This window comes from Coloeus monedula (assembly GCF_965178545.1).
Source record: "Coloeus monedula genome assembly, chromosome: W".
NCBI lineage: Eukaryota > Metazoa > Chordata > Aves > Passeriformes > Corvidae > Coloeus > Coloeus monedula.
Genome location: NC_138821.1, coordinates 15,076,141 through 15,148,229, shown reverse-complemented (window position 1 = coordinate 15,148,229; position 72,089 = coordinate 15,076,141). Strand labels below are relative to the sequence as shown.

At 47.0% G+C, this 72,089-nt stretch overlaps 1 long non-coding RNA gene across 1 annotated transcript; it reads right to left on the bottom strand.

Moving 5' to 3' along the window:
- Positions 1-18,650: 18,650 nt before the first annotated feature.
- LOC309584661 lies at positions 18,651-60,700 on the bottom strand. Its single transcript, XR_014227261.1, has 3 exons — positions 60,426-60,700; positions 21,009-21,171; positions 18,651-19,590 (listed from the first exon to the last, which is right to left on the bottom strand). It is a non-coding gene; the product is annotated as an uncharacterized lncRNA (long non-coding RNA).
- Positions 60,701-72,089: the final 11,389 nt, after the last annotated feature.

Sequence of the window (72,089 nt, the reverse complement as noted above, 5' to 3'; positions counted from 1 at the left end):
CCGCCCATTCCCTTCCCACTCCTCTGAGACGCAGCTCTGGAATGGGGTTCTGAAAAGCAGCAAATGCGGCTCTGGGACATAACTCTGAAAAGCGGCAACAGCCACACGGAATGGAGCCTAGCAGAGCGGTCCAAAGCAGTAGTGAAACAGTGGAGCCAAGCCCAGTGCAGCAGTCTGAAGCGGCAGCATGTTGCAGCACGGATGATCTAGCTTTTAGGGGTTTTTCCCATCATTGTTATCCATTCTCTCAAGCTCAGGGACGGGGAGAGCCAGGTGCAGGGAGCGCCTGCCATCTTGTCTTTGTCCCAGGGGGCCACATGAACATGACTGATACCTGCGACTTACGGGGAGCATCCGCCTTCTTGTCTTTGTCCTGGCGGCCACATGGAATTAAGTCGGGGTGATGAATACCTTTTGTGTGTGAAGCACCTTTAGGAACCCAGAGTGCCGAGAATATTTCTCTGCCTGTTTTGAAGGGTTCTTACTCCCCTGAACAACACTGTTTTCAACCTTGGAAAAAATTACCAACGATCAGACAGGAACTAGAAAATACAGTGGTGTGAATTAGGTGATAGACTACTATGTAAGATCTCACAGGGTGAAAAATTTAGAGGTTTTGGGCTTCTCTTTGTAGTAAATAGATAAGAGTAAAAAATATCAAAATGGAGGATTGTTGTTGTTCTCTAAACCTTCTTCTCCTTCTTCTACTACTCCATGTTCTGCAGTAAAAGTAGTTTGGAATGATTGGATAGAGAATTCCGCAGTTCCTGCCTGTGTTACTGAATAATTGGTAGGAAAGTGAAAATAATATATGTTTTTAGTAACTAATGGTTAAAATATCTTTAAAAGGCTGTGTAAATCTTGATAGAGAGGCTCCACTCCTGCTTTTCTGTGCTCTATGTTATGCCTGGGTCAAGCTAGTGGCTCTGTTCCTCTGATAAGACTTAATAAACAACTATCCGGCAGCATTGAAACTCCAGGAAAAGTCTCAGTTTATCTTTGAAACTCCTTGCAAGAACTTTTAGAAAATTCTCTCCCATCAGGAGGGATTTGATTTATGGCACGGTTCAGTGTCATTTGGTGCCCCGTGTTCGGCCTCATCGGAACGAAGCAAGCCAGAACGTTTTGGACAGCAGCACGCGACTAGAAACAGAAAGAAAAGAAACCCCGGGGTTGGCCTTGAAACTCCAGGATCTCCTAACCTCGGTGCACAGGGGGGAGGATGGAACTCAGACTGGGATTTCACGAGCCGATAACATCTACCAAGAACACAGTAAGCTGTCCATAACTAGACCAAGAAACAAATTATGGGTGCAGTTCCATCCCAAGCGGAGGCAAATATAATACATAGTTTTGAAAACCTAGTTCGTAACCATCCCTTACCAGCATCTAAAAAAGAAATACGTTGTTTGCTGTCCTGGGTGAAAAGAGAGTTTCCTGATGCAGTAATTGGAGATTTGTATTTACCATTTTTTTGGGAGAATATTAATTCTATATCATTACGCGAGTCTCTAAGAGATGAAACGGCTCAGAAATTAATATGTCCAGCTAGAGTAATTTATGAAACGCTTCTAGAGCTGGCACCTCCTGCTTCTGACGGAGATGTTTAAAACTCCTGCAGAGAGTTCGCTGACACCCGTAAAAGCAGCGGGAGATTTTAAAACCCCGCTCAAACCCTTCCCACCCTCAGAGACGGGCAGAAAACGCGATGTTCGTGCGAAAGTCCCCGAGATTCCTAGCAAAAGTGATTATCCCTTCCTGCACGCACTACAGGCGGCGGGGGGGGGGGGGGGGGGGGGAAGTGTGGCCATTCCAGAGGCGGAACGGGAATTTTTGCCGGACCCAAAATGAAACCTTTTGATCGGTCCGACGGAGGAGCATGATACGGCAATTTTAGAGCTCCCTTCATGCGCGCATGCCCGGGGGGGGGGGGGGGGGGGGTCCCTAACCATCTCCCTGAGGACGGAGTCTGCCTCGGAGGGCGTGGTTTCTATCTCACCTGAACCACCCGTTACAGCGCAAGTCAGGGGCAGATCTGTACCTCCCGAACCTGGGGTCCTCCCATCAGATGAACCATGTGCGTGGCCAGGGGCGGTCCCGGAGCTTCCATCTAGCCCTCCCACTACCCCCACGCGGCACGGATTCGCGGCCGCTCCCGCGTTTGAACTGCCCGCCACGGCGGCGGCGACGGCGGCGCCTGCTTCTGATGTCATCACTCCCGCCGCTGCCGACCCAGCTTTATTTCCGCGTTTGCGAAACCTCGCTTCCACGCCTGCGCGGTGCGGCATAGCACCCCCCATCCGCAGATACCGCGGTTACCCTCGCAACGCCGCTTGCGACTCGAGCCCCTCCTAGCCCTGCCCCCAGCCCTAGCCAGGGCGTCAGCCACGCCCCTAGCTCCAGCCATGCCGTGCCCCTGGTCCCCTGCCCCAGCGTTTCTACTACCAGGCCGGCTCCACCCCCGATCCCAGCTGCTAGCCCCGCACGTCTGCCAGACACGGACGCCTCAGCTGCTACGCCAGCACCGCCGGTAGGCACAGCACCTCCAGCCAGCACTGCAATTCCATCGGCTACTGCAGCTCCATCGTACATGCCTTCAGCAGCTACAGCTCCCACCAGCTCTGTGTTAACACAGCCCATGTCTGCACCGCAGCCACGGCCAAGGGCATACAGCCGAGGCATTTCAGCAACTACAGTGTCACCATCGCATGTACCCCCGTCATTCCTCTGACAACACCACTCAGAGAATTATCACGACAATCACATGATGTTAAACCACATCTCTCACACGGTTTCAGTGAGTGTTATAAACATATATTATAATATTGGCTTCTCGCAAAGTATTAAGGTAGATATTATATAATGTTAGAAATGCTTTTTGCTGTGTGGATGTAGTTTTCTCTCGTTTTAGCAAAAATGTTAGAAAGTGTGAACAAGTAAGATAACCTCCAAGCGAACAGAGGATGAGGCCCGAGAAGCTGCTACTCAACACTTTGTCCAGAGAACAAAAGGGCCTAAAGGCTACTCCGCCCGGAGAACAGGAGGCCAGGAGAGTCCGAGAGCCCTTATCACCGCTCTGCCCGGGGGGCAAAGAGGCCCAAAGCTGCAATCAGCCCTGACTGTCTGGAGAATTAAGAGATCCACCCTACCATCAACTCTTACCTAGCGGGTCCAACCCCAAGAATCAAAAGAAATAAAACCGCAAGGCAGAAGAATACGCATGCTCTAAAAAGGCGGAACCAAGGAGTGGCCATGCAGGACAGCTCCAGGAAAAGTTTTAATATGAATAGAGAACAGACAGTAAAAATAGTATAAAAAGGACTCACCTCGGGCATCAAGTGTGCTCTTGGCAGAGCGCCAAGGCACCCAGCCGTTATCCCTTTGCTTTATTTTATGTATCTCTTATTGTCTTTATATTAAACTCTTTAAATTCTCACAGGAGAGTGAACCTCGTTTTTCATAGTGAGACAAAATCGATTTTATCTCCAGAAGAGAAAGAGGACTTTTTCAAATATATACTGACACCCCTTCCATCACAACAGGACAAACCACGTATTATTCCTATTAAAGGTGAAGTCTTGGAGCGAAACTTTCCACTTCATGCACATTCTTCTCGAACTTCTCAGGGACGCTCAGCTGATTTTATGGGACTTTTTCATCCTCAAGTGCCTGTTCAGGACTGTTCCGGTTTGGCCAAATTTAGAAATATATCCTCTGAGAGAAGGCACAACCACCCCTTCCCCCCCCCCCCCAGGTTCGGGAAAAAATAAATTATCCTCGAAGGAAAGTGAAGGAGATAAAACTATTTATTTACCAAACACACGGGAAAGGAAAATAAGGCTAAATAATAAAATGTTTCGCTGTGGAGGAAAAACCTGGGAAAGTGTTAGAGTCCTCCCTTTGGTCTCCTCGGAGTTGGGGCTTGGGCCAGGGCCAGGCCCTCTGTGCCCGATGGAAAGTCCTCCCGATGTGCTCTGAGGTTGAAAGCAGTCCAGTAGAAAAGGGAGAAAATCCGGAATTCCAGAGAAGGAAAAGCAAAATCCAACTCTCAGTCTGTCTCCGGAGAACAAGAATCTGAACAACTGGCCAAAAGCTGACTGGAAAGCAGCAAGCCGGGTGCTTCCTTGCTCCCCTGCCACAGCTGGTGGGGGGGGGGGGGAAACCTGCTATCTCTGTGTGACCTTGAACAAGCTGCAAACTGCTTTGAAAAAGGTTTGCTCAGTTTTTTTCCTTCCCCCTCTCAGGCTCAGTTTGGAGGCATAGAAAGACACAGAAATTAATTTCTGGGCATAGGCAGCGATATGGGATACACATCATAAGGTCACCCCAAGACAAGGACCTCAGTGGGGAGGATATGGTGACCATCACAGCTTCAGAAGGCATTCCTATATCTTCTCAATCTTCATCTTATTTTCTTACAACAAGCAGTACAACTCCAACTTCTCGTATACCTCCTTCAAGGCTTCGAATTCCACAACAACAGGCATCTGATCCCTCATTTTTCCATTGTTGCTTTCAGCTTTTGGATGACTTTGTTCATCATCTTTATTTCTGACTCAGAGAATGTGCAAGAGATTATCTACCTCAAGAGGTTGGTGCACTGGGTCCCCAGCCCTCACCCCTCCTGCATGGTGGCAGTACCCTGTCCAGATCCACTGTACCCTCTCCTCCCATGTCCAGATCAAAGCCACCTGCGATGGCAGGTTCAGCCACTCCTCGTTTATTACCTTACAGTGCTCAACCGCGAATATCGTCCCCTATTCCTCATCCAGGAGGGGGAGAAGAAGATGGAATGCGTGGATTCTTCAGTGAAGTAGAACCTGCATCACTGCAGTCCAATCAAGCTGCAAGTTCACGAAATGCTGGTATGGACATGGTTTCACCTGACAAATATGTTTCAAGAGATACGTCTGCTACAACAGACTGGTCAAGTATTAGGAAAAAAGGACTCAAAGACAGAGATTTTACTATGGCTGAAACAGATAGTATTGTAATGCCGGTTACGTATTCCAGACAAAATCAAAATCCTCCTGTATGGCAACCTATGGATCATCAAGTTATCAAAGATTTAATGGATGCAGTAAAGAATTATGGACTTGGAAGTCCATAGTTCAAACAACTTTTGAGAGGCACATTTAACAATTATGATTTGGTACCTTTTGACTGTAGAAGTATTGCCTTGACAATTTTTACAGATGCACAACTCCCGCTATGGGATGCAAGATGGAGAAGAGCACTTTGTGAGCTGAGAGAAAAATATGCAGGAGGACCACATGCAGCTCTCACATTAGAGCAATTGGCTGGTGATGAACCTCATGCTAGACCAGAAGATCAGGCAGTGGTTTTGCCTCGAAATGTGCTTATAGATATCAAAGAAGCAGCGCAAAAAGCAATCTTACAAATTCCACCAACTGGAACCCCAGAAGGCATCTACACAGAAATAAAGCAGGGTCTTGCTGAAACTTTTACCTCATTCGTCAATCGTCTAACGCAAACCTTGGATAGACAAGTTAGTGATGAAGCGGCAAAACCATATCTGCTACGAGGTCTTGCTTTTGCAAACGCTAATGCAGAGTGCAAACGTATAATCAGTGCTATACCTGGTCAAGCAACCATAGCTGAAATGATAGAAGCATGCAGTAAGGTGGGCACACCTCAGCATGTTGCAGCAGTCCAAGCAAATGCTTTTGGACAAGAACTTGGAAAACTTCTTAAAGAGCAAGTAGCAGCCCTTTGTTCAGATCTGCAACAAAGTAACTCCACAGAAGTGATGGCTGCAGAATTCACTGGGAGACTATGGTTTAAATGCAGAAAATATGGACACCTAAAAATGTATTGTCCAGGACCTGAAAAAAATGTGAAAACGTCAGGCCTCTGTCCAAGATGTAGAAGAGGAAAGCATCATGCCAATCAATGTTGCGCCAGAACAGATGTGGATGGGAATCTTTTACCTCTTCCGGGAATATGAAAAGGAGCGCGGGACGCCAACGCGCTACAACACAAGTTATGGCAACGGCTCAATCCGTGATCCCACAGGGAACACAATTATCAGAGAAGGTCACTCAAACTCCATTAGCCAGACCATCTGTAGATTCCCCAGCGACCCAGAGTTGCTACCACCAGGGGCGCAATGCGAATTGGCAACTTCCAAATTAGTATGTTTTATGAATGAAAATCATGGAATGATACCAACAGGGGTCACTGGAAACTCTTGGAAGAGACAAGACTTTTTAATAGTAGGCAAGAAAAGATGTAGCATCCTAGGGCTCATTGTTTTTCCATCAATTGTTTCAGCAGATCAAAATGAAGAGCTAACAGTTGTTGCTGCCTGTTCTGAGCTTCCCCTCCCCCTCCCAAAGACACTTGCTCCTGCCACGTGCTCTGAGCTCCTTTGTTCTAAGCGCTGGCAAAAACCAAATGTAACTCAAACTCTTTAGCAGTTTGATTGGCCGGTCACCCCGGGTCCGCCCCCAGTCCTCCCCTTTCCCCTTCTCCTAATAAAAGAGATGGTCGAGGGAGGCCCCGCTCTCTCTTGGCTCAGCTATCTTCCTGTGAACATCTCTGGTTGTCTGTCTCATTTGAAAGCTTCTAACTGCAGGAAATTGAGCGAGCAGGGAGCTATATTTCTCCCTCTTTGCTTCTGCTGATGGTATTTGCTTTGCAGCTGATACAGGTACCGATTTTAGAGATACTAAAGTGCTAGATCGCCCGTGCTACCTCTCAAGGCTGCTCGAGGCTTTCTAAGGCATTAAAGTACTAGCCTAGCCAGTATAAAGCTGAAAAGATACCTTCCACATTTTGGCGCCTAACGTGTTATCTCTGAACTCCGGTTCTGAGAGACTTTCAGGGTGTCCCGGCAGCTGTGTGTCTGCTGGAGTTAGCTCTGCACGTCCTGCTGTGCCAGCTCTGTGTAGCGAGCTGTTACTTTTTGTGTAACATCAAGCCCAGAGCCTCAGCCTGTACCCTCCCCCACACCACGTCGCGAGGGAACGGCTGGTAAGCAGAAGACCCTTCTCGCATGTTTTTTTTCTCCGGACCCCCTTTCCTGTGGTAAATCCAGAATTCTGGTGAGTATTTCCCTGCTGGTTTAGGGGCTCCTGTCTTAAGCTGGTGCCGGTGCAAACTTTCTCTTTTTTTTCCTCCTTTTTGGCGAGTTGGGGTTGAGGTTTGAGGTGGTGGTGCATTCATAATGGGATCTGAGGTTTCTGCACACCATAGAGAAATATACCACCAAGTTCAAAGCTACGTTTCTTTAACTGGGGATAAATACCCTAAAAATCTAGTTCAATCTTTTGTACAATGGCTTTTTCAGTACTTTCCTAATCTGACCTCCGAAGACAAAAGATCTGCTGAATTTTGGGATAAGGTGGGGAGAAAACTCTCCTCTCTTAGGCGTGCAGGAGACGAAAAAGTTTCAAAATTCTTTCCTCTCCTGTTACTAAGTTATACTTTGCCGGAGAAAAAGGCAGTACATGAAAAGCCACTGCAAAACCCCCCTGTTAATTCCCTTATACCCTCTTCCAACCCCTGTGTCCCAGACCCCTCTTCCCCTACGCTGGAAAACACAGCTAGATCAGACTGCTTTTTAGCACAGGAGAGCTATCGACCTCCTGGCTCACCCGTGTTTCCTCAGCACCCTGCCTTGGATGGGAATCCGGAGCCCGTCCCAGCACCTTTCCAACCCCTTTTCTCCACTCCCTTTTCCCCAGTTTCTAGCCCTCATGTTTCAAGCGCGCGTAAAAACCCCTTCTCCCCTGATCTCTTTGTTCCCAGGGACAGCCATTGCCATGTGCACGCAGCCCGGGAAAAAACCCCTCTCCCCAACCCCTTTTCTCCAAGTTTCCTTGTTTCCAATAATGGCGGACGCAATGTTTCTTCATCCCCAAACTACACCTCCCACAATCCCTTTCTCCCCCACCCCACAAATCCCTTCTTGTCCCCATCCCCTCCCACTCCTGCGTCAGAACCTGACCCCGCCCCTAACCCCGCCCCCACAGCGTCGTGTTTCACCCCTCCCTCTGTTCCCGCCCATGAATCAAGTACTGCCCCTGCCTCCCACAACCCCGCCCCCAACCCCTCCCCTCCTCCAGCTGTGTCCCCGCCTCCTGTTACAGCGGGGATTACTGTAACACGCATATCTCAAACCAGGAGTCCCGTGGAAAAGAAATATATATGGACAGACAGATTCTTGATAGATGTTTCAGAGAGATGTTTATTTCTCCAGCCGCATGGCCGGGGCTCTGCCGAGGAACTGTTACAGTCATGGGACCCGAGGGTCCTTTGCCTGTGCAGGGAAACACAAAACAACCAATGGGGAATGAGGCTGACCGGGGCAGGGAAACCCCGTGCCTTCCCCCCCAGGGGTCCTCTCCCAGGGCTCCATGGCAGGGGGAGGAGACCCCAACATCTCACCCGTTTTATTTTAATAAAATGAAAACAACTGGATAAACATAGCAAGAACAGTTTCAAAACAAAACAAGCCACCCTCCTGAGTCTTTAAATGTCCAAACAGATTCTGTGGAACATCTTAGGGCTGACAGAAGGGAGACAGGACTCTCTGAGCATGCTTTGTGAGGAAACTGAGGCAGGAGAGGGTTTAATTTCTTCCCTCCCTCTTTTCATCCCCCACTCGGCATTGGAAAGGGATTTTTGGGGAAACAATTGGCAAAAGCATGGTTTTGTGAGGGAAACCATGGATGAAAAATGGATTGGGAATACACTGGGGATAATAGGTCATAGGGTAAAAGGGAAAGGTGGGATTAGGAAAGGGAGACTGTAGGGGGGGCTTACAATGGAGATATTGTCTAACATGACTACGATTTTTTGCATATATACTGCCTTTTACAGGAACACCATCAGGCCCAGTGACCTGCGATGCTTGTAACCCTTTTCTACCTAGTACAATTTTGAACTCTACTACTACTCCATCTCCCAAGCTTGGGATGCATTTTTCAGGGTTATTCTTTTTAATAGCAGTTCTATGCACGAATATGTCTTGCTGGTTGTCACACCTTGTTATAACACCATAATTTTGCTTAACATTATACCATTTTACTATCCCTAAGATCTTAGCTAGTATGATCTTTTTCTGAGTGGCTGCTGTTTTCTGTCTCGCTGCGTCTTTGCTCTCTCTTTCAGTCGCTCCCGTGTTGGAATTGTCAGGGCTGCTTGTGCCTGCGCGCTCTTCCCGGGGTCGCGTTCGGGGCTGCGTGGGCCGGGCCAGGCCGCGCCGCTCTGTTCTCCGTGCGTTGCCTCCTCTGGTCGCAGCTTCGCTGCCTCTGCCAGGCGCTGAATCTCGGCCGGGCCCGCGTGTGGCGGCCCCCCCGCGCCCTGCTCCAGCGAGCGTCTTGGCTGGGCGCGGCTCCGCTCCACCGCCGCCAGCTGCTGCCCGCCCGCCGCCCCTCTCAGTCGGGCGTTCATGGGGCTCGCTCCACCACACGCTGCATGGGGCCAGGCGGGCACCGCCGGGTCCTGCTGCTCCCACCGTGCCTCGCTCCGCCGCCAACACTGCGGCTTGTGTGGCTCCGCCCGTGCCCGGGAACTGCCTTGCTGCTGCTCGCAGAGCGCTTGGTGCACGTGGCCTGGGCCGCACGGTCCCTGAGGCATGCTTCCCTTCACCAGGACACAGCTGACATTGCTCAACAGTCTCGGTAATTAAATAATATTCACGAAAATATTCTTCCATCGGCATGTATTTTGACTCAAAAATTAACTGTGTTCAAACGGTTTTCCAAAACTCCTTGGTAAGAATTAAATCCCAAGAAACATAGAAAAAGTTCTTAAACAACCATGCCAGGAAGTGTTTCAGTTCTTTTTGAGCTTGAATCAAGCTAAAATTTACAAATCGTTGTTCAAGAATCATTTTAAGTTTAAGATAAATGTCCATATGCAGCTCTGAGAGCCAAGAGTCTTCCCACAGTTCTTCCATAATTTAGATATGGAATAGCAAAACAAAAACAAGAAGAGGAATCCAAAGTTTCTAGGGTTTACTCACACATATCAGTCGCTTAGGGATCAGGGATTGTTCTGCCCACATTACCCACCATTGTTACAGCGGGGATTACTGTAACATGCATATATCAAACCAGGAGTCCCGTGGAAAAGAAATATATATGGACAGACAGATTCTTGATAGATGTTTCAGAGAGATGTTTATTTCTCCAGCCGCATGGCCGGGGCTCTGCCGAGGAACTGTTACAGTCATGGGACCCGAGGGTCCTTTGCCCGTGCAGGGAAACACAAAACAACCAATGGGGAATGAGGCTGACAAGGGGCAGGGAAACCCCGTGCCTTCCCCCTCAGGGCTCCTCTCCCAGGGCTCCATGGCAGGGGGAGGAGACCCCAACAGCCTCCACTCCCCGCCCCTGCTTCCCACAATCCTGTGACTACCTCTCTAAATCCTGGAACCCATGGCTACCAGTAAGTAACTCCAAGTGCTTCTACTACACTCTCTCGTACTAGCAATGGAGCAAACCCTGACTGGAAACCCTTTCCTTAGTCTAATATTAAGGATTTGTGCAAGGCAATTAAGGAGTTCGGAATGCAGAGTAATTATTTTAAGAGCCTTTTAAGTGCTACTTTTCCAACTCACTTAGTTGTACCTCATGATTTAATTACAATTATGCAAACTCTTCTCACACCTGGTGATTTTATGATGTGGAAAAAGCAATGGAAAATAATTTCATCTGATTTATTGAAAATTTTGAGGCAAACTCCAGACAATTACCTGGACTTTGACAACAATTATATCACATTAGACCTTTTATCTGGTGACAATAATATGGCAAATCCTCAAAAACAAGCAATGCTTATCCCTCATCCAGTTCTTACTGAAATCACACGTGCTGCTGAAAAGGCCTTAACATTACTACCATCTCAAACTCCTAATTCTCATTATACCACCATCAAGCAATTGCCAAATGAAAATATTATTCACTTTTATAACTGTTTGTGCGAAGCTGTCTCTTCCCAGGTCCCTAATCCTGACCTCCAACAAGCGGTCCTACTCGAACTTCTCCAAGTTAATACAAATGATGCTTGCAAACGAGTCATCCTCACTCTCCCTCTGCATCCTCCCCTTACTGTTGAATCCATCCTCAAAGTCTGTACAAAGAAGGTGCAGCTGAACACAGCTGCTCCCTGTTTGAAAAAAGTGGGGATGGTTGGGGTAGTTGTGGAGAATGCTACGGGTACAGGGGAAACTCAATCGCGTGGTAACATATGCTATCGTTGTCAGAAAAAGGGACATGTAGCTCGCAATTGCAGAGCGATTATAACTGCTGATAAAAACTCTCCAAAGACTGTTTCCCCAGGTCAACAGCAGGGAAACTAGCGACTCAACGCATCCTAACAGCTCCGCGTTCAGACATAAATAGGGCTGCAGACAAACCAACTTGGACTTCTGGACTCAGGTTTAAGTTAAACTGTGATAAAGCACACCATTTCAACAACAACAAACAGACGTTAATACCCATCTCATTCCAGAATGTGGACCACATGCAAGACTTTACATACCTTTTTGTTATTGGGGACACTCAGGAAACACCTGCTGGGATAGAGGTTACCCCCACACTCATGAAAATGGATCAGAACGAGTGTTCTAACCTAATTGTACAATGTATATATCCACCGTACTTTATGCCAAAGGGTCAAGTCATTGCACAGGCCATTCCACTGCCCAAATACCTGCCCACAGATGATCATATCCCAGCCATCTGTTGGACTGAGGTTTTGGGAAACGACAAACCTGTAATAGAATGTAAGCTCCGTCACAAATCACATAAAGTCAGTATAATGGGAATGATAGACACAGGTTCTGGTGTGTCTGTCATTCCATTTGATAAGTGGCCTGCGCAATGGGAATTGCAGTCTCAGGGCATCATACAAGGGATTGGAGGTACCCAAATTGCAAAGCAATCCAAATACACCACAAATTGAAGGTCCTGAAGGACAAATAGCGACACATGGTCCATATGTCCTAGACACCAAATTCACCCTGTGGGGAAGGGATGCCATGTCTCAGTGGGGAACAAAAATTGATATCACCCCTAGACATCAAAATTTTCCCTTGCAGGCCACTGGAGCAGAGTGCCATCCACATAAATTAACTTGGAAAAGAGATGAACCCGTGTGGGTTAACCAGTGGTCGCTAAAAAAAGAAAACTTAGAAGCACTCAAAACATTAGTAGCTGAACAATTGCCTAAAGGAAATATAGCTCCAACTAACAGCCCATGGAACACACCCGTGTTTGCAATACAAAAACCAGGAAAGAACAAATATAGGCTACTCAAAGATCTTAGAGAAATTAATAAGGTTACTGAAGACATGGGACCCCTTCAACCAGGTATGCCATCACCTTCAATGCTCCCACAACATTGGCATTTAGCTGTTCTTGACATTAAAGACTGCTTCTTTCATATTCCACTCCACCCTGCAGATGCCCCCTGATTTGCATTTTCTGTACCGTCTCTTAATTGTGAAACTCCCATGGAACGTTATCATTGGCTTGTGCTTCCCCAAGGTATGAAAAATTCCCCAACTCTCTGCCAAGAGTATATTGCTAAAATTCTATCTCCCATCCGTGCCAAGACAGAGAAAGCCATCATCCTACATTACATGGATGATGTGCTGGTGTGTGCTCCCAATAATCAGTATCTTGAGCAGACACTTAACATGGTGATTGAGGCCCTAGAGGCCAAGGGCTTTGAATTACAACCTGAAAAAATGCAGAGAACAAGCCCTTGGAAATACCTCGGACTCAAAATCACAGAAACCTCTATCACCCCAACACCTGTCACCATTAATAATAACCCAAAAACATTAAAGGAAGTGCAACAGATCTGTGGGACACTGAAGTATTTAAGGTCCTGGTTAGGACTCACCACAGAGGATGTAGCTCCTATTGCAGACCTGGGAAAAGGGGAAGGCGGTCCGGCATCCCCTAGATCCCTGACAGAAGAGGCAAGGCAGTCTCTCAAAAAGATACAAGAGCTCATTTCCACCAGACAAGCACACAGGTATCAGCCCTCCCTACCCTTTAAGCTTGTCATTCTAGGGAAGGTACCACGCTTTCACGGCCTCATATTTCAGTGGGACAAAGAGCAGAAGGAACCCCTCATCATAATTGAATGGGTATTCCTTGCACTCCAACCTCCCAAAACCATCACACAGCCACAAGAACTGATGGCAAAAATTATCATGAAGGGTAGAGCAAGGCTCCGCACCCTGGCAGGATGTGATTTTGCATGCATCTACTTACCTGTAACAACTGACGCATTAGATCACCTACTCCAAAATAATATAAATTTACAGTTTGCATTAGATAGTTACTGAGGTCAAATCTCCAATCATTACCCAAAACATAACATGTTTAATCTGCCATTCTCTTTCATCCCTCGAAAGATGCAAAGTAGAAAACCCCTCGATGCGATTACCGTTTTTACCGATGCTTCAGGAAAAAGTAAAAGGTCCGTGGTCACATGGAAAAATCCAAAGATGCAAAAGTGGGAATCTGACATCAAGGTAATCCAAGGATCACCACAAGTAGCTGAATTAGCACCTGTCGTTAGAGCATTTGAGAGGTTCAAAGAACCCTTTAATTTGGTCACAGACTCAGCATATGTAGCTGGAGTAACTGTTAGAGCTGAGCATGCTCTCCTAAAAGAAATCTCAAACAAAAAAATTTATGATTTGCTCTCAAAATTAATTTATCTGGTTTCCCACAGAGAGCATCCCTATTTTGTCATGCATGTGAGGTCACATACAAACCTGCCAGGATTTATTGCGGAAGGTAATTGTAGAGCTGATGCTCTGGCTATGCCAGCAGACATAGTTCTATCAGCTGACTTGCCAAAGCTCCCCCAAGTTTTTGAACAAGCAAAATTGAGCCATGCCACGTACCATCAAAATATTCCTGCTCTTATCCGCATGTTCCATCTGTTGCGGACACAGGCAAAAGCAATAGTGGCAACATGTCCCAACTGCCAGAAGCTACAGCTTCCATCACTGGGCATGGGGGTCAATCCCAGAGGCATTATGTCATAGGTTAGCAAGCATAGTCCCGGAAGGGACGTCCTTGCTAAGGGGTGCTTACAGTTTCCTCTGGGAACTGATAGAACCTATCAGCTGGCCAGTTTGAATATGGACAATTCTCTAAGCCACTTAAAGTTGTGAACACCTCTGTGATCCACATTTAAGAAGAGGCAAACTCCCCCTCCAAGCTCTCTCTCGTTTCCGGCGCTGGGACAGGTGGCTGCGGGCCCCGTGTGGGGGCCAGCGGGCCTGGCCAGGCTCTGCTTGGGCCAGGCCGGGCCGGGCCACGGCCATCCTGAAGCCATGGACCTGTTCCAGCCATGGAACCCCCCCCCCACTGCCTTGCCGTGGGCAGCCGGAGCGGCTCGGCTCACCCCCCTCTCCACTGCGATAAGAAAAATTCAACATTCCAGCTGCAAAGCTGCAAGGCCGAGGTGAGATTAACCCTTTTACTGCTGTGAAGAGCTGAAAACCTGAGGGAAGAGAGAGAGGAGATGCTTAAAGCTGAAATTCTGTTGTGAAGCTATGATATATCAGAGTATCCTGTTGTAATTTCATGAAGATCTGGGGGGTGGAGTGTTCAACTCGTAAGCAAAAGCACCTGCACTGAGATAGGCAGATGCTGACGCAGCTGTAATTTCATGAGAAGTTTGGACAGGGAGAGATGAACCAGATGAGGACTTTTGCTCCAAATGGGAAAGGAGAAAACCTCAGTCCCTAGAGATGTTCCCAGAGATAGTCTAAAGATGAAGATGATGAAGACCCTGTGCTCCCAGGGAAGGAGAAGGGCCTCTGTTTTTGTTTCTGAACGGCTCAACCTTAAAATTGTACCCCAAAAAACTTCAAGAGTGGACCCTCGAAAGCAGTTGCGGGAAAAGCTGCAAGTCGGGGGGAAAGGACTCACACGCAGGCAGAGAGACTCCTCTTCCTAAATGGACTGAACAATATTTGGAAGTGGGCAGCTGTCTCGTTGTGATAATGTTTTCATAGCATGAGCAAGAAGAGACTTCTCTTTCTAAATGGACTAAACAAGGTTATTATGGAAGTGGTAAACAGACTGAACATCTCAAGGGTTGTCTTTTTACATTGTCAGTGGGAGAAGGGAGGAAGGTGGGGGGAGGAGGAGAGTTCTGAAGGTGGTATAATTTTTTTCCTTCCCTCTTTTAGAGTTGTTAATAAACTTCTTTATATTCTTTCAAGTTTGGTGCCTGCTTTGCATTTCTCCTAATTCTTATCTCACAGCAGATAAACAGTAATGAGTATTTTGGACCAAACCACTACACTAAATTGGTGTTTCTGCCCGGTTGCAAACCGAACCCGCGACACATTAATAGCGGTGAAGTGTGGCAGATGGACGTCACACATTTCCCTGAATTTGGGAGATTAAAATACGTTCATGTTTCTATTGATACCTTCTCTGGTGCTATGTATGCCTCTGCACATGCAGGTGAAAAGGCTAAGGACATTGAAAAACATCTTGTCCAAGCTTTTGCTGTGATCGGTATACCTGAGGAGATAAAAACTGACAATGGACCTGCCTACACCTCTCAGGAGTTTAAAAACTTTCATCAGCAGTGGGGATTTCGACATGTTACAGGTATTCCTCACTCCCCAGCTGGACAAGGCATTGTTGAACGTGCCCAGCAAACCTTCAAGCAAATGCTGCTACAACAATCAGGGACCACTAAACTCAACTCACCTGTCCTCAGACTCAGCAAAGCATTGTTTACCATAAACTTCCTGAATGGTACCTTTGAGGATCCAAACCCTCCCATCTATCGTCATTTCCAGAACACCGGGAGACAGAAACTGAAGGAAAATCCAGAAGTCCTGATCCGCGACCCAGAGACTCAAAAAATCCAAGGACCATACAAACTTGTAACTTGGGGACGTGGGTATGCCAGTGTATCTACCCCTCAAGGACTGAGATGGATCCCAGGGAAATGGGTAAAACCTTATGTCACTTCCTCAAAAGTTAAGGAGGTTAAAACTGTTTCCTGGAAGAGACGCCGTAAAAAGGATCCTGATTTTGCACCCTCATGTAAACGCCCAACTGCAGATTTTGATGTTAATCCCTTAAATTAAGTTGCACTGTTTTGCACTCACGTTTTGCACTGTATGTTGTAAATCTTCGTCCTAATACTCCATACCATAGATGTCCGGACTAAACCCCTGAGTTTTGACTGGGGAACTAGTTTAAAGGCATCCTAGGTACTGTCGAGTTGTAGGGACGATAGATTCCAATTATATTTTGCACTGTTGTTTTGTTACTGTTCTATGCACTTTTAAGTTACTAAGAGTTACAACCCAGCTTTAAAGAAAAAAAATAGGGAATTGTTGCTGCCTGTTCTGAGCTTCCCCTCCCCCTCCCAAAGACACTTGCTCCTGCCACGTGCTCTGAGCTCCTTTGTTCTAAGCGCGGGCAAAACCAAATGTAACTCAAACTCTTTAGCAGTGTCTGATTGGCCGGTCACCCCAGGTCTGCCCCCAGTCCTCCCCTTTCCCCTTCTCCTAATAAAAGAGATGGCCGAGGGAGGCCCTGCTCTCTCTTGGCTCAGCTATCTTCCTGTGAACATCTCTGGTTGTCTGTCTCATTTGAAAGCTTCTAACTGCAGGAAATTGAGCGAGCAGGGAGCTATATTTCTCCCTCTTTGCTTCTGCTGATGGTATTTGCTTTGCAGCTGATACAGTTACCGATTTTAGAGATATTAAAGTGCTAGATCGCCCATGCTACCTCTCTAGGCTGCTCGAGGCTTTCTAAGGCATTAAAGTACTAGCCTAGCCGGTATAAAGCTGAAAAGATACCTTCCGCAAACAGTTTTGGCTTAGCCTTTACATCCTCCACTGGTTATTCCAGAAAATACTCCAATAGCCAAAGCTATTGCCTTACCATCTCATACAATAGAACAGATCATGCCAGCGACCGATCAACAAGCTTCACTTGGCATTGAAGATGTGGACATTCATGCCAGTTGGATGAAGCAGATAGGCCGTGATCGGCCTGTGCTCGTTTGCAGCTTAACATGTGGAGATAAGACAATCTCAGTCAAGGGAATGTTGGACACTGGTGCAGATGTTACAGTCATCTCTTATCTCTTTTGGGCCAAAGAATGGCGCTTGAGGGCACCTCTGAACTCGCTTTCAGGTACTGGAGGAAATACCCTATGCCTGCTGAGTGATCATGCAATCGTTTCAGGACCCGGAGGAAAAACAGCAATCATTCTCCCTTTCATTGTGCACAAGCCCATCACAGTATGGGGAAGAGACATCTTATCACAATGGGGAACAAAGATAGAAGTGGATTTTTAATAGGGGTCGCTGCAGCACTCACCACCTTGAAATTAACCTGGAAAACAGATGAACCTTTATGGGTGGACTAGTGGCCCCTGGAAGAGAAGAAACTGAGTGCTCTTTAGAGTCTTGTTAAAGAACAGTTGCAAAAAGGCCACATAAAACCAACCAATAGTCCCTGGAATTCTCCAGTATTCGTGATTCACAAGAAAACCTCCAGTTCATGGAGATTGCTCCATGACCTCAGGAAAATTAATGAGGTCGTTGAAGAAATAGGACCACTTCAACTTGGACTTCCATCTCTCTCGATGATTCCGAGAGATTGGCCACTTGTGATCACTGATCTTAAAGATTGTTTCTTCAACATCCCACTTCATCCAGAGGATGCTCCTTGATTTGCATTTTCTGTTCCAAGTATCAACAGACAAGAACCTTTGCAAAGATATCACTGGGTTGTTTTTCCACAAGGTCTCAAAAATTCTCCAACCATTTTTCAATGGTTTATGGCGTGAGCCTTATCACCAGCGTGAAAGAAACATCCACAAGCAATAAGACCACAGAAGATACAAGTCAAAACTCAAGTTAAAAATCTACAACAGCTTTTGGGAGAAATCAACTGGATCAGACCAATCTTGGGAATCACAAATTATGAACTTGCACCACTTTTTAATCTCTTGAGGGGAGACTGTAATATCAATTCACCTAGAACCTTCTCACCTGAAGCTCAAGAAGCTCTTGAAAAGATTGCTGAAGCTCTTCAACAGAGACAAGCACATCGCTTTATACTGAGCCAACCGTTTTTCCTTGCAGTGTTAGGAGAAAATATGCAACTGTATGGTCTCATATTTCAATGGGACTCGTCACAGCGAAATTCTTTATTAATATTAGAGTGGATTTTTCTGCCCTACAGATCCCCAAAAACAATATTCACAACTTTGGAAATGGCAGCTCAAATTATAATCAGAGCTAGAGCAAGGTTACTAACAATGGCAGGCAAGGATTTCATGACAATCCATCTGACTTTGAAAAAGAAATATTTTGATTGGACAATGCAAAAATCAGATGATTTGCAGGTTGTCGGGGTCTCCTCCCCCTGCCATGTAGCCCTGGGAGAGGGGCCTGAGGGGACAGAGACGGGGTTCCCGAGCCCCTGGTCAGCCTCGTTCGCCATTGGTTGTTTTGTGTTTCCCTGCGCGGGCAAGGACCCTTGGTCCCGGGATTGTGAGAGTTCCTCAGCAGAGCCCGGCCATGCGGCTGGAGAAATAAATATCTCTGAAACATCTATAAAGAATCTGTCCATATATATTTCTTTTCCACGGGACTCCTTGTTTGGTACATTGTGTTGCAGTATCCCCACTGCAACATAATGGTAGAGAATTGCTGGCAAGACACCGATCCCTAAGGACAGAAAATTCATGAGTAAAAAACACTCTAGATCTCTCTCTTCTCACCTTAGTTTGGATATTCTCTCTGGACTATGGAAGAATCATGGGAAATGTGGCTCTCTGAGACACAGAATAAAATGTATCTAGTATTACCGCAGGCCTGGGCCCTAGGGTATATCACCGTGTCCCGCAGCCATAGGGAGGAGGAGGAGGAGAAGATCCAGCAGGCAGGAATTGTGCAGCAAGATTGATTTATTTAATCATTTTGCAAACTCTTTTATAGACTTTTTTCTTCATAGTCCAATTGGACAAAGGACCAGCCACCCCTTGGGGTGATTGGCTAAAATCCTAAAACATCCATTGTCAAAATATTTTTCTACTCTACCATAAACAAGACTTTTCAAGGTTGCAGGTGGCTTGGGTGTTTACATAACTCTGCTACCTCTTCTGTGAGAGAGAAAAGTCTCTCACGGACTTAGAAAATAGCAAGAAAATCCTTGCTAGCAGCATTTTTGTATCTACAATTCCCCCTTTTTGTTTTATAAGATAACAACTCTACTATCAATCCTAAATAGAAATCTAAATCAGTTATTAATTTTAAATATATCCTTAAGGCTTTAACTATCTGACTCCATAACAAGAATTTTAAAGTTCCATCTCTGCTTGTAGAAGGACCATCCCAGTCTCTGCTTGTAGAAGGACCATCTGCCTGATGGTTGACATCCTGGTCATCATCCGAAGTGTCATTAGGCTGATGATCTACATTCTGGTCACCATTTGGATGGTTGGCGTTCTGGTCATCATTTGGAGGTTGCCTGTTCTGCCTCTGGTGCCGTAGGTCAAGGTGAACGCATTTTGAAGGTAGCCACCGTACCCCAGTATCTGTGGAAACACAAGCATACCCACGACCCCAAACGATAAGCTCATGAGGGCCTTCCCACTGGTTAGTGAGTAAATTCCGTACCCAGACTTTTGCCCAGGGCAGTTGAGTCTCACCTGCAGACTGCAATGAGAGAAAATTATTCAGAATAACAGGATTATTTAACTTTTGTGGTACTGTAAGGTGATTAATTGTATACAAAGCTTTTGCTAGTCGGCTCTGTGGGGTTTCTCCACGCATTCCCCTTTTCTGTTTGTCCAAAACACGCTTCAAGGTACCATGAGTGCATTCGACAATGGCTTGGCCAGTAGGAGAATGTGGGATACCAAAGGTATGGTCTACACCCCATAGGTGTAAAAACTGCCGCGTCTTCTCCAAGGCGTAGGCAGGACCATTATCGGTTTTCACAGAAGCTGGCATGCCCAGGACTGAGAAAGCCAATTTCCAATGGGCAATGACATCACGGCCCTTCTCTCCAGTGTGAGCAGAAGCCCACATAGCTGAGGAGAAAGTGTCGATAGACACGTGCACACATATTTCAGCCAACCAAATTCTGGGATGTGTGTTACATCCGTTTGCCAAATCTGCAAGGCTTTTAGCCCCCTGGGGTTTACCCCCACTGACAAAGGCGCAGCGAGTCCATGACAGTCAGCACAAGTGCTGACAGTGTCGCGTGCTTCAGTTGGCGTTAAACGAAACTGCTTCTGCAGGGTATGTGCACTTTGATGGAAGAAACCATGCGATGCCTTAGCTTGTGCAATTTTGTCAGGCTGAGGCCCTACCCACGCAGGGTTGGCCAGCATGTCAGCCCTGGCATTGCCTTCTGTTAGAAAATCTGGTAAATTGGTGTGGCTTTGAATGTGCAGAATGTAATATGGATGGAATCGAGCCTGAATTGCAGACCACAAGGTTTGCAACAGTGAAAACAGAGCCGCATTGTTCACCTCCTTCAGAAGTGAACAATCTAAGCGTTGGGTTATATCCGCTAAATAAGCAGAGTCAGTAACCAAATTCAAAGGTTCCTGTGAGAATCGCTGAAAAGCCATGGTAACAGCCCTTAATTCAATTAACTGAGCAGAGCCTGACTCGGATTGGTAGGTTAATCAACCACCTCAAGGGCAGTGTAGGATACTGTGCGCCCTTACGCACAGTGACCCCTGCTAAAAATTTGTCCCAATCCGTATGCCCCAAGCTGCCAACACATCCCGTCCCCAAAGGTTAAGGGAAGTGGTAGTAACATAAGGACTAATCATAGCTGGGTGCCCCTCTGAGTCCTTCACCACCACAGGCCGTTCGCTTAAATAGCTCTGTGTGGTTCCTCCTACTCCTGCGATGGCCGATCCCACCGGGGCTAAAGGCCATGAGGGAGGCCACGCAGAGAAGGAGATGATAGTTACATCAGCACCCGTATCAATCAAACCTCAAAGCCGAGTCCGGGGTGGACGGGCGTTCGGCAGGATCAGGGTACATGTCATCTGTGGCCTTTGGTCAGAGATGTCTGCAGTCCAGAAGGCCTGCGGAAGTCCCGGAGATCCACTGCCGTTATCTTCATGAGTTTGTTGTTCTATCCTGGGGACACAAGACTTAAAAGGCATTAATTTAGCAAGGCAGGTCTTTTCAGGAATAGTTACAGGGGGGTTTTGCGTGGAGACCATAGCGTGAATCTGACCTTTAAAGTCAGCATCAATAACTCCTGAGTGCACTAAGATTCCTCGATGGGCAACATCAGGTTTTCCCACCAGCATTGCACTGGATCCCTGGGCTAAGGGTCCATATGCATCCAAGGGAACCTTATAAATACGGCTAGAGTCTAAGACGACTGCGGCTGAGGTGTGGACGTGAAAACCGTCTGATCCGTGGGTGCTGTCTGATCCCTGGGTGCTGTCTCTAGGGTGGCTGGGTAGGCCTGTGCCTGTACCTGTGCCACTCTCTGGGGGAGCGACTGCATCGGAGAGCAATTCCCCCTCCTTGTACCCCGGTGAAAGTTTCCCGACAACGGCCGACCATCAGCATGAGTCAGGGATCTACAATAGTCCAAGCAATGCCCTGGCCTGCCACACCTCTTGCACTGGGGGATCGGTGTGTTCTCTTTTTGGTTTGGCTTAGGCCTCTTCCGTTTTTTCACCTGTTTTGGTTGCTTTGGTTCATGACCAGAAGATGTGTGAACAGGCTGCAGGAATGCAGCCAAAGCAGACCTTCTCTGGTTCCCAGATCCCACCTTAGTGCAGGCTTCGACCATGTCTATTACCTCAGGGTCCCCTGGCAAGGCATCTATGATTTTTCTGCACTCTTCATTTGCATTATCTCTCACTAACTGCCTTAACAACAACTGTCTTAACCCGTTATCCTCAACCTGCTTCTCGAGAGAAGCAGGGACTTTCTCTACAAAGGAGAGGAATGACTCTGATTTCCCTTGACCTATTTCAGTATATCGCTTTCTAGGCGCAGACAACTCTATGGTTTTCAACAGGGCAGCCATGCCGACCTGTTGAGCTTGCTGCAGGACGCTAGAGGACAAGGTACCCTGTAGACTGGGATCAGAGAAGGGACCAGTCCCCATCAAAGCATCCATTCCTGCTGTCCGCCTAGGATCGGCAGCAGGGTGCTGCATATTCCCTAATACAGCCTTGTCAGCCAGCTTTCTCCAGGTTTTCTCCAAAACTGTAAATTGTACAGGTTGAAATAGAACTTGACCTAAGTGTCTGATATCAAATGGAGAAAGCAAATCTGTATTTATCACCCTTATCATCTGCATAACCTCAGCAGAACCTAGCCCATATTGTGCCACCTTGGATTGCAGGTCCTGGGCAACTTTCCAAGCAATTTCCTCATGCTTATCACACTCACCAGAATTTGGGAGAGCCTTATACACTGGGAAAGCTTGGATCTCCCCTTTTGGGGAATCACTACCATCCTGAACTTCTGGCACAGCCTGTGGATGGAGGTTAACTGCTCCCCGGTTACGCCCAGTATCCTCAAAGCTATTTGGTATTCCAAGTGTTTCCAATAAATTCCAGTCACCCTCCTCCAATGCTCGCATCTTAACTGACTCTAAGAAGTGACTGTAGTGGGTCAGACGCACTGTTACCATGCAGTCTTGAAAGGTCCAGGGGCGAGACCCGCGCAGCCTTTTTCTTCGCCGCACGGCTTCAGCCGCCTGGCGACCTGGGGCCAGAACGTCATCTGCCTCACTGCCTGATGATGAGTCATCAGGAAAAGGCAACTCAGAGATGCTGGGAGCGAACAAAGGTGGACGGAGAGGGGCACTTTGGCTTAGTTTGCTAGAGCCAGAACAGACAGTACAGACTGCAGTTGGCTGCGCTGCAGTTTGAACAGCAGCTTCTTTACGGGATGCCATCTCAGCCGGTTCCGACCGAACTGGTACTGGAGCTGCTACTGCCGTCTCTGGGGCTACAGCCGCGCCCGGCGCCGCGTTTGGCCCATGCTCCGCGGCCGCACTCACTGCTCCTGTTTCACACTCCCTGGCCGCGTTTGGCGCCACGCTCCCTGGCCACCGCTCCGCGGCCGCCGCCGCTTCTGGGTTTTCCCGCAGCAGTGCTACTTCTGGGTTTGCCACCGGCCGCACCGCTTCTTGGTTTGGAGCCATGGCTCCCGCGGGCGGCACGGGTGGTGCTGGTGGAGCAGGCCCGGCCCACCCTGCGTGGCAGGGTGCCTCGGGCATCCGCTGCAGTAGCAAGCTGAACAGGTCCTCCACCCTTCGGGATATGTTCAGTAACTCTGTCAGCAAAGGCAGATGCTGTATTAAAAGGTCGATGGCTCAGTTCCGTAGCAGTGCAGAATAGTCCAGCGCCAAGGAGGGCAGCGGACCACACCCAGGCAGTCTCGGTGCAGTCTCGCCCGGCGCTATGCCGGCTAAAAAGTTAGATCCAGGTGCATGCACAACCGGGCTAGGAGCCGCTCTGGGGGTCCAATTCGCTAAGCCGCTAATTTGCGGCCCTGGATAAGCGGTGGCCGCCGCCGAGCTGAGCGGTAAGGCAGGCTGTGTGCCCTCCCGCTGCCCCGACCCCCCCGCCTCTGCCAGCGCAGGGTCCCTGGGGGCCGCAGAGTCTTGCGATTGTGCAGGGTGAGCCAGTGCAGGCTCTGCCTGTGGAGCCAGGGGGGTTTTTCCGAATCCACCATCATTTGCCCCTGGAGCGCGGTCAGCGGGGTCCCCCTCGGACATTCCTCCGTCACTTATCACCGAAATAGGCGAGCCAGCTCTGCTGCTACAGTCAAGGTCTGTCAGCAGAATAAATAACGAACGCCAGGTCTGGTATAATTCTAACGCTGCTGACTCCCCAGACGGGAGCTCGTGTCGGACAGCACAGCCAAGTTCCTGCCATAAGGCAAAGTCCAGGGCAGTATCTCTGTACATGGAAATCCCTTTTAAGGTAGCCCAATCTAATAATTCCCGAACTGAGTTTTCAGAAATGGAGGTTTGCATTATACTAAACACACCTTTCCAGACCATTACCACAGCGTCGGTTTGTGAGCCGCTGTTCGCCATTTTTCAGTCCCGTTGGACCTCCCGGTCCCAGGGGGGGAAGGGGAACAGCGTACCTCTAGAGGAATTCGGCTTGATTCGCAGCAGCAGGACATGCCATAGAGTGCAGGTCACGTCGGGCAGCACCAAATATTACCGCAGGCCTGGGCCCTAGGGTATATCACTGTGTACCGCAGCCATAGGGAGGAGGAGGAGGAGAGAAGATCCAGCAGGCAGGAATTGTGCAGCAAGATTGATTTATTTAATTATTTTACAAACTCTTTTATAGACTTTTTTCTTCATAGTCTAATTGGACAAAGGACCAGCCACCCCTTGGGGTGATTGGCTAAAATCCTAAAACATCCATTGCCAAAATATTTTTCTACTCTACCATAAACAAGACTTTTCAAGGTTGCTGGTGGCTTGGGTGTTTACATAACTTTGCTACCTCTTCTGTGAGAGAGAAAAGTCTCTCACAGACTAAGAAAATAGCAAGAAAATACTTGCTAGCAGCATTTTTGTATCTACGATCTAGAAGTTAAAGGAATCCTTGAACAACAAAACAAGAAAGTATTTGTTCCGGGAGATCTAGAACATTTTTTTAACTGGCTTTTCAAAAATTTCTTCTATGTTTCTCGAGACTTACTTTTTGATATTAATCCTGAAATTCCTGGAGCTTATCACGAGTGTTTTTGGCACGGGATCTTGTTGGAGATGAAGGATCAAACAGAACATGCATTAGTGATTGAACCCCTCCGTGGATCCATGGTGGTCAGTGAAGCTACTCAGGAGCATTTATATGGTCCCATTACCCCTAAAGCAAAGGATGGTCATAATCCCGTGGCCAAGACCGCGCAGCCGCCATCCCAGGAGCGTGTGACTGCAGCCGTGCCAGCGGAGGTGCCTGTGCTGGATGCATCTGGCCCCCTCGGGAGCGCGCGCCTTATCGCGGACCCCATCCCTGTCTCGGGGTCCCCTGCCACGCGACCGCGAGTGAGGGAGCGATGCCGCAGGCGCCACAGGCGCCATGGGCCAGGAGCAGCCAGGAACCGGGGGTCGCCGTGGAAGCCCGCTCTGAGCACACGGCTCGGAGAGCTCTGTGGAGGGAGAAGCGGCGGTTTCCATGGCAACACGAGAAGCCGCACAGCCCCGAGCCAAAACGAGGCCACTCTCAAAGCAGCGTGGAGTTGGCGGAGTGGAAGCGCTCGGAGGGCGCAGGGCCGGCAGCGATGGCAACGTGGGGCCGCGCAGAGCCCAGACGCGCACTGGACCAGCGCCGCTCGGAGGGTGCGGAGCAGCTGCAACGCGGGAGCCCGGCCAAGATGTCGGAGTCAGCAAGGTGGCAGCCACACGGGACCAGCAGCCACGACAAACACGCAAGCACGTGATAGGAGAAGTTGTAGCCATGAAAGTCACAGGAACTGTGAAATGGTACAATGTAAAATACAACTATGGATTTATAACACGAGATGATACAGAGGAAGATTTATTCATTCATAGAACTGCCATTAAAAGGAATAACCCTAAAAATTACCTGCAAAGTGTAGGAGATGGGGAAGTTGTACAATTTGATATACTACAAGGAAAGTAGGGTTTACAAGCAGCGAATGTTACTGGGCCTGGAGGTATTCCAGTCAAAGGCAGCCGTTATGCACAAAATTATAAACAATATCCATCCCAGTAATTTCCCTACCCACAGCCTACTTTCCCCTTCTACCCTATACCCAATATGAACCCTTTCCTAAGTTTACCCCATCCCCAGTTTATTCCTAACCCGTTTTTCACCCCATGGCTTCCCTATATAATTCCCTTTCCCTACAACTCCTCTCCGATGCCGAGGGGGGGATGAAAAGGGGGAGGGAAGAAATCAAACCCTCTCCTGCCTCAGTTTCCCCACAAAGCATCCCCAGAGAGTCTTGTTTCCCTTCTGTCAGCCTTAAGATGTTCTAGAGAATCTGTTTGGACATTTAAAGACTCAGGAGGGTGGCTTGTACTGTTTTGAAACTGCCCTTGTTGTTTTCAATGTTAAGTTCTAAATCTCCTTTTGTTAAAAATAAACGGGTGAAATGTCGGGGTCTCCTCCCCCTGCCATGTAGCCCTGGGAGAGGGGCCCTGAGGGGACAGAGATGGGGTTTCCCGAGCCCCTGGTCAGCCTCATTCGCCATTGGTTGTTTTGTTTTTCCCTGCGCGGGCAAGGACCCTCGGTCCCGGGATTGTGAGAATTCCTCGGCAGAGCCCAGCCATGTGGCTGGAGAAATAAATATCTCTGAAACATCTATCAAGAATCTGTCCATATATATTTCTTTTCCACGGGACTCCTTGTTTGGTACATCGTGTTGCAGTATTTCCACTGCAACAGCAGGTTGCATTGTTAGATTATTCAGGCGTTTGCTCAATTCATTTTCCAAGCCACAAACTGCTACAAGCAAAAATAAGTTTTAGAGAAAAACCCATGATAAGTGAAGTGCCATTAGACGCAATAACATTATTTACTGATGGTTCAGGGAAAACACCGAGGTCTGTAATAACATGGCAGAATGCAACTACAAAAGAATGGGAATCAGATATTCAGACAGTACAAGGCTCACCCCAGATTGTGGAATTAGCAGCAGTCGTTTGAGCATTTCATTTGTTTCAAGAACCATTCAATCTGATTACAGATTCAGCTTACGTAGCAAATATAATTAAAAGAATAGAAGGATCATTTCTGAAAGAAGTTGATAATGAGAATCTGTATTCTTATCTTTTGTGTATGAAGAAATTATTAGATCAGAGAGAACACAAATATTTTATTTCCCACATCAAAGCACACTCTTCTCTTCCGGGATTTTTGGCAGAAGGAAATGCACAAGCAGACAAATTGACCATGGTCATTTCAAACACTTTGCCAAACATTTTTGAACAAGCAAAACTGAGTCATGCATTTTTTCATCAGAACGCACAAGCACTGATACGGACATTTCGCGTTTCTAAAGATCAAGCGAAGGCCATCGTAAGTGCTTGTCCGAACTGTCAGCTTGTGCAACCCCCTGTATCCACAGGAGCAATCAATCCGAGAGGATTGCAGAGCCTGCAATCATAGCAGACAGATGTTACAAAATACCCATCTTTTGGGAGATTTAAAAATATTCATGTATCTGTGGACACCTTCTCAGGTGCAGTCTTTGCTTCCCTACATGTAGGCGAAACAGTGAAACATGCATGTCGACATTTTTTGCAAGCATTTGCATCATTAGGCATTCCTCAGGAAATTAAAACAGACAATGGCCCAGCTTACAGAGGACGAACCCTTGCCACGTTTTTGAAAAATTGGGGTGATCGTCACATATTTGGCATTCCTAATTCTTCTACAGGCCAAGCCATCATTGAAAGAACACACCACACCTTAAAATCCCTTTTGGATAAACAGAAAAGGGGGGAAGCAGAGGCTGCGCCTCAGATGCAGTTGAACAAAGCTTTGTATGTTTTAAACTTCTTGAATAGCTCCTTTTCAGAACCTACTCCACCAATTATCAGGCATTTTTCAAATAGTACTCAGGCAAAATTGAGAGAAAATCCTTTAGTGTTGATCAAAGATTTAGAGACCGGAAAGATCGAGGGTTCATTTCAACTAATAACTTGGGGCAAAGGGTATGCTTGTGTCTCAACAGGTGCAGGACCGAAGTGGATTCCAGCAAAAAACGTGAAACCTTATCAAGTCCAGAAACAAGAAGGAATCGACTCCGGGAACAAGGAGGCGAGCACACAGACGTGAATCAGTGTCAACACTACTGTCGATGCCACAGACATCAGTTGTCTTTCTGTTCAAGAACTGTGGACTGAGTCTTATGCAAAAAGTGGGAAAGTTAATGGTGTAAATTTTGTATGTAAGAGTGTGTTAGAAGTTCTGTTACAGATCAGAGATTCCTATGTGGGATAAAGCTGTTGAACATGAAGCTCAATCAGGCATTATACTTGTGCCTTATCATCTCACTGATTACCTTAAGCAATGCAGCTTTCCCAGTAAAACAACCAAAAGAAAATGTCTGGGAGACTTTGGCCAATGCATCAGGCTTAGATACCATCTGTCTAACTCATACAAGGCCAAAGAAACCATTTTCAGCGTGTTTTGTTGGTCTACCAGCAGACAAATGGCCACCTTCCAAACATGCTAATCTAAAACTTTCACGATTCGGTTCAAATCCAGTGGAAAGTTGGGATGTTTGGACCAAATCCCTTCCAGAGGCTCCTTACGAACCTCAGGAACTGGAAATTCTTGGTTCAATAAAAATGGAGTTTTGTGTAGTATTCAGTTCTCCAGGGTTGAAACAAAATAAAGACGATAACAGATGTCACTCCAAATTACGAAATATATAGAAATGCAACATCTTGGTGCAATTCAACAGAAAAGATGAACACACCGTTCAACCAGGATCCATTACAATTGCCACAAGGGATGTTTCTCATTTGTGGGGACAGAATTTGGCCTGCAATTCCCTCAGATGTCAAAGGCGGTCCATGCAGCTTTGGAAAGCTTTCTTTGCTAATGCCTAACGCAAAAATTATAAAAGAACATAAGAGTAGGGAGAAAAGATTTGTTGAGCAATATAAATCTGATTGTAATGACAAATTTGTAGCTTGGAATTTTGGACAAAGATTTTCTGCAGCTCTCTTTTTACCTGGTGCTGCTGCAGGAGCAGCCTTAAGACGGATCAGTTAGGCTGTTGGCTAAGTAAGAACTCTCATGCTGTCTCTCTCGCACTGAGCAATATGTTAACTGATGTTCAGAGTGTGAGACAAGCGACTCTGCAAAGCAGAGCAGCAATTGATTATCTTCTATTAGTGCATGGACATGGATGTGAAGAATTTGAAGGTATGTGTTGTATGAATTTGTCGGATCATTTGAAATCCATCCATGAAAGTATACGGCAATTAGAGGATGGAATAGCTAGAGAAGAAAGCGGATCATTGTTGAACGATGTGTTCAATTGGTTTGACCTTACACCTGTATGGAGAAAAATTTTGAAGATAGGTTTGTATGTTTTAACTGTTGTTTTAATTCTTTTAGTATTTGTACCTTGAATACTTCACTGTGCTAGACGAGTCACAGACAAAGCTGTCAAGGAAGTGTTTTTGTTTCAAACAGGAGGGGGAGATGTAGGACCCCAGAGTGCCGAGAATATTTCTCTGCCTGTTTTGAAGGGTTCTTACCCCCCTGAACAACACTGTTTTAACCTCCAACCTTGGAAAAAATTACCAACAATCAGACAGGAACTAGAAAATACAGTGGTGTAACTTAGGTGATAGACTACTATGTAAGATCTCACAGGGTGAAAAATTTAGAGGTTTTGGGCTTCTCTTTGTAGTAAATAGATAAGAGTAAAAAATATCAAAATGGAGGATTGTTGTTGTTCTCTAAACCTTCTTCTCCTTCTTCTACTACTCCATGTTCTGCAGTAAAAGTAGTTTGGAATGATTGGATGAGGAATTCTGCAGTTCCTGCCCGTGTTACTGAATAATTGGTAGGAAAGTGAAAATAATATACGTTTTTAGTAACTAATGGTTAAAATATCTTTAAAATGCCGTGTAAATCTTGATAGAGAGGCTCCACTCCTGCTTTTCTGTGCTCTATGTTATGCCTGGGTCACGCTAGTGGCTCTGTTCCTCTGATAAGACTTAATAAACAACTATCTTTGAAACTCCTTGCAAGGACTTTTAGAAAATTCTCTCCCACCAGGAGGGATTTGATTTATGGCACGGTTCAGTGTTGAGCACCTTTTTTTTTGCATGCTTTTGTTATTAGTATTGCTGCTGTCACTGTGGATTTCTTATTCCATTGCTGTTTGCTTTCAGTAAGTTATCTCAACCCATAGTCTCTGCCTGGAGGGCTTAGCAGCCACTGGGAGCTGGCAGAAGGTGGTTTTACCCCTCACGTGCCGACACAAAGAAGCCCGGAGGTCAACTCTGAAACCCCTCTGGAAGGCGGCACTCAGTGCCCATCACACAATGAAAAAGGGGTAGAGCTCCTCACCCAAAAGGGGCTGTATCTTCCTGTCGCTGTTAAGCAGGCATGCAGGCGAAGGCAAAGAAGTAAAGAGAGGGGACTCTCTGTTTCTGTTCCACACAGGTTTATTCCGGTGAAATGACAGGGATGAAGAGACAAATTGATGGGAGGGTCCAGGGATCTTCTACTGGGTACAAGATAGGTGGGGAAAGGGATCTCAGCCAATGGGATAGAGACAAGCAGGCAGGGTTGACAGCAAGGGAACCAATGGGAACAACACATAGGAGGGACTTAGGGAAGGATCCAATGGGGCCTTGAGGAACAAAGAACTTTCTAGAACTGATACATATTAAAAGAGGGAAATGAATATACATAACTTCATACATAAAACAGGGAGGGGAAAACATTAACCAATTGGGAGAAAACATGCAAAAGATAGAACAAGGGAATCATGGGTTCTTACCATGACTGTAAAGTTACATGCTAAACTTGTGTTGCTGACCACCACAGCTGGTTGTCTGAGTTCTCCTCAGGAGACAGAGTGGCTGGAGCCACTTGCACTGCCATATCTGCCTTTGTCCCTCTATTATCAAAGGCGGTGGGGGAAAGGGGAGTGCCTTATTTGGAGTATAGTTTCAAGCTGGTTTTAAACCACCATGTTTAATTAGTGCCCAACATGAGGCATGAGAGGGTTGAGATAACATCTTCCATCTATACATTTGTATATTAGCTACGAAACTCCCTGGTTACAAGGCTGCTCGGTCTGTCCACATGGTTGTAGTACCTAACCCTGTATATACTCCCATATATGCACTATGTGTCCACGGCAGTGCTCTTTTTCAGAGCAGGGAAAGAGATCAGGATTGTTTTGTTGTTGTACTGTGCAACATCAGTTTATGGCGTGATAACATCGAGGATAATGGGGGTCATTTGGGATGTGTATTCAGTGTTACTCTCCTGTCCTGGCTTTGGCAACTACCTCCAAGAATTCATTAATAATTGTACCCAGCCTGTGGTGGGAACAGGAGAGGATGATTTTTCCCAGCCTTTCACCCCCTTCTCTTCCTTCAGGCCTGTTACAACAGCTTTTGAGGATTTTGAATTCCCTTTGGATGTTAAGGAAAGCATGTACTTGTTGCTAAGTCTGCCAGGTCTCCTCAGTGTGGTCCACACCACATTTAGAGTCAGGACAAAGATTTCTAGGGAAGTTGCCCTGAGACCTGCCCTGGGGATGGATAGTCATGAGTGGCATGGAATGTGGGAGAAAATGGGCCAGCTTTTGAAGGAGTATTCTGCTCCAGTGGTTTGGAAGTTCACCCCTGTGTTGGTTTAACACAGCCTGGTTTTTTTTGGTGGGGGGGGGAGCCACAGAGGTGGCTTTCTGAGAGAAGCTGCTCGAAGCTTCTACTATGTCTGGCAGAGCCAAGCCCTGAAGGCTCTGACGATAGACATGTTGCTGGCTCAATTAGAGAAGTTAGTAACGCCTCTGTGATGACATATTTAAGAAGAAAAAAACTGCGTGCAGCTCTTCCTAGGGGTGGCGAGGCAGTCACTGGAAGCCATCGCGGCACGGGCGTGGCCATGCACTGCCATGGCCACTGGGGACCATCTTGCCATGGATGTGGCCATGCTCGGCTGCAGCCATGCTGGGTGTGACCGTGGCGATGAGGCACCGCAGCTGCCACCATGCCTGGCGCAGCCCACAGCAAATTGTGCCTGCCTAGCTGCTCCTAGCCAGCCGCGCTGCAGGCAGAAAGACAGGAGTGGTGGCAGGGCCGTATGGCTGTGGCAGCCGGCACTGCCCATGCGGTGCTGGCGGGGCCACGTGGCCAGGGGTGGAAACATGGCAAGCGACTCCTCGGCACGGAGCCCAGACAAGATCAACCTTTCAGCACTGTGAAACCCTATAAGAACTTTTCAATTGATAGAACTTGAAAACAATAGTACCTATGGACAACAATTTTCTTCCAAGTCAGAGAAAAGGAAAAGGTGAGGACACATGAGGAGAACCAACATGGCAGTATTGAGGTCAGTAAAGAAAAAGGGAGAAGTGCTCCAAGCGCTGGAGCCAAAATTTTCTTCTGCAAACTGTGGTAAAAGGCTATAGTTAAGTAAGCTGTCCCTCCGCAGCTCATTGGGTTCACAAGAGATGCAGAGGTCCACTCGCATGACAGAGAGAGTGGATGCCAAAAGGAGCTATAAAAACCTGCACTCATGTGGACAAGTGACTCACTTTCAGGAAGCCTGTTTTGCCAGTGAGAAGGACTCACGTTTGCAACAGATTGGGTGGGGCTGCTGCTCGTGAGAAGAGAACCAAGTTGGAGAAGTTCACAGAGAACTGTCTCCCGTGGAGGGGAGACCCCACAGTACAATAGAAGAAAGATCCTTCTTTCCCTGAATGAACAGAAGAAAATTAGAAGTGACAAACTGACTAAAAACCACGTTTTGTCTCCCTGCACTGTCAGTGGGAAAGAGGGAGGGGCTGAGAAAAAAAAAGTGTTCTAAAGGTTTATTTTAGTTCTCATTGCCCTCTTTTAATTCTGTTAATAATAAATTTTTCTTTATACCTTTTGAGCCTGTTCTGCCCTTAGTGTTTTCTCCTAATCCTTAACTCATGAGCCCTTTGGTTTTTTTCCCCTCCTCTGCTCAGCTATAGCAGAAGAAAATGAGTAAATGGTTTTCGTGGGTGCCTGGCTTTTGGCAAGCGTCAAACCATGACAACCCCTGAACAAATACAGGACCCTGTTAAAGTGGCAGAATATTTGATAGAAAAATGCTGTGGCAGTTCCAGAGACATGCAAAGTTATGCAACATGCTGGGCCCTGGCTAGTATTTATCAGACACTGCTCAATACTAGACAGCACCCTCAGGGGGAGGAGAAGGAAAACAGAACAACAGGCACTCAAACTCTGCAGCTGAACCAGAGAAACAACCCGTGCCGGTAGCAGTGACCCCTATACAGAAGAAAAAATCCAAGACCAAATCAGTTAGCTTAGTGCAGGATGAAGAGGAAGCAGGGCCCTCACAACTAGTGGAGGAGACAGAGCCAGAGATAATCACCTGATCCCTATTCACGGGTAAGCTGCGAGATATGTGAAAAGATTTCAGCCACCAGTCAGGTGAGGCCCTGGTGACCTGACTGCTCCAATGCTGGGATATCACGGCCCACACTATGAAACTGGATGGTAGTGAAGCCAAGCAACTTGGGTACCTGCCCTGGGATGTGGGCATTGACAAGGGGATTGGGAAAAGGACAGAAACACTCAGTCTCTGGAGGTGACTCCTATCAAGCGTGAGAGAAAGGTATCTTTGCAAGGATAATCTATCAGTGTGATGCCCAAAACTGGGCAAGAAAATAAAACTCTATAGTCAGATGGCTACAGAACAGGTATTTGTTTATTCAGTGCTGGGACTGAGGGGGATTTCTCTGCCAAAAACTCACTCAATCTTCTTTAGCCTTGTTCTGGTTTGGCCAAATTTAGAAATATATCCTCTGAGAGAAGGCACAACCACCCCTTCCCCCCCCCCAGGTTCGGGAAAAAATAAATTTTCCTCGAAGGAAAGTTAAAGAGATAAAACTATTTAACAAACACATGGGAAAGGAAAATAATGCTAAATAATAAAATCTTTCGCTGTGGAGGAAAAACCTGGGAAAGTGTTAGAGTCCTCCCTTTGGTCTCCTCGAAACTGGGGCTTGGCCCAGGGCCAGGCCCTCTGTGCCCGGTGGAAAGTCCTCCTGATGTGCTCTGACGTTAAAGCAATCAAGCAGTCCAGTAGGAAAGGGAGAAAATCTGAAATTCCAGAGAAGGAAAAATTCAACTCTCAGTCTCTCTCCAGAGAAAAAGAAGCTGAACCACTGGCCAAAAAACTGTCCTGGGAGCAGCAAGCCGGGTGCTTCCTCCCTCCCCTGCCACAGCTGGGAAACGAATTGCTATCTGTGTGTGACCTTGAACAAGCTGCAAACTGCTTTGAGAAAGTTTTGCTCAGTTTTTCCCTTCCCCCTCTCAGGCTCAGTTTAGAGGCATAGAAAGGCACAAAAATTAATTTCTGGGCATAGGCAGTGATATGGGATACACATCATAAGGTCACCCCAAGACATTCCACCCCTTATCCCATATTGTTGGCTCAATGCCCAAACTATGATATTCTAATTCTACACACACATCAATATGTGTATATATATATATACACAGCTATATACTAACAGTGACAGTGACAATCACCAAGCAGTGGTATACAAGCATTTCACACTACAGGTGGTTCTCATACAACAATCAGATCTCCCTGCGGTACACAACGTGTTGTTCCATCTTTCTGCATTACCCACCATGTGCAACCAGGTCCCTGAGCAAAGACAACCCCACAGATGGGTTTGTCTGTACTCGAGACAGAATTTATCCACACAGTCTTTCCTAACAGACCTCTGACATGCACTACTGGGACCTTATCTCCATCTGCTGAATGCAGGGGTTCAGATTGGGCTGGACCAGCTCTATTGGTGGAACCTAGGGTGTTAACTAACCAGGTGGCCTTTGGTAGATGCTGTTCCCAATTTTTGAAAGTTCCCCCACCCAGTGCCTTCAAAGTGGTTTTCAACAATCCATTGCACCTTTCCACTTTGCCTGCAGCTGGTGCATAGTAAGGGATATGGTACACCCACTCTAGGCCATGTTCTCTAGCCCAGGTGTTAATAAGGCTATTCTTAAAATGAGTCCCATTGTCAGATTCAATTCTCTCAGGGGTGCCATGCCTCCAAAGGACTTGCTTTTCAAGGCCCAGGATGGTATTACGGGCAGTAGCATGAGGCACAAGGGTAGGTCTCCAGCCATCCAGTGGTGGCTTCTACCATTGTGAGCACATAGCGCTTGCCTTGGCGGGTTTGAGGCAGTGTGATGTAATCAATCTGCCAGGCCTCCCCATACTTGTATTTGGACCACCGCCCACTGTTGAGAGTCTTTCTGAAGAATGGCTAAAAAGCAAAGGTCATGATAACACAGGAGGCTTAGTAAAGATGCAGACACTGAGTCCTTGAGCAAGAAGTTGCATAGATAACAGAATGTGCATTCAGATAAGTAAGAAGACAGAAACCATATGGAAGAGGAAGATAAGACCACCGTGTTTGCAGATCCCACGGAATAGCTCCCACCAATGAGGAGCTCAACTTTTGCAATATGTATGAGCTAATTAGTAGTACTATAAGTATGTGTAGTTTATGATAATAAACGAGACTTGCTGAACATCATGCCTTGAGTGCTTGTCTCCCGCGACTCCACCCGACATCTGGCACCCGAACAGGAGAAGTTGCCCTTGCCTTATGCGATGGGGGAGTTGCGTTGGGGTCGGGTCCCGCAGCTAGACGGACAGCGAAAGAGGTCTCGTATACTGCAACGATTTCCTCCGCGCCCGAGTGACCGCACAGGCGGGCTCGCCGATACGTGCTGCCGAAGCCTGGAGGGGCTAGCAACGGTACCGTCGTAAGTATGGAAAGGCAAGCAGCACAGGAACTTTTTAAGGCTTTTTTGCTTAAGCGTAATTTTAAAGGGATTGATCTTGATAAAGACCTCCCCGCTCTTTTAACGCATGCGCGCTCTTACGGTTTTTTCGCTGACCCCCACTCCATTCATGAATTAAGTCAGTGGCGCGCGTATAGTGACAAACTCTGGGATCTTGTCTTAGATGACGATAAGCCAGCTAAAAAGATAGCTAAACTATGGAGAGTTGTTTATAATTAACTTTTAATGGTACAGGCAGAAAAGAAAGCCGCAGAAAAGATTAAAGTTGCACAGGACCGTAATCGTCTTTACGGGTAACATGGTCCCTCTCCCTTCTCTGGTCCGCCTAATCCCCCCACCTTTGCTACGGTTCACGTACCCCCTGAGGCTCTTGCCTCTGAGTTGCCTTCCGCGCCTTCCCCCCCCCCCCCCCACCTCCTGCTCCTCCCACGCCTTCCTTGCCGCAGCCTGCTCCTCCGCCCTTGGCTCACCCGTCTCCGCCGGACTGTTCTCGCTCGCGAAACCCCTTTGTTAGCCCTGAGCCTGTCCCTGGGGCAGAGTCTGACCTCGCGGAGGCCATGGCTAGGGGCCATCGAGAACTTTGGGCTGCGGTTGCTCGTGAGGGCTTACAAAAGGGTGATTCTGACATGCTAGCGGCTGCTCAGGACAGCATAGCGTTCCCTGTTTTATTTGTCCCTAATCCGCAAGGGGGCGGCAATATCGCGCAGGTGACTAATCTGGATTGGAAGCTGTTAGCTCAGCTACGAGCAACGGTGGGGAATTACGGTGTCACCAGTGAACCAGTTAAACAGATGCTTGATTATATTTTTAACGCTTTTACCCTTCTTCCTGCTGACATTAAAGGCATTACTAAGCTCATGTATACCCCGCATCAGCGACTGCTTTTTGAGGCTCGCTGGAGGGAGGAGGCAGCTGTTAGTGCAGATCTCGCTAGACCCCAGGGAGATCCGTTAGCAGATATCACTGTAGATGAACTTCTAGGACAGGGTCAACATATGAGGGTTGAGGCTCAGGCTGCACTAGGCCCTGCTAAATTGCGGGAAGCTATGGCAGTTGCTAAGAAAGCTATGGATAAAGTCCGAGCCCCGGGTGGGATCCCTATGTATATGAACATTAAGCAAGGCAGAGAGGAATCTTTAGGCTCTTTTGTTGACAAAGTTATGGAAGCCATCTCAAAAGCTGGGGTTCAAGAGCATATGCATGACCCGTTACTTAAGCAATGCCTTTTACAAAATGGCAATCAAGCCACCCGTGCCCTTATCACCTCCACCCCAGGGGATTGGACTGTCCAGCAACTTTTAGAGAAAGCTGCGACCATGCCCACTGGCTCGCAACTATTCTTAGCACAAGCCTTAGCAAAATTAGGTGAAGGGCTTAAAGAACAGGCTATTAGCTCTCAAAATCAGGTTATGGCAGCCCTTGCTCCTCTCCAAGCGGCAGCAGCACGTCCCCACCCAGCTCCAGGTGGCCGCATGAAGTGTTATCGCTGTGGGACACCCAGTCATATTCGTCGGGAATGTACAGCTGCAAGAATTTAGTGACCCAGCGCGAACAGCGGCCGCGCGACGACACAAGTAACCGCTCCAGCACCTCTACCTGTCCCCGCCCAGCGACAAGCGGAAGTCTCGGCCTGGACCTGGCAGCCTCAGTAGATACCGAGTTGCTAACATCAGAAATCCATCGCATTCCCACTGGTGTCATCGGACCTGTGTACATTAATGGCCAAGCTATGGGAGGACTTATTGTAAGTCATTCATCTGCAATTACAATGGGACTCCTAGTAGAGACTGGTCTTGTTGATGCTGACTCCGCTAGAGAAATTTTTATTTTAGCACATACCGATTATCCTCCCGTTAAGATCCCGGCAGGACAAAAGTTAGCACAACTAGTACCATTACCACATCTGGCTTTAAGCATTCCGCCTGTTTGTGATGCACCTAGGTGTCAGCCAAGTCCTGGCTCTACTGGATCTCTGACCTTACTCACTATTGATCTCACCTCCCGCCCACGGAAGCGTTGTCTCCTGCTGCATCAGGCAGAGTCCATCACCTTGGAACCTATCCTCAACCCCCGACGCCCATGCCTTGGGTGCGCTACAAAGACCCCAAGACGGGACTTTGGCAGGATCCTGTAAAAACCTTGTACTGGGGAAGAGGTTACTTATGTGTGTCCACTCCGACAGGTCCCCTATGGGTTCCGGCCAAATGGACTAAGCCTGTTGTCACTGATGAGCAACCCACAACAGAAGAAGAAAAGAAGGGTACAGAGGAAGATCTCACAAATCCTGCAGGAAGTTGAGCAGTGGTTTTGCATTACCTTCCTTGTGGACTCTGAACAGGAGATAGAGGGTTATCTCCTCCCACATTTGCAGAGACACTTTTTGCGTTTTTGCCAATCTGCTTGCTTTGCATGTAATTGTAATAATCATAAGGCGTGGGTAAGATTGCTTTGAGGAGGCTGTAATTTACAGTGGTGGGTCCACCAGCAACATCTATCAGAAGGGTTTTGGTGTCAGTCTTGCAGTTTTCACTGGCACCGTGAGACGGCTCAAGGAGCATTAGTACAACTCACAGGCAAAAATATCATTGACAGTTTGCAATTAGTTGAAAATCTTGAAGATCTGCGGCTAAGAGAATTAGCGTGGTCAGTACAGCATTTAGCAAAAAAGATCTTAGCCGATAGCTACTCTGTAGTTTTGCAATCCTCATGCCAACCAAATATCGGGGTCCCCATTCAGTGGCAAGTTGACCCAAGAAAGTGGGATCATGTTTGCCGGCGGTTTAAGCATCGTGCTGCTAATCACAGGCTCAGTAATGGGTCACCCCCTTTCCTACCCTCCTAAGGTGTTTGACCCTAGAGATAATATCTGGGTCTCCTTGGCACGTGAATTGAACACCACAACATTCTGTGCCTCCCTAGCCACACCCAGTACCCCATTTTTGACATGCTTAGTTGGAGTACCACTAACAGATAATACATGGCGTAACTTCGTAATCGAGACCCAGAACCAGTTCAAAATTATTAGACCATTAAAATCCACAATGAATATTACCGCTGGCCTACTGAAGTATGATAGCTGGGATGATAAACTCCCGGTGGGCCCTGAGCCACAAGAGATAGAACTAGTTGATTCTCTTAACGCTACAGTCTGTATTTATATTAATAGTTCACGTAATTTATGCCAAGAGGGCAGCCTTAATGGCTGTCGACTGAATGAATCCAACCCCACCTTGATTTATCCTATTGGCAATGCTTCACAGTGGGATTTAGAATGGTGCAACGTTACCGTGAGAAATCGATCTCTTGCAGCCCCTGGAATGTTTTTCCCTCGAAAGTTACCCAGAGGGTTTTTCCTAATTTGTGGGAATCGTGCCTGGTCAGGTATTCCATCCAGGCCTGTAGGTGGGCCCTGTACCTTTGGCCAACTGAGTCTTGCACTTCCACAGCACCATCCTAATGCTACACACCGAACACGATGGCAGAGGTCTTTAACAGAAACTATAACACCTGAATGTCAGGATGACCTCACGCTATGGAGCAAATCAGAAATGCTTTTTACCTCCCTTTTTGTTCCTGGTGCAGCTGCGGCACGAGCCCATCGTCACTTAGAAAAACTGGCATGTTGGGTAGTTAAACAGGCAAATGGTACCAGCCGAGTGTTGTCTGAACTTGCAGAAGATCTGAGTTCAGTCCAACATGCCCTGCTTCAGAATAGAGCAGCTATAGATTTTCTACTCTTAGCCCACGGCCATGGCTGTGAAGACTTTGAAGGAATGTGCTGTATGGATCTTGAGGATCATTCTAAGTCCATCCACGCCGAAATTAAGAATTTGATTGAACACTCCCAAAAAATAAAAAAAGACTCCGGATTTTTCGGATTAGAAGGACTTACAGAGTGGATGGGCTTAGAAGGATAGATGAAAAGTGTGATTAAATCCTTAATGCTGTTGCTAATAATTGTTTTGCTTGGTTTACTTATGCTTAGCTGTATAATGTCATGTGTAAAAAATTTAATTTTGAAGTCAGTCAATATGACTATGATCATGCAAAAAGAAAACAGGGGAAGTGTTGAGAGTCTCTGAAGAATGGCTAAAAAGCAAAGGTCATGATAACACAGGAGGCTTAGTAAAGATGCAGACACTGAGTCCTTGAGCAAGAAGTTGCATAGATAACAGAATGTGCATTCAGATAAGTAAGAAGACAGAAACCATATGGAAGAGGAAGATAAGACCACCGTGTTTGCAGATCCCACGGAATAGCTCCCACCAATGAGGAGCTCGACTTTTGCAATATGTATGAGCTAATTAGTAGTACTATAAGTATGTGTAGTTTATGATAATAAACGAGACTTGCTGAACATCATGCCTTGAGTGCTTGTCTCCCGCGACTCCACCCAACAGCCCACCACACCACAGGGGCTTCACCCGCTCGGCCTGCTTGATTGCAGCACATGTCTCACAGTCATGGATAACCTGGGAGATACTGTCCATGGTTAGATCCACCCCTCGATCTCGTGCCCACCTATAGGTGGCATCTCTGCCTTGATGACCTGAGGCATCATGGGCCCATCGAGCTAGAAACAACTCTCCCTTGTGTTTCCAGTCCAAGTCTACCTGTGACACTTCTATCTTTGCAGCCTGATCTACCTGCTTGTTGTTTTGGTGTTCTTCGTTAGCCCTACTCTTGGGGAAATGGGCATCTACATGGCAGACTTTCACAACCAGCTTTCTTACTCGGGCAGCGATGTTTTTCCACTCTTCAGCAGCCCAGATTGGTTTTCCCCTACGCTGCCAATTAGCTTTTTCCCACTTTTCCAGCTATCCCTACAAAGCATTGGCTACCATCCATGAATCAGTGTAGAGGCAGAGCTTTGGCCACTTCTCTCTTTCAGCAATGTCCAGGGCTAGTTGAATAGCTTTGAGTTCAGCGAGTTGGCTTGATCCACCTTCTCCTTCAGTAGCTTCTGCAACCCGTCGTGTGGGACTCCATACAGCTGCTTTCCACTTTCGTTTCATCCCTACGATGTGACAAGAACCGTTGGTGAAAAGAGCGTAGTGTGTGTCTTCTGATGGCAGTTGGTTGTACTGTGGAACTTCTTCAGCACGTGTCACTTGTTCTTCTTCATCAGCGAGACCAAAGTTTTCACCTTCAGGACAGTTTGTGATTATTTCCAAAATCCCAGGGCGATTCAGTTTTCCAATACAGGCGCGCTGTGTGATGAGAGCAATCCATTTGCTCCATGTGGCATTGGTGGCGTGGTGGGTAGAGGGAACCTTTGCTTTGAACATCCACCCCAGCACCGGTAGTCGGGGTGCCAGGAGGAGTTGTGCTTCAGTGCCGATTACCTCTGAGGTGGCTTGGATTCCTTCATAGGCTGCCAAGATTTCCTTCTCTGTTGGGGTGTAGTTGGCTTCAGACCCTCTGTAGCTTCCGCTCCAAAATCCCAGTGGTTGACCTCAAGTCTCACCAGACACCTTCTGCCAAAGGCTCCAGGACAGACCATGGCTCCCGGCTGCAGAGTAGAGCATGTTCTTCACTTCGGGTCCTGTCCTGACTGGGCCAAGGGCTACAGCATGAGTGATTTCCTGCTTGATTTGGGCAAAAGCTTGTTGCTGCTCATGATGCCATGAAGATTTTTGCCTTTTCTTTTATACCCCTGTTATACCTTTTTACAGCTTCTGTATTTCTAGTGCTTTTTGCCTACATTCTTGGACTTGTTTGTTAAACTAAGAGACTAAACATTTTAGAAGCTTCGTAGCTAGGGATCAGTGTGCCCTAGACCCCAAGGTCCTCTCCAGAACATATTCTGTAAACCAAGATAGAACCATCCAGGGGAAGGTTCCTTGGGGAGGGGGGGCTCACTTGAACTTCTCATTGGGGAATCTTTGATAGCTATGCTAATTAGTAAAGCCTATAATGTTATACCCAATGTTGGGGGGGACACACGAGAAGAGAGACACAGAGACACAGGGAAAGACTCGGTGGGGTACATCTCGATGCATATGACCTGGACGTGTACACCTAAGGATCCTTAAGAATAAATACCAAGGTAAAATCCCTTTTCCCCTTCTAACCGTGTATGCCTCTTGATTTTAAGACCAGAAAAAGGCATCAGTTGCTGGCAACCACGAAGGGACCCTAAAGACCTTGAAACTCGCAGTCTTGGGTTGGAACACATCTTGCTTTGCCCCTCTCTTTGCCGGCAAATTACAGAGGGGCCGGAGCAACAATCTAAGACTGTGACCAGGACTTTAGGACCCAGCACGGAAAGGCAGAAGCACGCAAAGAGGTGAGTGAAAAGGGGATCAGTACCACTGAGACTGTGCTAGCACTAGGGAAGGAGATCTCCGAGGGGGTTGGAAAGGTTGGGGGCATAGAAGCCCACAAAAGGGGAAAGCTTAAACTTTTCCCCTGCAAACTGTAGAAAGGAGGGGACGCCCTCCAGGAGCCCAGAGGCTGCACCCTACGCAGCCGCAAGAGAGGCTCAGAGGTTGGTTGGTTGGTTGGTTCAGACGTCAGGAGTTGTGGGTTTGAATCCTGTTAAGATCAGATTTTCGCGCGCGGGCATTTACTGCTTGCTGAAACTAGTTGCTTTTTAGTGTTTTAAAGTGCTGTTTTGAAGTGTTAGTGTAGTAACCTAGATAAACTGCCTGGGAAATAAGAATTCCGAGGCCAGATTGCAGGCTGAATTCCAGAGTTAAGAGCTTTCCTCTGGCACAGTTTTCCTGTCTGTGAGAAAATATGGGTGGTGTGAATGAAAAAATTCCTCCTAACAGCCCGTTGGAGCTGATAATAAAACACTGGAAATGGCTGACAGGGCGAAAAACTACTTTAGACACCCGAGAATTGATCAGGCTGTCTACACGGGTTTGGCTGACTTTAAAATTAAGTCAAGGAAATTGGCCTCGCTATGGGAGTTTGGAAAATAACATCATTAATGACCTGATGGTAGAACTGAGATCATTACGTAGGTTTGATGAACTAAGATATGCAGAACTTTTTACTATGTATTTGAATAGGGAAGAAGCATATGTGGTAAACAAAAGTAATATGGAAATGACTTTGAGGAAGAGAAAGGGAAAGAAAAAGCTGCAGCAAGCTGACTTGTATACTAATACGGACAGAGAAATTGATATGACAGATACAGATATGGTAGCACCAGCTTTGCGCAATGGGAGAGGGTCTCCCCACCCTGTTCAACCGCCAGGGCAGCCCGCACGGCGGGGGGGTGGGGGAGCGGTGGCTCCGCCGGCGGGGCAGCCTGCACAGGTGGGGGCGGGGGATGGGGGAGCAGTGGCTCCGCCGCCGCCGCCACCGCCGCCGCTAACCCCGCCGCTGTCCGAGCGGGGGCAGGGGAGGGAGCAAGCAGCCAGCTCCAAGCCGGAGGAGCGGCGCGGGGCCCTCCCACCCCCAGCCTCGTCAGGGGCGGAGGGCGGGCGCGGAGGCAGAGAAGGGGTGGATTGGCCGCTGCCCCCTAACCGATCCAGGGGCAGAGAAGGTGCAGATTGGCTGGTGCCCCCTGACTTTTCCAGAGGCAGAGACGGGGAAGGGGGAGGGGAAGGGGAAGGCTGGCCGCCTTTCCCCGAGTACCCTGAACACAGAAGTGAAGGCAGAAATGGACACGGGCAATTGCAGCGGCATTCCCCAATACAGAGAACCGCAAGTTTCCGAGCCAGAGACAGGAGGAGCCGCTCGCTCTCCCCACCCCGCGGCACAGGCAGTGTTAAAGCTGAGGGCACATGGGATGGCCCCACCCAGGCGGCTCTTACAGAGCCAGGGACGGGAGAACCTGCTTGCAGCCCCTGCCTCCCTACCCCTCCACTGCCGCAAAGAGCGAGACAGTTCCTGATCAATATTCGCCCGGAACAAGTTTTAAAACCAATGAACCAATTTCAATTAAAAGCGAATGGGATGATTTTGAAACAGATGGTTCTCACGGGGAGGGAGGTAGAAGAAGGGGCAGGATAGCCCGAGAAGCTATGAGAGCAGTCAGTCCCGTCGCTAAACACACAAGGTCCAAAGCAGGAAAAGGGAGGGAGGAAGAACTTGCATTAGAAGCACCTCTGAGACAGGCTGTGGGAAATCAAGGAGCCATTCATATAAAAGTACCATTTTCTCTCGGAGAATTACAGCAGTGGAAAAACTCAATTGGGAAGTACAGGGACAACCCAGAGAGAGTAGCTATGCGTGTGGAAATGGCCATAAAATCCCAAAACCCAGACTGGGGTGATCTAAATGTTATGCTAGATGAATTATTGGATAAAACAGAGAGAGAAATGGTCAACAAAGCTGCTATATCTGCTATAGAAACTCAAATTGCAACTGGGAGTCTTCAAGGGTCAGTTAATGATATCTATCCCCTAGCGAACCCTAACTGGGATCCTAAGGTCCCAGAACAGATGGAAAAGCTGAAGCGATACCAGAAATGGGTGGTTGTTGAGTTAACAATGTATTCTGTGTTAAATACTTTAAAAGGTAAACTGAGTCAAGACACTGTAGATGTGATTGGAGCTACAGGGGTAAATGAAACAAGGCCTTTTTTCCAACCTTTAAAATTTAAATTGGGAAAACACTGGGTCACTCACCAGTTCCTGTATATGCCAAATTCCCCAATGCCATTATTGGGCAGAGATTTATTGGAAAATTTGGAAGCAGAAATTAAGTTTTCAAAGGAAGGGGGAGTGAAAGTTATAATCCCAGAATCTAAAATTATCAAAGCAGCTGCTATACTTGTACAGGAATGCCATGGAAAAATTCCCAAAGAAGTTGAAGAGGCTGTCATTCAAATAGTGTGGGCCAATGATTCTCCTGGGAGATCCAAAAAAGCTGAACCTGTGAGTATTACACTCAAAGCAGGGGCTACACCAGTAAGACAAAGACAATATCCTCTGAAATTAGAAGCTCGCAAGGGATTAGTACCTGTGATTGAAAAGTTTCTCAAATTTGGGTTGTTAGTAGAATGTGAATCCAGGTACAACACACCAATCTTGCCAGTAAAGAAAGCTGATGGTAAAAGCTACAGGTTGGTACAGGATTTGAGGGAAATCAACAAGATAACAGAGGACATACACCCAGTGGTAGCAAATCCTTACACACTTTTGACAACACTAACAAATGAATTAGGGTGGTTCACTGTTTTAGATCTCAAGGATGCCTTTTTCTGCATTCCTGTGCATAAGAATAGCCAAGAACTCTTTGCTTTTGAGTGGGAGAATCCAGAAACAGGGAGGAAGACCCAGCTCACCTGGACAGTTTTACCACAAGGATTCAAAAACAGCCCGACCATATTCGGAAACCAGCTGGCAAAGGAGCTTGAGGACTGGAGGAAACAAGAACCAGGAGGAGCGGTTCTCCAGTATGTTGATGACATCTTGATAGCGGCCAAGACACGAGATGACTGCATAAAGCTCACTGTAAGTCTGTTGAACTTTTTGGGCCAAAGTGGGTATCGGGTCTCAAAAGAGAAGGCACAGGTTGCCAGGGAAACAGTAGTATACCTGGGCCTGGAAATTTTCCGTGGACATCGCCAACTCAGCAGAGAACGGAAGGAAGCCATCTGTCGACTTCCAGAGCCCCATACCGTAAGGGAGTTGCAGGCCTTCCTGGGAATGGTAGGTTGGTGTCGCCTGTGGATATCAAACTACGGTATACTGGTGAGACCTTTATATGAGGTCCTTAAAGCAGCTGAAAAGGGGACAATCATGTGGACAGAGAATGCCAGGGCTGCATTTAAACAGCTGAAACATTCCTTGATGTCAGCCCCAGCTCTGGGGCTGCTGGACTTGACTAAACCTTTTGAACTCTTTACACATGAGCGACTGAATGGTGCTCTGGGGGTACTGGCACAGCACCTTGGAGGCCAGTGAAGAGCTGTGGCCTATTTCTCAAAACAACTAGACAATATAGCCCAGGTTTGGCCAGGATGCTTGAAAGCTGTGGCAGCAACAGTCCTTCTGATACAGGAGGCCCGTAAATTCACCCTTGGGCAGCACATTGTCGTGTATGTACCCCATGCAGTGATAAATGTGCTGGAGCAAAAGGGGAAACACTGGCTCTCCCCTAGCAGGATGCTCAAATACCAATCTGTGTTGTTGGAACAGGACGATGTTACTCTAAAGACAACTTCTGTGGTAAACCCTGCGATGTTTTTATCATCCACATTACTTGACAGTGTGCCTGAGCATGATTGTTTGCAGACAATAGAGGAAACTTATTCCAGCAGACCAGACCTGAAAGATGTTCCTTTGAAAGATCCAGCCTGGGAACTGTACACTGATGGGAGCAGCTTCATGAGAAACGGTAGGAGGATGACCAGTTACGCTGTAACCACCTCAGATAAAATCATTGAGGCAAAAGCCTTGCCTCCAGATGTATCATCACAGAAGGCTGAACTCGTTGAACTAACGAGAGCTCTAGAACTGAGTGAGGAGAAGAAGGTGAACATATGGACTGATTCCAAATATGCCTTCAGTGTTGTTCATGCCCACGGAGCTATTTGGAAGGAACGTGGCCTGCTGACTGCTCAAGGTAATGAGGTTAAGCATGCTAAACAAATTCTTGCACTTTTACAGAGCATTTGGAAGCCTACGGAAGTGGCTATCATGCATTGCAAGGGTCATCAAAAAGGGAAAACAGCCCCCGAACTGGGAAATCGTTTTGCTGACAAAACAGCCAGGGGGATTGCAGAAAAAGGCATTTTTGCAGTGGTACCACAAAAAGAGATAGATTTGTCATCATTTACCCCAAAATACGATCAGAGAGATCACAAATTAATTAAGTTCCTTAAGGCTGAAATCAAAGAAGGTGGGTGGGCTGTTACCCCGGTAGGACAAGTCATAGTTCCACCCCTGATCCTTCGGGAAATAGCCCAACGAGAGCATGAAAGTACCCACTGGGGAGCAGAAAATCTTTTAAAACATTTGAGGAAAGTAGTGATAGGGAGAGGAATGACTGATATTGTACAATCTGTAACAAGCAAGTGTGAAACCTGCTGTAAAAAGAACCCTGACACAAGCGAGAGAGTTGTGTTAGGAGTGACAAAGACAGGAGATCTCCCAGGAGATTATTGGCAAATAGATTTTGCTGAGATGCCACGCAAAGAAGGATGCAGGTATATACTGGTACTGGTTGACACCTTCAGTGGATGGCCTGAGGCTTTCCCCTGTTGCAGCAACACAGCAAAAGAAGTTGTAAAAGCTTTGCTTAATCATATAATACCAAGATTTGGGGTTCCTTTGGGAATGTCATCAGATAGGGGACCACATTTTGTTGCAACAGTGGTTGGGGAAGTTAGCAGGATTTTGGGACTTACCTGGGACCTGCACACACCATACAGGCCCCACGCAAGTGGCAAAGTTGAACGCATAAATGGGACCCTCAAAACCCAGATTTACAAGATTTGTCAAGAGACATCCATAACCTGGGTTCAAGCCCTGCCTATAGCCTTGCTGAGAGTCCGCATACAGCCAAGGTGAAGGGACAACATCAGTCCCTATGAAATATTATATGGCAGGCCATACCAGGTTCCACATATCCCAAGGGGAAATTCATATGAGAGGTAAAAATGTTTTGCAAAAGTATTTAATGGCTCTGAGTTCCACTTTGCAGAAGCTCCAGAGATTCGTTGTGTTATCCAAACCAATAGGATTGGACACACCTGCTCATCCATTCCAGCCTGGAGACTGGGTCTACATCAAGTGGTGGGACAGCGACCCCTTGCAAGCCAAGTGGAAGGGACCTTTCCAAGTTTTGCTGACCACTTTTACTGTGGTCAAGGTTGCTGGCAAGGGACCGTGGATTCACTACTCCAGGGTGAAGAAAGCTTCTGCTCCTGAAATCACCGAGAAGACAGAGACAGATACAAATCAGAAAGATGCAGTTTCAACTGTTTTTTACATGTTTGCTATTTGCCCAACTGGTAACCATGGTTCAGGGTTCACCTCATGATTTGCATAAGATTGTGGTCCAAAATGTGTCCAAAATTCTTAATAAGAGTGATTGCTGGATCTGTATTCAGTTACCACCCCTAGATGGGAGGGGTCACTGGCCATTGATTGGCATTTTAATGGAAGAATTAAGAAAGATTTAGATGAAATTTGGAAAAGAACTCAAATTCTACATGAAGTAGCTTCTAGAAATAACACCTTAAAATTTGGTCATATTTTTGATACCCTCACCTCATGGTTACCAAACTGGGCCTGGGTAAAAGAAATACTCATAATAGTTGTAATTGTAGTTATTATCTATGTAATTTCCTGTGGAGCAGCCGGTTGTGTAAACCGGTTCTGCAGGTAGAAAAGTAGAGTAGAGTAGAGACTATACAAGATAGAGTTTTGTTAGTCTCTAAAAGGGGGGAAATGATGCAATGAAGATTTTTGCCTTTTCTTTTATACCCCTGTTATACCTTTTTACAGCTTCTGTATTCCTAGTGCTTTTTGCCTACATTCTTGGACTTGTTTGTTAAACTAAGAGACTAAACATTTTAGAAGCTTCGTAGCTAGGGATCAGTGTGCCCTAGACCCCAAGGTCCTCTCCAGAACATATTCTGTAAACCAAGATAGAACCATCCAGGGGAAGGTTCCTTGGGGAGGGGGGGCTCACTTGAACCTCTCATTGGGGAATCTTTGATAGCTATGCTAATTAGTAAAGCCTATAATGTTATACCCAATGTTGGGGGGGACACACGAGAAGAGAGACACAGAGACACAGGGAAAGACTCGGTGGGGTACATCTCGATGCATATGACCTGGACGTGTACACCTAAGGATCCTTAAGAATAAATACCAAGGTAAAATCCCTTTTCCCCTTCTAACCGTGTATGCCTCTTGATTTTAAGACCAGAAAAAGGCATCACTCAGGACCCCAATGGAAATCGTTCTTCTTGAGGGTAACCAGGTAAAGAGGACTCACAATCTGGCTGTACTCAGGAATATGCATCCTCCAAAAGCCTATGGCACCTAGGAAAGCTTGTGTTTCCTTCTTGTTGGATGGTGGAGACATTGCTGTGATCTTATTGATGACCTCAGTGGAAATCTGACGCCGTCCATCTTGCCATTTCACTCCCAGGAGCTGGATCTCTTGAGCAGGTCCCTTGACTTTGCTCTTCTTGATGGTGAAACCAGCTTCCAGGAGAATCCAGATAACTTTCTCTCCTTTCTCAAACACTTCTGTTGCGGTGTTCCCCCACACAATGATGTCATCAATGTACTGCAAATGTTCTGGAGCCTCACCCTTTCCTAGTGCAGTCTGGATCAGTCCATGGCAGATGGTGAGACTGTGCTTCCACCCCTGGGGCAGTCGGTTCCAGGTGTACTGCACACCCCTCCAGGTGAAGGCAAACTGAGGCCTGCACTCTGATGACAGAGGAATGGAAAAAATGCATTAGCAATGTCAATAGTGGTGAACCACTTCACTGCTTTGGACTCCAGCTCATACTGGAGCTCCAACATGTCCGGCACAGCAGCGCTCCATGGTGGAGTCACTTCATTCAAGGCACGATAGTCCACAGTCAATCTCCATTCTCCTTCCGATTTGCGCACAGGCCAAATGGGACTATTGAAGGGTGAGTGGGTCTTGCTGACCACCCCTTGGCTCTCTAGCTCACGGATCATCTTGTGGATGGGAATCACAGCATCTCGAGTTGTCCGGTACTGTCGGCGAGGCACTGTCGAGGTAGCAATTGGTACTCTTTGTTCTTCTACCTTCAGAAGGCTGACTGCAGACAAGTTCTCTGATAGCCCAGGCAAAGTGTTCAATTGCTTAATGCCCTCTGTCTCCACAGCAGCTATGCCAAAAGCCCACTTGAGTCCCTATGGGTCTCTAAAATACCCATTCCAGAGGAAGTCTATGCCCAAAATGCACGGGGCCTCTGGGCCAGTCACAATGAGATGTCTCTTCCACTCATTTCCAGTCAGGCTCACCTCAGCTTCCACCAAGGTCAAATTTTGTGATCCACCTGTTACACCAGAAATAGAAACAGATTCTACCCTCACATGTTGCGATGGAATTATTGTACACTGCGCACCAGTGTCAACCAAGGCATCATATTTTTGTGGTTCTGATGTACTGTTGAGAGTCTTTCTGAAGAATGGCTAAAGAGCAAAGGTCATGATAACACAGGAGGCTTAGAAAAGATGCAGACACTGAGTCCTTGAGCAAGAGGTTGCATAAATAACAGTGTGCATTCAGATAAGAAAGAAGACAGAAACCATATGGAAGAGAAAGATAAGACCACCGTGTTTGCAGATCCCACGGAATAGCTCCCACCAATGAGGAGCTCAACTTTTGCAATATGTATGAGCTAATTAAAGGTACTATAAGTAAGTGTAGTTTTGAAAAATAAATCGAGACTTGCTGAACATCATGCCTTGAGTGCTTGTCTCCCGCGACTCCACCCAACATCTGGCACCCGAACAGGAGAAGTTGCCCTAGCCTTATGTGACGGGGGAGTTGCGTTGGGGTCGGGTCCCGCAGCTAGACGGACGGCGAAAGAGGTCTCGTATACTGCAACGATTTCCTCCGCGCCCGAGCGACCGCACAGGCGGGCTCGCCGATACGTGCTGCCGAAGCCTGGAGGGGCTAGCAACGGTACCGTCGTAAGTATGGAAAGGCAAGCAGCACAGGAACTTTTCAAGGCTTTTTTGCTTAAGCGTAATTTTAAAGGGATTGATCTTGATAAAGACCTCCCCGCTCTTTTAACGCATGCGCGCTCTTACGGTTTTTTCGCTGACCCCCACTCCATTCATGAATTAAGTCAGTGGCGCGCGTATAGTGACAAACTTTGGGATCTTGTCTTAGATGACGATAAGCCAGCTAAAAAGATAGCTAAACTATGGAGAGTTGTTTATAATGAACTTTTAATGGTACAGGCAGAAAAGAAAGCCGCAGAAAAGATTAAAGTTGCACAGGACCGTAATCGTCTTTACGGGGAACATGGTCCCTCTCCCTTCTCTGGTCCGCCTAATCCCCCCACCTTTGCTACGGTTCACGTACCCCCTGAGGCCCTTGCCTCTGAGTTGCCTTCCGCGCCTTCCCCCCCCCCCCCTCCTGCTCCTCCCACGCCTTCCTTGCCGCAGCCTGCTCCTCCGCCCTTGCCTCACCCGTCTCCGCCGGACTGTTCTCGCTCGCGAAACCCCTTTGTTAGCCCTGAGCCTGTCCCTGGGGCAGAGTCTGACCTCGCGGAGGCCATGGCTAGGGGCCATCGAGAACTTTGGGCTGCGGTTGCTCGTGAGGGCTTACAAAAGGGTGATTCTGACATGCTGGCGGCTGCTCAGGACAGCATAGCGTTCCCTGTCTTATTTGTCCCTAATCCGCAAGGGGGCGGCAATATCGCGCAGGTGACTAATCTGGATTGGAAGCTGTTAGCTCAGCTACGAGCAACGGTGGGGAATTACGGTGTAACCAGTGAACCAGTTAAACAGATGCTTGATTATATTTTTAACGCTTTTACCCTTCTTCCTGCTGACATTAAAGGCATTACTAAGCTCATGTATACCCCGCATCAGCGACTGCTTTTTGAGGCTCGCTGGAGGGAGGAGGCAGCTGTTAGTGCAGATCTCGCTAGACCCCAGGGAGATCCGTTAGCAGATATCACTGTAGATGAACTTCTAGGACAGGGTCAACATATGAGGGTTGAGGCTCAGGCTGCACTAGGCCCTGCTAAATTGCGGGAAGCTATGGCAGTTGCTAAGAAAGCTATGGATAAAGTCCGAGCCCCGGGTGGGATCCCTATGTATATGAACATTAAGCAAGGCAGAGAGGAATCTTTAGGCTCTTTTGTTGACAAAGTTATGGAAGCCATCTCAAAAGCTGGGGTTCAAGAGCATATGCATGACCCGTTACTTAAGCAATGCCTTTTACAAAATGGCAATCAAGCCACCCGTGCCCTTATTACTTCCACCCCAGGGGATTGGACTGTCCAGCAGCTCCTAGAAAAGGCTGCTACCATGCCCACTGGCTCTCAGCTGTTCTTAGCACAAGCCTTAGCAAAATTAGGTGAAGGGCTTAAAGAACAGGCTATTAGCTCTCAAAATCAGGTTATGGCAGCCCTTGCTCCTCTCCAAGCGGCAGCAGCACGTCCCCGCCCAGCTCCAGGTGGCCGCATGAAGTGTTATCGCTGTGGGACACTCGGTCATATTCGTCGCGAATGTACAGCCGCAGGAATCTGGTGCAACAAGTGTCAATCCAATACGCACAACTCGAACGCATGCCGTAATAGCAACAAGAAACAGGGAAACCCCCGACCCAGCGCGAACAGCGGCCGCGCGACGACACAAGTAACCGCTCCAGCACCTCTACCTGTCCCCGCCCAGCGACAAGCGGAAGTCTCGGCCTGGACCTGGCAGCCTCAGTAGATACCGAGTTGCTAACATCAGAAATCCATCGCATTCCCACTGGTGTCATCGGACCTGTGTATATTAATGGCCAAGCTATGGGAGAACTTATTGTAGGTCGTTCATCTGCAATTACAATGGGACTCCTAGTAGAGACTGGTCTTGTTGATGCTGACTCCGCTAAAGAAATTTTTATTTTAGCACATACCGATTATCCTCCCGTTAAGATCCCGGCAGGACAAAAGTTAGCACAACTAGTACCATTACCACATCTGGCTTCAAGCATTCCGCCTGTTTGTGATGCACTTAGGTGTCAGCCAAGTCCTGGCTCTACTGGATCTCTGACCTTACTCACTATTGATCTCACCTCCCGCCCACGGAAGCGTTGTCTCCTGCTGCATCAGGCAGAGTCCATCACCTTGGAACCTATCCTCAACCCCCGACGCCCATGCCTTGGGTGCGCTACAAAGACCCCAAGACGGGACCTTGGCAAGATCCTGTAAAAACCTTGTACTGGGGAAGAGGTTACTTATGTGTGTCCACTCCGACAGGTCCCCTATGGGTTCCGGCCAAATGGACTAAGCCTGTTGTCACTGATGAGCAACCCACAACAGAGGAAGAAAAGAAGGGTACAGAGGAAGATATCACAGATCCTGCAGGAAGTTGAGCAGCGGTTTTGCATTACCTTCCTTGTGGACTCTGAACAGGAGATAGAGGGTTATCTCCTCCCACATTTGCAGAGACACTTTTTGCGCTTTTGCCAGTCTAGTTGCCTTGCATGTAATTGTAATAATCATAAGGCGTGGGTAAGATTGCTTTGCGGAGGCTGTAATTTACAGTGGTGGGTCCACCAGCAACATCTATCAGAAGGGTTTTGGTGTCAGTCTTGCAGTTTTCACTGGCACCGTGAGACGGCTCAAGGAGCATTAGTACAACTCACAGGCAAAAATATCATTGACAGTTTGCAATTAGTTGAAAATCTTGAAGATCTGCGGCTAAGAGAATTAGAGTGGTCAGTACAGCATTTAGCAAAAAAGATCTTAGCCGATAGCTACTCTGTAATTTTGCAATCCTCGTGCCAACCAAATATCGGGGTCCCCATTCAGTGGCAAGTTGACCCAAGAAAGTGAGATCATGTTCGCCGGCGGTTTAAGCATCGTGCTGCTAATCGCAGGCTCAGTAATGGGTCACCCCCTTTCCTACCCTCCTAAGGTGTTTGACCCTAGAGATAATATCTGGGTCTCCTTGGCACGTGAATTGAACACCACAACATTCTGTGCCTCCCTAGCCACACCCAGTACCCCATTTTTGACATGCTTAGTTGGAGTACCACTAACAGATAATACATGGCGTAACTTCGTAATCGAGACCCAGAACCAGTTCAAAATTATTAGACCATTAAAATCCACAATGAATATTACCACTGGCCTACAAGAGTATGATAGCTGGGATGATAAACTCCCGGTGGGTCCTGAGCCACAAGAGATAGAACTAGTTGATTCTCTTAACGCTACAGCCTGTATTTATATTAATAGTTCACGTGATTTATGCCAAGAGGGCAGCCTTAATGGCTGTCGACTGAATGAATCCAACCCCACCTTGATTTATCCTATTGGCAATGCTTCACAGTGGGATTTAGAATGGTGCAACATTACCGTGAGAAATCGATCTCTTGCAGCCCCTGGAACGTTTTTCCCTCGAAAGTTACCCAGAGGGTTTTTCCTAATTTGTGGGAATCGTGCCTGGTCAGGTATTCCATCCAGGCCTGTAGGTGGGCCCTGTACCTTTGGCCAACTGAGTCTTGCACTTCCACAGCACCATCCTAATGCTACACACCGAACACAATGGCAGAGGTCTTTAACAGAAACTATAACACCTGAATGTCAGGATGACCTCACGCTATGGAGCAAATCAGAAGTGCTTTTTACCTCCCTTTTTGTTCCTGGTGCAGCTGCGGCACGAGCCCATCGTCACTTAGAAAAACTGGCATGTTGGGTAGTTAAACAGGCAAACGGTACCAGCCGAGTGTTGTCTGAACTTGCAGAAGATCTGAGTTCAGTCCAACACGCCCTGCTTCAGAATAGAGCAGCTATAGATTTTCTACTCTTAGCCCACGGCCATGGCTGTGAAGACTTTGAAGGAATGTGCTGTATGGATCTTGAGGATCATTCTAAGTCCATCCACGCCGAAATTAAGAATTTGATTGAACACTCCCAAAAAATAAAAAAAGACTCCGGATTTTTCGGATTAGAAGGACTTACAGAGTGGATGGGCTTAGAAGGATGGATGAAAAGTGTGATTAAATCTTTAATGCTGTTGCTAATAATTGTTTTGCTTGGTTTACTTATGCTTAGCTGTATAATGTCATGTATAAAAAATTTAATTTTGAAGTCAGTCAATATGACTATGATCATGCAAAAAGAAAACAGGGGAAGTGTTGAGAGTCTTTCTGAAGAATGGCTAAAGAGCAAAGGTCATGATAACACAGGAGGCTTAGAAAAGATGCAGACACTGAGTCCTTGAGCAAGAGGTTGCATAAATAACAGTGTGCATTCAGATAAGAAAGAAGACAGAAACCATATGGAAGAGAAAGATAAGACCACCGTGTTTGCAGATCCCACGGAATAGCTCCCACCAATGAGGAGCTCAACTTTTGCAATATGTATGAGCTAATTAAAGGTACTATAAGTAAGTGTAGTTTTGAAAAATAAATCGAGACTTGCTGAACATCATGCCTTGAGTGCTTGTCTCCCGCGACTCCACCCGACAATGTACCAGGCCAACGAATCCACACAGTCCAAAAAACACGGTTTTCCCTGCCCTCTACCTGGCTAGAGGCAGGGCCCCTCTGTGCCTGGTTATCCTTCTTTCCCTGGGTCTGCATCTTAGAGATTCCTTTATGGGAATTGGACATGCCATCGTCTTTTCCATCATTTCCGGCAGTTTGGCTACAGGCAACTGGAGCTACTTCCTTTTTGGTAGAACTTCCTTTCTGAGACTTGCGCTCCTTCAATTCACGCACTCGTGCTGCCAGAGAAAAGATGGGTTGTCCACCCCACCTCTTCGTGTCTTCCCCACTGTCACACAGAAATTTCCACAGCTCACTTCGTGGGATGTTCCTTCTCTCTGGGGAACGTCCACAGAGAAGGCACTCTTTAATCTCCTGGAGACTCTTCTCCACCTTATCTTCCATTCTCTGCACATGTGTTTCCACAGCTGCGATTCTTGCATGTGTTGGGCCATGCACAGAGTCTGCATATGCTCAGAGCTTCACTGCCATATCCCGCATGGTCTCATTCGCAGCGTAGTCCAGTTTCATTATTGCTAAAGCAGAAGAACATTCTTGTGGCCCAAGTTGTATGAGTTTCTGCCACATGAATGGAATAACTCTGGCCCAGTCTGGACTCCTCAATCCTGGGTCATTTGTGAAGACAACCTCTACCACCCCTAGTTCTCTCAGGTGTTGGATCCCTTGTTCTATGGTCTTCCACGGGGTTTGCTGCATGTAGAGATCATCTCTGCACATATATCTTTCAATCGCCTGTCAAAACCCGTCTCCAGACACTGGCAGAGTCAGCCCCCCTTTTCATCGCTTGGTCAATCACTGGATCACGTGACAGGGATCCCAAATGCCTCGCTTCAGCACCGTCCAGCATCACATCATCACCTGCCGCATCCCAAATACGGACCATCCAACTTATTATGGATTCATCAGACTGTCGGGTGTAATCCTTTCTTAGGCCGTGAAGGGCCTTTATGGACATGGACTCAGTAATGGTTTCTGTGCCTGAGTCATGTGGTGGTTTTGAGGTTCCTTCCCCTGCATCTTTCGAGGTTCCTTCCCTTGCATTACCCTCATCTTTCACTGGATGATCAGTTTTGGTTGTGTGTTTTTTCCTCGTGACAGGAGCCACTGTCAGTGGCTTAGACTCTCCATCTGGTTTGGGCTTGCTGTCTGGTTTGGCTGCAGTCTGAGTGACTGCAGGAGTGTCTGCAGGCTTTGCTGATTTATCTTCCTGCTCCTCCACCATTACCTGCTGCAGTGTGCGATAGGCATATGCCAAAGCCCAAAATATTGCAAGGAGCTTATTCTCATTAGAATTGTCATTGTATTTCTCTTTCAGATATTTTGCCACCTCAGCTGGTTTCTGAACTTGTTCAGGGGGAAAATTGCAAACCACTGGGTCAGAGAATTTCTGCAGGATTTGGCCCATATCCTCCCATTCCCCACACCACTCAGGATGTTCCACCTCTGGGTCAGGTGTCTTAGCAGTCACCCTAGAAATCTGAGCTCTCATTCTAGACAAGCGGCAAACCACAGACGAAGATTACCAGATTAAGTACCAGGAGGGTGGTCTCTTTAACATCCAGGGGAAACTGAACACTCTCAAAAGATAACCTATCAAATTTAAAGGGAAGGGAAACCCCGACTCCTCCTCTTCTAACAATCTGGGTGCAATTACTAATAAATTCCCAAAACAGGCTACTGAAGATAGGACTGGGGTTAGGATGGAGAAACCACATATCATACACACTTTGAACAGCTGCCTGTACCTCTGTCAACTTCTTATAAATCATTATCACTGAGCACAGCAAGATAGAAATCCTGATTCTTCTCCCTTCTCTGTAAAATTTACATATCAGGGACAAGATCGGAGCAAGTTGTGGATAGGCAAACAACCCTAGGGACCAAAAAAGCACTAGTACCTCAATGAAGCCTAAGGACCAGAAAGACATGAGTACATCGAGCCAAAGAAACATCATGAACTCAACCAGCATGGTGACTACTTTACCCCAACACAGAATAAGTAAATTCAAACCAAAATGTAATTAGCACAGGTTTTTCACTTTCCTTCGAGCTGCACAGTTGGGCGCCACTAAATTTGTTCCAGTTTGGCCAAATTTAGAAATATATCCTCTGAGAGAAGGCACAACCACCCCTCCCCCACCAGGTTCGGGGAAAAATAAATTTTCCTCGAAGGAATGTGAAGGAGATAAAACTATTTGTTTAACAAACACACGGGAAAGGAAAATAATGCTAAAAAATAAAATCTTTCACTGTGGAGGAAAAACCTGGGAAAGTGTTAGAGTCCTCCCTTTGGTCTCTTTGAAACTGGGGCTTGGCCCAGGGCCAGGCCCTCTGTGCCCGGTGGAAAGTCCTCCCAATGTGCTCTGATGTTAAAGCAATCAAGCAGTCCAGTAGAAAAGGGAGAAAATCTGAAATTCCAGGGAAGGAAAAATTCAACTCTCAGTCTCCGGAGAAAAAGAAGCTGAACCACTGGCCAAAAAACTGTCCTGGGAGCAGCAAGCCAGGTGCTTCCTCTCTCCCCTGCCACAGCTGGGAAACAAATTGCTATCTGTGTGTGACCGTGAACAAGCTGCAAACTGCTTTGAAAAAGTTTTGCTCAGTTTTTTCCTTCCCCCTCTCAGGCTCAGTTTAGAGGCATAGAAAGGCACAAAAATTAATTTCTGGGCATAGGCAGCGATACGGGATACACATCATAAGGTCACCCCAAGACAGTGATTTTGATCAGTTGCATTTTAAAAATCCTTCCACGCAATGTCACAATTACAACATATCATTAACATACTCATATTTGCATAAAGCTGTGTCATGGTTTTACAACAGTTTTTTGTTTCCGTGCATGCGTCAGTTCCTTCTGTAGTGGTCATCAATCTTCTGGTGGTCTTTTGATGAAGACTTCCCGTAGTCTGTCAGATTCCGCGTGCGGCTTTGCAGTGCCGGAGCGTGATGCCGCGACCTTCCAAAAGTGTCTCCTTAGCAAAGCCGCTTGGCAGGACCAGCACACACACACATGCATGCACAAACAAACGGATAGCTCCAGTAATATGAGTCGATGGCAAAGAGCTGAGAAGGGTCTCCGTGTAGAGTTCCACGGACAAAGGTTTGTTGTAGCTGCACTGTGAAGGAGTCCAGGGATGAAGACAAAAGACAATGGAGGGTCCAGGTTTAAGTACGGAAGTGGGGCGAGCATCAGGGACCAATAATCTGAGGGCACGGGGGTGGTATGCAGGCGGGACTAGGGTAAGGGAACCAATAGGGAAACTCTGGGGGAGTGGCGATTGGGCAGGGGCCAATGGGGGGAACCTGGAGTGGAGAACTTTCTAGTGCATGGGACATATAAGGTAACAAGGGCAGAGAGGCTAACGAGCCAACCAGGAAAGCAGAACTGGGGTACATTACCATACCAGGACAAGGCATCCTGGGAGAAGCCTTTTCTGTTCACCTTAACCTGGGGAGGATCTTTTGGTACTAGGGACTGTCTCACCAGAGGACTCTCTTTGTCCCTTGATCACAGGCTCACTGGCCACAACAGTAGTCTTCCTCACATTTGAACTTTTTACCTCTACCTTCAGCGCATGCCTGTGCTTCTTGTTTTTCAGCCTAACTTGTTTTTAGATAATTTTGCAGTTTGCAAGTTCCATTAAAACTTGCTATCGTGCTTTTGATGGCTCATGTTACTTGCTTTGCTATCTTGCTTGCTTTACCTTCACATCTTGTTACAATGTTACTTGTGGTTAACCTTTTGTTACGTACCACTTAGGTTTCAAGTGCACCAAGACAACTGGAACACCATGGAGAAAAGTATTGAGTACCTGAGAGGGTTAGCTGTACTAGAGATAATCTATAGGGATTCAAATAATGAGCAATGCTATATAAATACAGATGACATCCAGTGTACACTAACCATGTGGTGGAAATTCCTACAGAGTGTGCCAGTGTCATATGCCAACTAATTGAGAGTGATGTCATGGAAGGAAGGAGAACAAAATGTGGACACTTTTCTTAGCAGACTCCAGCTATATGAAGAAACTATCTCCATCTCAATACAGGCCTGCATCTCATCTGTGGAAAGACTGTCCAAGGATTTCCAGCAATTTAAAGAAGAAATTAAAGAGGACCAACAGAAATTTAAAGAGGGCTACCAGAAATTTAAGGAGGAAATGTCCCATGCCCCACCAGTATGGACCAGAGTCTCTGCTATTGGGAGCAAATGCCTGTAAGACCCAACAAAAACTCATTCAACGAAGCTTTTAAAAAGGCTTACAAGTTGTTAATGTACTCTGAGTTAGACGCACAGGAGTAATACCAACAAGATATTCTCAAGAGGTTGTTGGGGTCTCCTCCCCTGCCATGTAGCCCTGGGAGAGGGGCCCTGAGGGGACAGACACGGGGTTCCCCTGCCCCTGCTCAGCCTCGTTCCCATTGGTTGGTTTGTGTTCCCCTGCGCGGGCAGAAGGACCCTTGGTCAGGTGACTGGGACAGTTCCTCGGCAGAGCCCCGGCCATGCAGCTGGGGAAATAAACATCTCTGAAACATCTATCAAGAATCTGTCTGTCCATATATATTTCCTTTCCACGGGACTCCTGGTTTGATATATGCATGTTGCAGTATCCCCACTGCAACAAGAGGTCAAAACAACAAAAATACTACTGGCAGCTTTAGAAAATCAGAGAACTTTGGCAAAAGGTTTAGTGCAACATTCAATCAACATAAAATACTTCTCAAAGCCTTAACTGAGTCAATTCAATTCTAAGTTACTCAAAAATTCTGAGAAGAGGAAATTAGAAGAAGAAAGAGAGAAAGACACAAAAGATATAGAAGAGGACACATATAGCTACCAACTCCTGGGTTCCAGTGGTGTTCAACTGATAGAAATTCCAGGAAGAGGTAGCATCAAGACATGTACTCACCTCATGTTCAGCTTTAAATACCCCTTGGCCTTCCTGAGCCTTTCCCCCAGGAGGGACTGCTGGTCATTTGGCCACTCAGGAGCTGGGTTAAGGATTCCAGGGGCAGGTGTGGAGCATTGTCTCTAGGATGACAGTAATTGGCAGCCACTGTGGGGCTGGGATACAGGCTCTAGGAGTGGGGGGTGCAGGGTAGTGCACCGCCTCACCACAGCAAGGCCCAACTTGCCCCTTCCCTCACACACATGCACCCCAAAATGTCTCAAGACATCAATCTTTCTAATCTCTCACAGCACTCCTCCGCTTGAGAGAGAGAGAGGACACACCACAAGGTTACTGGTGCTTTTACCTGCATGACCACAGAGAGGACATGAAGAAGTCAGGTGGAAAACCCACCTCTGGCCTGGCATCACAAATACATGAGTTGAGAGGAAGAATAATCACTGCAGGAAATTCTTCAAGGATAGATGTTGTTCCAGTTTCCAGTGAGCAAGTCCCCAGGCAGAATAGTGTCACAGAATGAGTGGGAACTTCAGACAAGCCCTGCCCTAGCCTCAGATTTTTGGCAACAGCTTAAATTTAAGAAATCACTCTGACATGCAAGTTCTAAGGACGGCAGATCAGGTCTGTTTATGAGTTATTTATTGAACAGATGGGAGATAATAGACAAAAGGCCCTAATCAGAGTTACTTACTGCACAGTATAAAACTAAAAGAACTACTAGTAGATTACATAAAACAGTGCACAATATCAAGATACCTATAGTAAAGCTAGCAAAAGAAATAGTATTGATTAGGAGTCAAATGTAACTTACCACCGAAATGATGAGAGTGTACACAGAGTCCTTTCACTCAACCTCCAGAGGAGTAACCACAGAGCAGGCATCCCTGCTTTGGGAAGAAACTCCACACATTTCCAGGGAATGTGCAGAAGATTTCTGCTTTGTGAAAGTTTGGTGTGGCTTTTATAGTTTGCAAAGTGAGGTGTCTGTCAGTCAGAAATCCAGCTTATTTTTCCAGATCTCACTTCCACAGCAAGATGTTTACTGTCATCTGGGAGTGTTAATCCTATGGCGCCAAAATAACTCACTACAAGACAGCTTGTCCTGTTTGAGTTATTTCACCAGTGAACAAGCAACAGATAAACTCATGTGTGGTGGCAAGATGCCCTGCTACAAATAGAAGGGCTGATGTTACTTCCAACTGAATCAGGGGGAGGAGGGGGAAGCAGACGTTAAATGATTTGCAAGAAGCTGTTTGTTAAAAACAATGCATACAGCTTGCTCAACACTTATTGTGCTTACCAAAGCAGAATGAGAAGATATAAGACTATTGATAAAGGGAAGGAATCTTGACCAAAGATCCTGTTTTTGAACCTAAAACTAACTTAAACCAGCCTTGAAGTTTGGACTTGGGCCAGGGGCATAAAGAGCATGCGCAGGGAAGCAAGGTGAAAAGTTCAGAATGAAGAAGACTCTTTACTTCATCTGAGGAGGACTCTTACTTCATCCCGGAGACCCCTGCCCACGACCACCAGAAGACACTGCGCAAGCGCAACGCAGATGTAAATAACTTTTGAGCTCATTGTAATACGAGGCGAGGCTAGGCAGGGCTAGGTAATGAATATGTATAGGCATATTGGAAAAGTTAATGAATATGGAGCTTGTAACCTGATATATACCAAACTGAATGCAGCTGTCAGCACGCATGACTTTGGAGGAATTATCCCCCATGCATCCCAGCGCTGGAATAAACATACCTACTTTACTACTTATTCTAGTAGTGGAGTCTTTTCGGCATATCATTTTGGTGAGCCACCAGGAGGAACTCTGTCCAGCTGCAGGATCGGCTGAGGAGTAGACGTCCTAGGCGTGCCCTAGGGCTTTCCTAGAGGAACTCCACCTCTCAGCTCGCTCACTGCGGGGGCAGACAGCAACCTGCTGGGACTGCGGATAACCAGTATGTTCTGAATTTAGGGTGCCTGTAAGGTGTACGCATGGCCAGGGCTGCTGGTAAGCTGCGTAGAGACATCTGGCGCACAGCATAGTCCCTGTGTGGGTAAAGGTGGAGCTTGCAAGCAACCAACTGCGGAAGCCGGCAAGGGGGAGTAACCGACCGATAGAACGTCTGCTAGCAATCCTGAGAGCAGATCAGGTGATTCCGGGGGGCGGTTTCCACCAGAACTTGTTGATGATTGTATTGGGGAAAATGAATAAGTGGGACTCTGAAGTTATTAAAAGTGAGTGTTATGAATATTTTGGCTACTAGTAGCTGGTTTGAGTGTTGTTGGGTTGCTTATATGTCTGTGTGGATATTGGTTGTTTTTGGCTGTATATTAGCTCGCCTATTTGTAGATCGGAGATGTGTATGCTGCTGTGTATTGTTTGAGTATGTTGTATTGAAGCATTCATTTGGAGCGATGCTAGATTATTGATTTTTGTGCTAATAGAATTAGAATTGTGGCTAGGCGAGAGGTTAGAAGAACCCCTCCCCCTCAGTGGTTTGGTCTTGATTCTTGGGAATTTGTAAATCTGATAGAACATTGGATAGAGAGAAGAGGCAAATGAGTTCCTTTAGAGGGAATATATAGAACCTCTGCAGGAAGATTAGTAGCTTTAGATTGGGAACAACCAGCGGCAGAAGATTAAGGTTTTGGAAGAATGCATGGAATAACTTGTTTTTGTGGATGCATTAGAATTTTTCGTTCAGCGAGAGGGTGGCATGTTGCGTGGGTACTAATACAGTGTAAAATTTGTAAGAAGAGGTGGTACTGCTCTTCTGCCAGGCAGCAGGGCTTATGCTCTCAGTGTTATCAGAGGCACTCTGGTGAAGTTGATTTTGAGCCTGAGATTTTAACGTTTGTGTGCAGGAAGTTGCATTTGGTACCTGAGATTTGGGAGGTTCGGGAAGAAAAGTGGGAAAGAACTGTGAGAGAGTGTGAGGAAAGGTTTGGGTGGAAGCGAGATAAAATGAGGAGAAGGAGATAGAAACAACAGTGGCTAAGCAGGGAGGGAGATCATTGCCCCCCTCTATCCCTCAACAGTTACATGGTAAGAGTATAGCCCCCGACTCTTTCCGTTCATTTGTCCTATCTGCACGAATGATAGAAGGGATTCCTTGCTTTGTGTGTGGGCATGAGAAGACTCCAGCCCCACACCAGCTGTGGGTTTTACCTCAGTGCGGATTTTGTAGAAGTTGGAGACATTGCGATTCTATTTATTTAGCAGACAGAGATCTGTGCCCGGAGTGCTGGGAAAGCAAGGAACATTTTGTTTTAAAACTTTTGTGTGGCAAAGAGCATCACGTTTCTGAAACTAGTAGTGTGCTAGAAAAGGATTGGGAGGAGGTAGTAAAGGCTTTTGAAGAAGATTTTAAGTGGCAGCGAAGCAGGCTTGGCAGAAAGCATAAGAGAATTTGTAGAGAGTGGCTCATACACTATACGGGTGACCTGGAGTGGGTGGCATAGTATTTGAGTGAACTCGAACTCTGAACAGGATGGGAACTGGACAGAGTAAGGAAATCTCTAGAGCGAGCCCGCTTGGCTGTGTTTTGGCACATTGAAAAGAGATAGTAGGAGCTGGAGGCACAGAAAATAAAAGAACTCTTGTAAAATATTGCACTCAATGGTGGCAACTGTATAAATTAGAAGATGGAGCAAAGTGGCCATCTAATGGAACTTTAGATGATAATACGTTGCTACAGTTAATGCTGTTTTTGAGACGGGAAGGCAAGTGGGAAGAAGTTTCCTACGTGGGCGCATTTTTCTCTCTCTGAAATCACCCTGAATGGCAGTGAGATTGTGGAATTAAACCCCCCAGTGATCCTACGATGTTAGCTCTTGGAAAAAAAAATAAAAAAGGCCGAGGAAGAATTAAGTGGTGTAGTTCATTGTGCAGTATAGGTCAGAGATGTGCAAGGTCAGACAAAGTCTATCAGGCAGCGGCTCAGGGACAAGACGATGATGAACTAACCGATTTGCTCAAGCCTCCCCTTAGGAGACGGGAAGAGGATGCGGACTCGGAAGGAACACCAACGCCAACCCCCTCTCCCCCGGGCAGTCCTGTCTCATCCCAAACCAGGAAGCAGGTATTGATGGCGCCCCTGCGAGAGGCAGTGGCACCTGATGGTAATACAATGTTGGTTAGAGTACCTTTCTCTACCACTGACCTGGATGCGTGGTATAAAGTTGCCAAAAATTACCAAAGTGATTCAGCAGGTACCGCTGAATGCTTGCGACTCATAATAAAACAGCATAATCCAGATTGGGATGATATACAATTACTATTGGGTGGACTAACAGACACGGAGAAGCAGTTAGTTTTGAAAACAGCAAGAGATTTGTCAGATGATTATTACAAAATGCAACAATTAGATGTAAAAGATTACTTCCCACTCCAGGAACCACACTGGAGTCCGAATAGAATAGCCAAATTAGAGAAATTAAAAAGTTATCAAGAATGGATAGCAAAAGGGGTGGAAAGGGCCATTCCCAAACCCCTAAACTGGTCAGCTTTGTATGCAATTGTCATAGGTTAGCAAGCTGAGTCTCAGAAGTGATGTTCTTCTTACAGCTTCCTCTATGACATGACAGAACCTATAAGCTGGCCAGTTTGAATATGGACAATTCTTTAAGCCACTTAGAGTTGTGACCGCCTCTGTGATGCACACTTAAGAATAGGAAACTTCGAGGCAGAGCCTCTCTGTCTCATTTCCGGTGCTGGGACAGGTGGCTGCGGGGCCCGTGTGGAGGTCAGTGGGCCCGGCCCAGGCCCTGCTCGGGCCAGGCCAGGCCACGGCCATCCTGGAGCCATTGGGCCCTGTTCCACCTGCGGACCCCCCCCCCCCCCACTGCCTTGCCGTGGGCAGCCGGAGCGGCTCAGCTTCCACCACCCCCCCCCCCCTTCGATAAGCCACATTCCAGCTGCAAGGCCTAGGTGAGATTAACCCTTTTAGTGCTGTGAAAAGCTGAAAACCTGAGGGGAAGAGAAAGAGGAGATGCTTAAAGCTGAAATTCTGTTGTGAAGCTATATATCAGAGTATCCCGTTGTAATCTCATGAAGATACGGGGGGTGGAGTGTTCAGTTCAACTTTTAAGCAAAAGCACCTGCGTTGAGATAGGCAGATGCTGACGCAGCTGTAATTTCATGAGAAGTTTGGACAGGGAGAGATGGAAGTGATGAGGACTTTTGCTCCAAATGGGAAAGGAGAAAACCTCAGTTCCTAGAAATACTCCCAGAGATGGTCCTAGAGATTAAGATGATGAGGACCCTTTTCCTCCCAGGGAAGGGGAGGGCCTCTATTCTTAGAGATAAAATGCTCCCAGAGATGGGTGAAGAGAACTTTTGTTTCTGAACGGCTCAACCTTAAAATTGTACCCCAAAAACCTTCAAGAGTGGACCCTCAAAAAAGCAGTTGTGGGATAAGCTGCAAGTTGGGGTAAGGGACTCGCATGTGAGCAGAGAGACTCCTCTTCCTAAATGGACTGAACAAAGTTATTTGGAAGTGGGCGGCTGTCTCGTTGTGATAATGTGTTCATAGCATGGGCAAGAGAGATTCCTCTTCCTAAATGGACTGAACAAGGTTATTATGGAAGTGGTAAACAGACTGAACATCTTAAGGGTTGTCTTTTTACATTGTCAGTGGGAGAAGGGAGGAAGGTGGGGGGAGGAGAAGAGTTCTGAAGGTGTGGTATGATTTTTTTTTTCTCCTTTTAGGTCTGTTAATTAACTTCTTTATATTCTTTCAAGTTTTTTGCCTGCTTTGCATTTCTCCTAATTCTTATCTCACAGAAGGTAAACAGTAATGAGTATTTTAGACCAAACTACTACAGCAGTGAAACAGGGTCCTTCCGAGTCACCATCCGAATTCCTGGATCGTCTGAGGGATGCAATGCACCGCAATACATCGCTGGATCCTGAGACCGAGGTAGGGGTACAACAGCTAGTATCATTGTTTCTAGGACAATCCATAGGAGATATCAGATGTAAATTGCAAAAACTTCAGGGGCCAGAGGGGAGGAACCTGGAAACTTTATTAGATGCAGCTTGGAGGGTATTCAGTAATCAAGAAGAAAGTTACAAGCAAGGGATGAAGAAATTAGTGGCAGTAATAAGGGAAGGAAATAGGGAAAAACCTAGACAGGGACCCCCCAGACAAGGACGTCCCAGACAGGGCCCACCCCGGCTAGGTAAAGACCAATGCGTGATTTGCAGGAGATTCAGTCATTGGAAGAACCAGTACCCAGAAAGACGACAAGAAGACCGCCAGAACAGAGGAGACCGAAAAAGAGGGAGGGTGGTTGCACACATGAAAGAAGATTGAAGAGAACCGGGGGATTCTACCCTAGCAGATCCACTGGTTATAATGAAGCTAGGGGAAAAGGAAAAAGAAATAGAATTTTTGGTTGATGCAGGGAGGCAGCATATTCGGTTTTAAATAAAGCTGTAATGCCTGTGGGGGATGACTACATTGTGGAACAAGGAGCAATTGGTCAATCTGAGAAAGCATATTTTTGCAAGCCATTGAAATATAAATTTGGGAAACAATGGGGTATTACAAATTTTTTATATTTACCCAATTCACCAAAAGCACTTTTAGGAAGAGATCTATTGGAACAATTACAAGCAAACATTACTTTTAAGAATGGGGAAATTATTCTGGAGGTAAATGATCAACAGTATGTGGAAATACTAAGCCTAATACTAACAACTAAAGGCTCTGCAGAGGAAATTAGAGAAGAGATAATGAGTCAAGTGTTCCAAGGAGTCTGGGCCACAGATGTACCTGGGAGAGCCAAAAATGCAACCCCAATACAGATCAAACTCAAAGAGGGAAAACAACCAGTTAGAATTAAACAATACCCCCTCAAAAAGGAAGACAGAGAAGGAATTAGCCCAATAATTGAAAAATTCTTACAGTTAGGACTGTTAAAAGAGTGCCAGTCTGATTTTAACACTCCTATCTTGCCTGTCCGTAAACCTGATGGGTCATACCGGGTAGTACAGGATTTACGGGCTGTTAACAAGATAACTGAGGATCTCTATCCTGCAGTAGTGAATCCTTACACTCTGTTAAAATGCTTAACACCAGAGCTAACTTGGTTAACTGTTTTAGATCTAAAGGATGCCTTCTTTTGCCTCCCTCTCCATGAAGCCAGCCAGAAAATTTTTGCATTCAAATGGGAAAGCCCTAAGAGTGGGACCAAAACTCAGCTCACATGGACGGTGTTGCCTCAGGGATTTAAGAACAGTCCCGCCCTGTTTGGAGAACAACTTGCAAAAGATGTAGAGTCCTGGGAAGCCCCACCAGGAGAAGGGAAGCTATTGCAGAACGTGGATGACCTTTTAATAGCCACCCGAACAGAGGAAGCCTGCGTAGCCTGGATGGTAAGCCTCTTAAACTTTCTGGGGCTCCAAGGGTACAGGGTATCTAAGAAAAAGGCTCAGGTGGTGAAACAAAAAGTGATCTACCTGGGCTATGAAGTCAGTGCTGGGCAGCGAACTTTGGGGCGAGATCGCAAAGAAGCGATATGCCAAACCCCGAAACCCTAGACAGTGAAAGAGTTACGGACTTTTCTGGGGATGACAGGATCGTGCAGATTATGGATTTAGAATTACGGGCTGCTCATGAAACCGCTATACGAGCTCATTACAAAAGAAAGCAGAGATCTCCAGTGGACAAAGGAGGCTACGTGGGCCTTCAATCAGCTAAAGAATGCCCTCATGTCAGCTCCAGCTCTAGGACTTCCAAACATGAGTAAGCCATTCTTTCTATTTTCCCATGAGAAACAAGGGATTGCCTTGGGAATACTAGCACAGGACCTAGGCCCATACCGATTGGCAGTTGCTTATTTCTCCAAGCAGCTAGATGCAGCAGCCAAAGGATGGCCTGGGTGCCTCAGAGCTGTTGCAGCAGTCATGCTAAACATCCAAGAAGCACGCAAATTCACCTTGGGTCAGAAAATGACTGTGCTGGTATCCCACACGGTGTCCGTGATGCCGGAAGTGAAAGGTGGGCACTGTCTCTCCCCACAAAGGTTCCTGAAATATCAAGCCATCATGGTAGAACAAGATGATGTAGAAATAGTGGTAACTAACATTGTCAACCCAGCTTCCTTTCTCAGTGGAAATCAAGGGGAACCGGTATGCCATGATTGCCTGGAGACTATTGAAGTCACCTACTCCAGCTGCCCAGACCTGAAGGATACCCCTTTAGACGATGCAGAGATCTGGTTTACTGATGGGAGCAGTTATGTCATCAGTGGAAAACGACATGCTGGGTATGCAGTTACCACCTGCCGAGAGGTAATAGAATCTGGACCCCTGCCAACAAACACCTCTGCACAAAAAGCTGAAATAATCGCCCTAACCTGTTCCTTAGAGATAGCAAAAAGAAAGAAAAGAAACATTTATACAGACTCAAGGTATGCATTTAGGGTTGTACACACACACACGGGGCCATTTGGAAAGAAAGAAGACTGTTAAATTCGCAAGGAAAGAACATCAAACATGCACAAGAAATAATGTGATTGTTGGAAGGAGTCCAGCTACCTGAGAAGGTAGCAATCATGCACATAAAGGCGCATCAAAAGGTGAGCTCAGAATTGGAAGAAGGAAATTAACTGGCAGACAGAGAGGCAAAAGGTGAGATAACAACAACTGGAGCCTTGATCCCAGATGGACAACTTTCCCTAGAGGGTAAGCCAACATATAACAAAAAGGACAAGAAATTGATTAAAGATGAAGGGGGAACATTTAACCAAGAGGGATGGGCTATCACCACAGAAGGAAAATTGGTTATTCCCTCCCATTTGCTATGGTCACTAGTAAGAGAGGAGCACCAGAAAACGCATTGGGGAACAAATGCCTTATATAACTACTTAATTGGGAAAGTTATCACTAGAAATTTTTATGAAACCGTTGTGCAGGTAACCCGACAGTGTAACCTTTGCCTCCAGACTAATCCCAAAAATACCCCCAGACAAAAAATGGGTCAAATTGGAAGGGGCCATGGGCCTGGACAGCAGTGGCAAATTGATTTTACGGAACTTCCAAGAAAAGGGGGTATCGATATTTGCTAGTGTTAATAGATACTTTTTCAGGATGGCTGGAAGCTTTTCCTACTAGAACCGCTAAAGCTCAAGAAGTAACCAAAGTGTTACTACAAGAAATAATACCGTGCTTTGGAGTTCCAGCCACAATGTCCTCAGATAGGGGACCACATTTTATTTCAAGGGTGGTACAACAAACTAGCCGTCATTTGGGCATAGATTGGGAACTCCACACTCCATACCACCCCCAGTCGAGTGGTCAAGTAGAGAAAATGAATCGTTTGATTAAACAGCAAATTGTGAGACTAGGGCAAGAAGCTAACCTACCCTGGCCCCTATCTCTTTGTTGGGGTTTTAGTTTAGTCTTAGTTTTTTTCCTGTTAAAGGAATTTTCTCCCATATGTGTTGAGAGTCTTTCTGAAGAATGGCTAAAGAGCAAAGGTCATGATAACACAGGAGGCTTAGAAAAGATGCAGACACTGAGTCCTTGAGCAAGAGGTTGCATAAATAACAGTGTGCATTCAGATAAGAAAGAAGACAGAAACCATATGGAAGAGAAAGATAAGACCACCGTGTTTGCAGATCCCACGGAATAGCTCCCACCAATGAGGAGCTCAACTTTTGTAATATGTATGAGCTAATTAAAGGTACTATAAGTAAGTGTAGTTTTGAAAAATAAATCGAGACTTGCTGAACATCATGCCTTGAGTGCTTGTCTCCCGCGACTCCACCCAACATCTGGCGCCCGAACAGGAGAAGTTGCCCTAGCCTTATGCGACGGGGGAGTTGCGTTGGGGTCGGGTCCCGCAGCTAGACGGACGGCGAAAGAGGTCTCGTATACTGCAGCGATTTCCTCCGCGCCCGAGCGACCGCACAGGCGGGCTCGCCGATACGTGCTGCCGAAGCCTGGAGGGGCTAGCAACGGTACCGTCGTAAGTATGGAAAGGCAAGCAGCACAGGAACTTTTCAAGGCTTTTTTGCTTAAGCGTAATTTTAAAGGGATTGATCTTGATAAAGACCTCCCCGCTCTTTTAACGCATGCGCGCTCTTACGGTTTTTTCGCTGACCCCCACTCCATTCATGAATTAAGTCAGTGGCGCGCGTATAGTGACAAACTCTGGGATCTTGTCTTAGATGACGATAAGCCAGCTAAAAAGATAGCTAAACTATAGAGAGTTGTTTATAATGAACTTTTAATGGTACAAGCAGAGTAAAGGGCAGCAGAAAAAAATTAAGGCAGTCCATGATAAAAACCGTAATTATGATTCTGCTGCTTCCCTTTACTCCGCTGCCCCTAACCCCCCCACCTTTGCTACAGTCGAGGTTCCGCCTGAGGCATTTGCCTCCGGCCCGGCTTCACACTCACCCTCTGCGCCCCCTGATCCTCCCCTGCAGTCCCCGCCCCCGTCCCCCTCGCAGCAGCCGCGGCAGCCGCAGCAGCCGCCGCCGCCGCAGCCGTCTGTTCCTCCGGATCGCTCTCGTTCGCAAAACCCTTTCCTAAGCCATGAGCCTGTCCCTGGGGCGGATTCTGACCTCGCGGAGGCCATGGCCAAGGGTCATAGAGAGCTGTGGGCAGCTCTCGCTCGTGACGGTTTGCATAAAGGCGATGCAGAGATGCTAGCGGCTGCCCAGGAAAGCTTGGCTTTCCCTGTTCTGTTTGTTCCTAATCCACAGGGAGGCAATATTGCGCAAGTTACTAACCTCGACTGGAAGCTGTTAGCTCAGCTACGAGCAACGGTGGGGAATTACGGTGTCACCAGTGAACCAGTTAAACAGATGCTTGATTATATTTTTAACGCTTTTACCCTTCTTCCTGCTGACATTAAAGGCATTACTAAGCTCATGTATACCCCGCATCAGCGACTGCTTTTTGAGGCTCGCTGGAGGGAGGAGGCAGCTGTTAGTGCAGATCTCGCTAGACCCCAGGGAGATCCGTTAGCAGATATCACTGTAGATGAACTACTAGGACAGGGTCAACATATGAGGGTTGAGGCTCAGGCTGCACTAGGCCCTGCTAAATTGCGGGAAGCTATAGCAGTTGCTAAGAAAGCTATGGATAAAGTCCGAGCCCCGGGTGGGATCCCTATGTATATGAACATTAAGCAAGGCAGAGAGGAATCTTTAGGCTCTTTTGTTGACAAAGTTATGGAAGCCATTTCAAAAGCTGGGGTGCAAGAGCACATGCACGACCCATTATTAAAACAATGTCTCCTACAAAATGGTAACCAAGCCACCCGTGCCCTCATTACTTCCACCCCAGGGGATTGGACTGTCCAGCAGCTCCTAGAAAAGGCTGCTACCATGCCCACTGGCTCTCAGCTGTTCTTAGCACAGGCTTTAGAAAAGTTAGGTGAAGGGCTTAAAGAACAGGCTATTAGCTCTCAAAATCAGGTTATGGCAGCCCTTGCTCCTCTCCAAGCGGCAGCAGCACGTCCCCGCCCAGCTCCAGGTGGCCGCATGAAGTGTTATCGCTGTGGGACACTCGGTCATATTCGTCGCGAATGTACAGCTGCAAGAATTTAGCGACCCAGCGCGAACAGCGGCCGCGCGACGACACAAGTAACCGCTCCAGCACCTCTACCTGTCCCCGCCCAGCGACAAGCGGAAGTCTCGGCCTGGACCTGGCAGCCTCAGTAGATACCGAGTTGCTAACATCAGAAATCCATCGCATTCCCACTGGTGTCATCAGACCTGTGTACATTAATAGCCAAGCTATGGGAGGACTTATTGTAGGTCGTTCATCTGCAATTACAATGGGACTCCTAGTAGAGACTGGTCTTGTTGATGCTAACTCCGCTAAAGAAATTTTTATTTTAGCACATACCGATTATCCTCCCGTTAAGATCCCGGCAGGACAAAAGTTAGCACAACTAGTACCATTACCACATCTGGCTTCAAGCATTCCGCCTGTTTGTGATGCACCTAGGTGTCAGCCAAGTCCTGGCTCTACTGGATCTCTGACCTTACTCACTATTGATCTCACCTCCCGCCCACGGAAGCGTTGTCTCCTGCTGCATCAGGCAGAGTCCATCACCTTGGAACCTATCCTCAACCCCCGACGCCCATGCCTTGGGTGCGCTACAAAGACCCCAAGACGGGACTTTGGCAGAATCCTGTAAAAACCTTGTACTGGGGAAGAGGTTACTTATGTGTGTCCACTCCGACAGGTCCCCTATGGGTTCCGGCCAAATGGACTAAGCCTGTTGTCACTGATGAGCAACCCACAACAGAGGAAGAAAAGAAGGGTACAGAGGAAGATCTCACAGATCCTGCAGGAAGCTGAGCAGCGGTTTTGCATTACCTTCCTTGTGGACTCTGAACAGGAGATAGAGGGTTATCTCCTCCCACACTTGCAGAGACACTTTTTGCGCTTTTGCCAATCTGCTTGCTTTGCATGTAATTGTAATAATCATAAGGCGTGGGTAAGATT